This window comes from Spea bombifrons, chromosome 5, assembly GCF_027358695.1.
Source record: "Spea bombifrons isolate aSpeBom1 chromosome 5, aSpeBom1.2.pri, whole genome shotgun sequence".
Taxonomy (NCBI): domain Eukaryota; kingdom Metazoa; phylum Chordata; class Amphibia; order Anura; family Pelobatidae; genus Spea; species Spea bombifrons.
In genome coordinates, this window is record NC_071091.1 from 60,248,423 (window position 1) to 60,317,445 (window position 69,023).

The 69,023-nt window shown below is 38.4% G+C and overlaps 1 long non-coding RNA gene across 1 annotated transcript; it reads right to left on the reverse strand.

Annotated features, from left to right (window-relative positions):
- Positions 1-24,183: 24,183 nt before the first annotated feature.
- Positions 24,184-31,911, reverse strand: LOC128497330 (uncharacterized). Its single transcript, XR_008354299.1, has 3 exons — positions 31,845-31,911; positions 26,410-26,468; positions 24,184-24,301 (listed from the first exon to the last, which is right to left on the reverse strand). It is a non-coding gene; the product is annotated as an uncharacterized LOC128497330 (long non-coding RNA).
- Between the last annotated feature and the right edge of the window lie 37,112 nt (positions 31,912-69,023).

A 69,023-nucleotide genomic window follows, 5' to 3' on the forward strand; every position in this document is an offset into this window, starting at 1 on the left:
AATGCACAAAATTACTAAAAAAAATACTACAAAAGGCAGATCAACCTATGGCAACTTGCAGAAGTTTAATTACCGTATTTGCTCGATTATAAGACGAGGTTTTTTTCAGAGCAAATGCTCTGAAAAATACCCCTCGTCTTATAATCGGGGTCGTCTTCTAATCAGACCTCAAATAGAGGTCTGATTAGGAGACTAAGATCCAGATCCCCCGCACCGCTGCAGGGGACCTGGATCCTCCTGTCGTCGCCCCACACACACACACACACACACTTACCGGTGCTTCCGGAGGTGAAGTTGGCAGCGGGGGTTTGTATGCGTCCGTCGCAAATACCTTCCCCGACTGTCAGAGATCAGATTTCCAGAGTTCCTGATCTCTGACAGCCGGGGAAGGTATTTGCGACGGACGCATACAAACCTCCGCTGCCAACTCCACCTCCTTCCGGCTGCCGCGGAATGAGACGTCAACCCGCTGCCCCGGCAATACAGCAGGAAATTGGAAGCACCGGTAAGTAAGTAAGTGTGTGTGTGTGTGTGTGTGTGTGTGTGTGTGTGTGTGTGTGTGTGTGTAGGGCATTTCTGGAATGCCTTACACCCCTATATGCCACTCTGGCACTTAGGGGGTTAAAAGGCATATTATGGGGCAGAGTGGCATATAGGGAGGTATAAGGCATTTCAGGAGGCAGAGTGGCGTTAAGGGGGCATTTAATAGTGCACTCTGCCTCCTGAAATGCCTTATACCTCCCTATATGCCACTCTGCCCCATAATATGCCTTTTAACCCCCTAAATGCCAGAGTGGCATGTAGGGGTATAAGGCATTTCTGGAGGCAGAGTGCTCTATATAATGCCTTTTAACTCCCTTAATGACACTCTGCCTCCTGGAATGCCTTATACCTCCCTATATGCCACTCTGCCCCATAATATGCATTTTAACCCCCTAAATGCCAGAATGGGATATAGGGGTATAAGGCATTTCTGGAGGCAGAGTGGCACATAGGGGGTCAAAAGGCATACCATGGGGCACAGTGGCATATAGAGGGTTAAAAGGCATATCATGGGCCACAGTGCCATATTGGTGTGGCAAGCCTGGGGGCAGATGTGCGTAACTGGGGGACAGGTTGGAAAATACAATAGAAAATATAAAAGAAATAAAAACAAAAAAAAAATATTTTTCTCAATCATAGCTTTTATTAAAAAAAATAGTTTACATGAATTAACATTTACTGGTAAAACTTTTTTCCTTTAGGGTCGTCTTATATTCAGGCTTTTTCTTTTTTTCCTAAGTTAATATTCAGATTTTGGGGGGTCGTCTTATAATCAGGGTCGTCTTATAATCGAGCAAATACGGTACTTATCCAATTGCAATTTAATTGAGCCCTCCCTCCGATTACTCATAACTAATTTATGATAAAGTCAGATTATGAATTCACCCCTCTGTCTTCTGTTGACAAAATAGAAATATCTAGAAAAAAAGGAGTTTAATTTTCTCCATAAGCAAAGATAAGTATCTGAAAGGAGTAAGTAAAATGTGACTGCACTCATTTCTAGTTTAGGCTTTGTGTTAGCTGAGAACTTTATCTTTTTTTATTTACTTTACTGTCTCATGACAACTGTTCCTGCTGGAGATTTGCACAGTTTCCACAGATTAAATACTTATATTTGCTTGGCTGCCGAAGTGGAGAAGGACGATCAGATAGCATAAGGATTTCTAAAAAGCATTATCAAAACTGGAATTATTTTCGTGAATATACATTTACTGTGTTGATAGCTAGCCCTTCGTTTGACCTTTGTCTACAAGTGCTTGTAGATGCTGGTATTTCAGAGAATAACAAAAGCGGAAAGGAAAAAAAAACGGGTTGCTTTGTGCTAAAAATGTGCCTTTTTTGTAGTAATTTTTTGTCCTACATGAGACGTAAGGAGACTAGTAATAAATATATGCCAGGCTCATACATCTAATAACAGGTTCCTTAGTACATTTATGCAAAATGCTTGCAAGGGCAAAAACATTGGGAAATGTGTTTGTATTCACATCAATAATCCATCTTCTTGCACTTTATCTTATCTCAAATGTAATTACCTTATCGTAGTCACACTTTGTCTACAATCATGCAAAGTAAACAGAATACATGGATTGTACGTTCAATTTTTGTGCATCTGGAATTACTTTGTTAGCCAGTTTTCAACACATCTTGGTGGATGACTGGAAATGATACAATTTAAATTAGATTCCTAGGGGTCAGTAGCTGTCAGTACATGGTTATGATACGTGCACCTATAATGCAAATTTTGTTAGAAATGGTTTAAAAAATCCTTTTACAGCAAAATGCTTTTATATTTTCTAATTATGTTAAAACATCAATTTCTCTGTAACACAATAAAAAAGGAAACAGTTCTGTCGTCTGCTCTGTTGTTAACTATGTGCTTTAGATGCAGCGGCAATGCTGTTTCACCGTTGCTAATGCATTCCAATGTCGCACAAGATTAATATTAAAAAGGTAATTGGGCTAAAGAAATCCAGTGAATGAATACCTGTCAAATACTGGAATGGATCGTGGAATTTCTCAATATCTTTACATAATGTTTTGTCACAACCCCTGTAATTATATTTCAGGCTTTACTTGATCAAAATGTGGATTGAATATATCTCAAATTCCCATTTGTAAACAGACGGTTCTGTGCATTATAGCAATAACTCAATCAACAGAAATAAAAAACGTAGGTTGGGGTGACCTTTTTACTTAATTTATTAAACAGATGGCATTCTTCCAGTCTATCACATTATTATATAGCTTGGTCACCAGTACAAGGTTTCATAAAAAGTAAATACTGAAATTGAATGAACACCAGATTTTGGCTAATTAAAAAATCTGTTTCAATGTTATATCATTATTAATTGTGCTTTGGCTGGTATAGTAAAGGTGTTGACGGAGATATCACTGCTTGTTTATTTAATTGTATCATAGAAAATTAATCTGTTTTCCAGACATACCGCCAGGCTTTATTGTAAGGTCTGGACAAGGTGAGAGACAGGCTTGACAATCCACTAAAATGCAAGTGCATGCTAGTTGGCCAAACATACAAGTTTGGAGCAGTAACCTCAAAGGAATTGGACAAAAGTTGGACAAATGGTGGCGAGATGGGGAAAAGAGGGGTGACAGGACTGAAGCAGTTTAGGGTGACTATATATATATGGTAACTATAGATGTGGACACAATGTCTGCACGTGTTGTGATCATATGGAAGTAACAAAGATGTGTACTTCCACGGGAATGCAATGTGACCTTAAATCCTATTCAAACTGTAACTCCAATTTTGTTATCTTTGTCATTACATGTTATGTATATACAAAAGAATATGAGGGTTGTACAAGACATTGCTTGCTTTGTCAAAGGGACTAGAAAGCCAAGCGGCTTAAATTCTGAATGGGGTGTTGGGCATTATTTTTGGTTTTGTTTATGTATTATATTTGATCATTCATTTACTAGCTTAAGTGTGCAACAGTATAGTGAGAATTATTGGTTATCTACTTATTTAATTATAAATGTAATTGATCTGTAAAACCGTAGAATTCAAAGACGGTGTACTTTTTTTTTTCTATGCAAGTATAACTGAAGAATATATTTATTGTGGTATTCTAATAGCCATATTTATGAGTTATAATGTAATTGTTCATTTATAACATTCATGTCTTTAGTCCTGTTTGTTCAATTATTACTTTGTTTTGTTATTTATGTGGGAGTATTTCCTTTTCAAATAAAAATAGTGTTCCACAACTGTGTTTACTCTGCCCACAGGCATTTATTTTTGCCAATGAAACTGGGTGGATACACCTTGGATAAAGTCCATAGTTTGGACGAAACGCGTCAGGGGTTCTGTAATAGAATAAATGTATCTATTGGCAGCTTGTTTTGAACTTTTAAAACCCTTTGAAATAAAAGTTGAATTTTATGCAAGGACCCTGTTCAATGTGATTTAGTAATCAGATAATCCTTGCTATGTACGGACTTCCTTTCCTTTTGTCTTGTATGAGCTGTTAACGGTAGGAACCAATGACCGCAGCAGCAGCCTGGCTACACAGTTGATATATGGGTGCTCCCTTCCCTCTCTGCTTTGTGGAAATAATGAGGGGGTTCAGCAGTGGATCATGGGTGTGGTTTTGAGCAAAGTAAGGAATTGGGGGTTCGGTACAGGACCGCAGGCGTGATTTTATAATGTTCAAGGTCTGCTTCAAGGTGAAAATAGCTTGCAGAGTGCTTTTATATCTATAAGCATAATACTAATGCAAATCATGTGTTCCACACCGAGCAAACATCACTTCCCAGAGCTGACCCTGTCTTAGAAATATGCAAATTGAAAATCTTAAGGGAGCAGGCTTATCTGTATGCAAAAAGTCAAACAAGCTTTCTAAGGTTAAGCCCATATAATTAACAGCTTCCCAGAACTATAAAATGCTGCAACACTTAAGAACTGCATTTCTGTAATTAACATCCAATAAAACATTGGAAAGTTATATAAAAACATCAAGCAAATTTAAGGCTGCAGTTAGAGAGCATTATCATTCCACAGCGGGATGGATTGCCTTTGATTTAATCAATGTGTTCTTGCAGCGGTTTATGGAAATAGGAGTTAATGTTGTGCTGGCTGCTGCATTCATACACTGTACCAGATTTTTGCTTAGTAATCTTAGTACATACACTACTGTCATAATAAAAGCCTAGACAGGAATCGTAGAGCCTTATTGCCACATGGCTTCATATCATGTAAGTAATTCCAAATCAGTTGCTTATCTATGCCTTTATAATGGCATAATTAATGGTAACTTTAAAGAAAATTAGTGTATTAATGTTATATTTTTTTCATTGCACTACAACGTAAATGCAAAAATCATTTTCTTTTATACCCTAAGCAAATATTTTACAGTGAAGTGTTTTAGGGAAATGTATCAACACTTAAATCCAGCTTACATTAGTAATCAAAAGGCTTTTTTAATTACTTAGAAGCGCTAACAAAGAAGATACATTCTTCCAATGCATCTAGAATAACAATCTTTGATTAATGTTTCCTATACGTATTCATTATTCATGTGAGACGAGACATTTTTATTGTTACAATGTAATTACAAATATCCCTTTTTAGAACATGTAGCGCACACACATAAAAAAACAAATCTATCTTGAGTAATGTATCACCTATGACTATTATTTCACACATGGCACATAATTACCATCTATAATAAAGAAGTGTAATTATTATCTTAACTTGAATGTGTTGGTTTTGTTTTAATTATGTGTGTGAAATTTTGTAAAAAAGACAAAGAGGTTCACTGACTAAAGTGAGAGCTCTTTGGAGTTTTTGCAAGAGTTGTGGTTTCTAATCCCTGGCAAATTCCTGGGCATTAAGGGCCGAGTTGTACTAGCATTATATGTAGTGAAATCAAGGAATTAAGACTGCAACTCTCCTGCAAAATCTCCTTTCAACTCCTTCTTTAGTAAATACACCCATGACCACCTAAACAGTTTACGACATGGATGTAGCACATCAATAAAAATCATATATTACATTATCATGATGGTAAGCAAAAGTATAGATCAAGAGAAATTTAACATGTTTGTGTTTTCTTTCTCATGTGTTTTCACCATTGAGTAATCTTTCATTGAAGTAGTTTATATTCATATGATGTCAAATAGTGGCATGCCATAGAGGAATTTGAAACCTATTCTTCACTCGTGTCAGATTTTGGTAGATTATTGTATACATCAATTTAAGTGGGGACAAAGGTTAACTAAAATGACCAGAGTCTCAAAAATGTGCCCAGTTTTTAATTACATGCCGTTTTATACAATGTTTCTTTGTCAAAATATCTGTTCACTTATACAATATCAAACTATGTTCTACTGAGGGTAAATAAATGGAAAAGGTGATAACAGCATAACATTGCAGCTCTTTAATCAGAAAATATTTATTATTAAATTGCTCTTTGTTAAATGTATGTATTCATATTTGATCTTGTATATATGTCAATATGGTATTAATATGTACATTTCAAAAGTCTAAAACAGTAGTGTGAATATTATATAATAATTATACATTATACAACGTTCATCTACATCCACCAGACAAGCAAGAAAACTTGCTTTTCCACAGAAATCTCACAGTTCTACCACCACTGCAAGGGATTAGGGGTAGGTATATACAAACAAGGTTAACAATGATCACATTTGCCTCTATATCTACTTTATATATAAATCTCTTTACAGCAAATGCACGCAGTACTAGACAGTCTATAAAAATATCCAATGAAAGAGGTACAATAGCCAGATCACCGCTCATGGAAAGATGTTTCATCCTTAATGGGCCTCCTCAGCATGAGGTTATGATACTGGCTTTAAGGATTGGGGCCGGACCCCAGGATTCATACAAATCAAATTAGGTATGGTGGAGAAAAAAGTGTGATGGGAAAACCCAGTGGTAGAATTATGAAATTCCTGCAAGAAAAGCAAGTCTTCTGGAGGGGTTTTCCCATCACACTTTTTCCCCCCACATCATATCTAATTTGATTATATATATATACACACACATACACACACATATACAAGGTGATATGAGCATCACAAAGACAATCTAGCATGATTATATAATCAGTATTTTATTTCTAACATAGTAAGTTCCAGAACTATTAAAAGCAGTAACATGTGTGTCTACTGGGTCCATAGTCCACCCCGTCTTATGTTTAAGCTTTTGGTTAAACAAGTACAATGTGTTGATATCTCTAGTTCAATTTTATCTATAGGGTGACACTGATCAACAAAAAAGGCTATTTTCAAGGTTTTCATCTGGTTTCATTAAAAAAATTAAAAAATCTGGAAGCACAAATGAAATACATCATTACACATTACTGTTATTAACTAAATAGAATAAAGGCATAATTAAATGTGAGTGCATATATATTACCGTATGGTCACTTTAATCATGATCAGGACAGGCAAAAGCTACATTAATTGTAAACAGGTCTGCACTATATTTTACATTATAACAATGTATCTATTTTAGGTGCTTCAAAAGGGAAAGTCCAGTTGGGCATCTCTCCTCTTGTGTATTGTGTCCAATAAATTTGTATTTCTGGTAAAATCTTGTTAAATTGCTATGTTAAAGTGCATTACATTCTGTTAAAGCACATATATGACTGTCTATAAAAGCTACCAATTTCTTTAGTTTGTGCAAGATTGTGTTTTGTTTTGTATTTTGTCATTATTGAAATGAATTAATAACTAGATCAGACCCTACATAAACATTTGCGGACACAATGTAAAAATGAACATTGAAGGTAACAAAAAATATCCATGCATGTTTGCACTTGGATGTTGTATGCCAATAGGAACTCATAAAAACATTTATCAAATAAACAAATATAATATGACATTTGAAAAGGTTGTTTCAGGGAACTAAAACAAAAAACATTCTGTTACTACTATTAAGTAAAAGGCTTCTCTTGACATAAAAAGACTAAAAAATAAATAATTTTAATGTCACCTATGCAAAACACACACATATTTTTCTTGTTTTTGATCAAATAAATGAACATTATTGCATGATGTTGTAACATGAGCAATTCTTGAACTTGTAGTTTTTATCTCTCCTACCACAGACCGATGCTTTGTTTCTCATGGTTGTCCTTTCGGGATAGACAGTTTGGTCACCTCTGGCTGCAACACAAGACACGAGCATCTAAATTCAGCTCCCATGTCCTGTGTTATAACCAAGGGTGTCTCAATAAATCCAGAAAAATGAGGGGTTTTCTTCATGTAGTACGTTCTTTTCAAGCCTCTCGGAATATCCTCACACTGAAATGGCAGATGCTATTCTAGAACAAAAACAGAGGGCTTCGTTTTTTGTGGGCAGCTCTTAAGTTCTCTGTTATCACAATTAACTTATCTGTATATTTGCTGATCATGGAATTGTTCAAGGACTAGTTCGTGCATTTGATAAAGTTCATGTGTTTGATAAAGAGTCATGTAATATTGTCAACCATAAAGCCAATTCCAGAAACCCATGACATAATCATAGGCATCAGTGGAAAATATAATAATTTACGTATTATGGATATTAATTAGTGGTTTCTTTTCCAATACAGACTGAAAATGTTCATTTATTCATACATTCATCAAATGGCAAAATTATGTTGCATTTGTTCAGTCACTAATAAACATTTTGTTTTCACTGTTTTGTGTTGTTTGAAATGAAGTAATTTTGCATACATTGTAAAAAAATGAATCTAGAACAAAACAGATGTCAAATAATGTCAATATGCTTTGCCAGACTGTTATGCTAACCTTACCTACTGTATAGTCATTGTCATGTTGTTTCGCTTCTCACACAATGAGAATTAAAGGGCTGATTACAACATTCGGATATGCATTTGTCTGCAGTGAAATACACATAATCATTCCTTTGGTATTTCGCAAACCTGAATTTATAATCAAAGTGTCTAATCTGTCTACATGGATTTGCCAGATGGAAATCTGAATTATTAATCATACTTTTTTGGAGAATGTTTATCGTATTTAGAGTAATTATCTATAGGCAGTTTTTAAGAGCAAAAATAATTTAGATGCATGGTAGCTAGACAAGCAGTTTGCTGTTTTGGTGGTCCAATTTTGAAGTTCCAGTTTAACTAATTCATTATTCTAGACAAACGTTACCTCTTTAGCGGTTTCAGAAAGATCACATCAAGCTGATCTGTTTCCATGAGAACAAAGAAACAAAGATGTATGGCTGCTTACACACAAAACATATAATGAATAACTGTGCTCTATCATAATAAGAAAATCCAATATATTTGGTCGCAACAAAACCTCTGCCCTCACCTATGTAGTATATTTATAATTATGTGCTAAAATCATTTTTAATGTATCACATATTATCACATACAGGATTATTTACACACACACATTTTTATATGCCTGCATTACTGTGATACTAAATGGGAATATTTAACTAATACATTTATATATATATATATATGTATATATATATATATATATATATATATATAAATTGCTATAATGGTTGGTATATATATATATATATATATATATATATATATATATATATATACACATATATATATATATATATACATATATATATATATACACACCAACCATTATAGCAACTCAAATAGCTATGAAAGTCAGTATGTCTTAACCCCTTAAGGACAATGGGTGGTCCCTAAACCCATTGAAAACAATGCATTTTGAGCCCGTACATGTATGGGCTTTGTCATTAAGGGGTTAAACTGTATTTATCCACATTCTGTATGACAACCCACAGATGGGTTGCATTGGTTTTCTTCAACAGCATACATAAAGTTCAGTTATATTTAATGTGAGTTTTGCAGTAGCAGTAGATTTTTAATTTACCTCTTTAACGATAAAACACCACATATTTTTTCCCAAAAGCATTTGTAGCAGAGTTCTATGTGATAAAAAATAACATTATGACATTATCATGTTACAGAATCACACCTTACATTTTTTTACTTCATTTCCACTCTATAACACAACCTCAAACCAAAAATCTAAAAGTGGAATGGAATGTCACAATTAATTTTGTTCTGACACTTTGGGAAAGTGTGTTTCTTTTGTATTAATGTTATTTCCAGTCCTCATTACATTATTTGCCACCGCATGCAGCCTATGGTTTTAAGATATATGTGTGCTGTATTTCAGACATGTATTAAATTAAAAACAGGCAGTTAAATGAAAATCCACATCCCACACACATTAGGGGTTAAGGATTCGAAATTGAAACTATTAAACTGCTCATATTCTACCCATCAGGAGTGGAAAGTTTGTTCAGCATGTCCATTAATACATTGTTTTTACTCTGCTATATTCACAGGTTTGAAAATGAATGTGTTACATTCCCTGCTGCAGGAAACATCTGCAATATTGTTATATCCACTGCAATAAGTCACACGTGCTTTAATATAAGTCACCTTGTGCCATGTAACGTATCGCCATGATGTGTCTCTAAATGTTCTCTTTTGTTAAGAGTCGTGGTTGAACAAATTTACTTTTCCAGCTAAATACAGAAAACTGTGAAGTCTCACATTTTTTATGATTTTTCTTATTTGCAGGCAACGCAGTAAATTATTACAGCAAAAGGGGGCATGAGTATTATCGCCAGTCAGTTGTACACACAATACCTCAAAGACACAATTAGCAGGTTTCCAAATATAGACACCAACAGTAAGAACAGAACAGCATGCCAGTGCTTAAGTCTATGAGGACAAGAGGTATTGAAGACATTGCGAGACCAGCAAACAAGTAGGAACAATCACAAGTTATTTGACAAGCTGTCAGTAGCAAAATATACTGCATTGTGGGTGCAAATAGCATGCTGGTAACTCAATTTATGTCCAGTGTTGCTTCTAAATGACTTATGAGAATTAATATGTCCTGATTGGCCATCAGGCAAACTACGCCTTTACCTCTCTTTATCTTTTGACCGCAGTAAATGTGTAGAATGCAGCCTCACAATTGCTGCTAACTTTAATGTGCAAAGGCCAATTTAATATATTTCAGTGATGAGTATTACACACTTTACAAGGTCTAACAATGAGGGCGCTCCATACCTTCTGTCTCTGCATACATTTGTTATTATATAACCTGTATAACCAATATACAGGGCTATGCTACTACTACTACTAATAACAATAATAACAACAGGTATTATTTGCCAGCGTCTGCATTATATGAAATATGTTGTTAAATGCATCTCTACTAAGATGAACTTTTTATAAATTTTGAACTTCAATTGTTCAACAAGAGAGAAAGAAGCACTAAAGTACTTCCTATTTCTGTTTGTAAAAGGGAAAATGTGCTTGATGTTTAAATAAAGGAGCAGCTCTGTTGTATGTGCCAGTTTCTACTGTAGACTCTCCTTTGTTCATGAGCCAAAGTGTGATCTTCAAGTCCTGTCCTTCTAAACAGATGCCAAATTCAGATTTTCTCTTGTCTATTACATCCATGCAGACGTATTTTTGTGATATTCAATGGTTATAGAGCTTATGCTCTGAAATAGTATTTGGTCAACATTCAAAGTAAGAAAAATTATCTTGAAAAATAATACCAAATTGTTTTCTTGGCTTAGTCACCTGATTTATTTTACTCTTTGGTGGACATAAAGTGCTTGCAGAAGACTATTCTCACCAACAACACATGTCATAGACTGAAAGGAGCATTAACGCCAATATTTCTGGGATGACTGGTCCTTTCTTAATGTGCAAGCCTTATGGATAGTATATTTTATACTGGATTACTACTTATATGAAAGCTCCTTGTAGAGTATACATGTTTGCGATGCAGGTGGCTTGTTTATAGGTGGATGCATCCCTATAACAACACAGAGTTGTAGTGTTCAGTAGGACTGATCCCTCTGCTTATAAAATATTAGGATCACAGATTACAAAGCAAAAGATTGCATAGTGAAAAACATTTTGTTTTGGTTTCTAGCACCAAGTTCAACACTTTCTCAGAAGTCTTATTTCTGCATCTTTGTACTTTATACAACATGTATATAGAGGGAACAAATACAGTGGAAGAGCTGGCCCTTACATGGGTTCTGGTGTGTCCAGGGGATGGCACTTTGACAGGGTGGGGCAATTTGCCACCCAATTCATATTCTTTCAGGATGGATTTGTTGAGAAAGAGAAGAATTTCTGCACCTCTCTTTCTGTGCAAATCTATCTGTAATATTCTGGCCTCTCTGTGTACTTCCGCAAAAGGGTGAAGCTATGGGGACTGCCTCTCCACCATTCCTCCATTTGGAAAGAGGGTGCGCCCAGAGGCACCTCCCTTTTGCAGAAGTATACCAGGGGGTCAAGTTCACAGAGAAGTAGACAAAGAAAGAAGACACTGGGAGAAGTGGACTAAGAAAGAAGAGGCAAGAGAAGAAGGAGAGCTACAGGAAAGTGGACAGGGTGTGAGAGAGCGTGAGTGAGAGAGAATTAGCATTTGTTAAATCGTGATGTAAGATCATGGATGTGGACGCGGTTTGGTAGAGGGATGCATTTCATCTTTGGATCCAGGTAGCACAATGTAAACAGTGTACTTCTTTGAATGTATAAAAGTTATATAAAATAAGTTGTATAAAAGAAGCCTCCAACTTCTCTTACCAAATGCACTGTACGCTCAGAACTCCAACTGGATACCAAATATTGCAAGGGATATTAAATCTTCTTTACATACAGTACAATTCTGAAGAACAGTACATTCTCATTTTCAAGCATCCCCAAAATCTATTCTTTAAGGGTATATTTTACTGTCAAATACCAATTATTAGCATAAGTAAATGGAAAGGAATAACATGCGTAACAAAGCTAAGATTGGAGCTACCAGTGGAATTCACATCAAATTAGTGTCTCTTATGTATGAAAAATTGCTTACTTGTTGTTGAATTTTTTTAAAACTCTATCACATAAGTTAATTAGTGTTATGAGCTGTAAAATGTAATATTTTAGGAAAATTACATATCTGCTTTAAGCAAATACAGACCACACACACAGTGTATGATACCACATCTGTGATAGTGTTGAGGTTTCGGTTCAGCGGTAGAGAAACCATATGAACCATAAAACAATTGAGAATACATAAAAAAGCAGCAGCTTCCGAAAATGCCTCACTAGTTTCACATTACTGAGCTATTTATGTACCTTACATCAGAGGTTATAGAGTAAAACTTCAAGTGATCCCATTGGGGGTAATCACGCTATCTTTATTTGTTGTTGTGTACTTTTTGTAAGCCAATTCAAATAGAATCCAGTAGAATTCAGTAAATTATCATATACATATTTTACCTTCCAGAACGACGCTGTAAAGTTTTTACCTAACTTTGTTCTTATTTTTCACTTGGGGAAAACAAGCTGCATTGATTTAGTAGATGTCAGTGACGGGTTTATGCATGGAACAGCTTTTACTGAGGCAATTGCTAGGCACAGCTAAATAATTGTATTGCCGTATATGTTAATTTTGATATGCTTCCACCACCGAGACCTATAATAACACTCTTGAGTATAGAAGTTAAAATACTATAAGTAGGTTTTAGATTAACTATTAAATGTTATTATTTTTGTTTGGAGTAAAGACTATCCCCAAGCGAATGCATGCATTGAAAAAGTCTAACATCTCTGAGCACATTTGTATTATATATGTGTATATATATATATATAAGTATATTTTTGTAAAGATGTGCAAAAAATCAATAAAAACCAATAAAAACATTTCATGATTTTTTTGGTAAGTAAGAAAAGGCGGACGTGATAAATTCCCTGGCCAAACAGGTACAAATTGTGAAAATATATGAACAAAAGTATATATTTCCTGAATATCATATCAAAAGCAATAAAACAAGTACATGTTTATTATTTTATATAGAGTCATAATTATTTTGAAATGTTTTGAATTACATATTCTCTAGGCAGTTAAAAGAAGCATACGCTAAAAATTAACCTGATATTGCACTGTGGGCAAAACCGAAGATATCCATGGGAACTGTTAATACGTTAATGTGATTCAATAGCACAGCATAAAATACCATTAGATACCATGTGACGCTTCATTTACATGCTGCATAAACTGGAGGAAGCCTGAAAAGATTAGCTGACATCAAAGACATTTATGATGGTAGATGAATTTTCAGGCAAATGCAACGAGGAATAAGTAATGAGGCTGAGATAAGAAACATATTGCCTGAAATGTGCATATTTTAAAAGTTTCTTGGCATATTTTTAAGTCAAAAGATCCAGTAGCATGAATTTATTGAAACAAAGAAAAGTTACATTAATTTATCATGATTCAAATGTTTAAAACAAAATCGTTGAAATACAGTTTTTATTTTTTCATTACCAAGCAAAACTATTATCTTTTTGTTAGTTAAAAATAGTGTGTGGGCTACAAAGGTCATTCCAAAGCCCCTCCTACCTTAGTTATCAATAGACTTCGGCGCTGGCCAACTCTTCGTGTTCGTCTTCGTGTTTGTCTTTGTGGGGGGAAAAAGTCTTCGTATTCCGCGTATATTCGCCCGTTCCTGTGTTTGGTTCGGGCGAATATTCGTGTGCATTCTTTGTGTCCGTTTTTTTCTTCTTTTTTGCCATTTTTTTCCATTTTTTGTAGAAGGGGTAAATACAGGGTTAACGCGTATGGACTACACAGCAGCTTTGGCGCCAGTCGTTTAAATGTCCGTACGAGCAACTCAATTGGTCGCCTGCAGAGGGCCTCCTCTGCCATCAACCAATGAAGTACACCTGTACTTAATTGGTTGATGGCAGACGAGCCCCCTGCTGGCGACCAATAGAGTCGCTCATACAAACTTTTAAAATCCTGGCCCAGCAACTTGGTGTCACACTCTACCCAGGCCGCGGAGCTGCATGTCTTTTGTTTCCCTGTCTTGCTGTGGTCCATTTCTGGATTTCTGTATGTTCTGTCCTGAACCTCTGATTCCTTGATTCCAGTCTTGCTCTTTGCTTCAGCTCTGTTTCCTTTATAAGGTGTGCCCCACCCGTGTGTTCTGTGTGTCTCAGTCTGCAGTCTACAGGTATGTCTCTCTGATATGTGTATAGATTCAATGTTCAGTTTATTAGTACTTCCGTAGGCAAGCTTTAGCGTTAGGGCCCACCGTCATTGGAGTATTTTGGCATAGTGGTGGGCTAAGCATACTATGGCCTTAAGATGTGACGGAATCTCCAATTGTTATCTTGTAGTCTTAGGCTAGTCCTGTTTGATCCTGTGGTTTCTGTGTATTCGTGTGTTGCCTGGTCAGTCTTGTCAGCTCAGTGCCTTGTGCATGTTGGCTGTGCTTATTAAATTCCTTATGTGATTTTGGCTTTTGACCTTGGCTTGTTTTTGACGTTCCTGTCTATCTCCTGTGTTTGACCCGGCTTGTTTTGATTATCCTGTCCTCGCCTACTCCTGACCTCGGCTCCGTGTAACGACTACTCTTTTGCCTGTTGCAACCAGTATACTGCTCTGCTCCTGTACCGGTGGACAGGCCCGGACTGGGACAAAAAATAGTCCCGGGCATTTAAGCCTGAGCAGCCCATATTTATTTATTTATTGTTAAAGCCCACCTGTACCATCTTTGCATTTAATCATTCTCACAAATCATTAACACATTCATTAATGCAGTCTCACAAATCATTCAAGCAATTCATCCTCACATGAATTCATTAATTGTCATACGCATTCACACAATTCATCCACACATTTATTCATTCATTCTCATACGCATTCATACTACCCCCTCTCTTAATCTTATCTGCCCCTTCTCACTTTGTTCCCCCTTTTCACTATGTAACCCCCTTCCCCACTTCTCAATATGTAGCGCCTCTATCTATCCCCTCTCCCCCTTTCTCACTATCTAACCCCCCTCTGCCCCTTCTCACTGCACCCCCCTCCCTCACCCTACTTACCTTGTTGCCGGAGCAAGCAGCAACTGCGACCGCGCCTGTGCCAGGGCAGGATTGATTTAGGGGCTGATGGAGCTGCAGCTCCAGGCCCCCACCTTAAAATAGGCCCAGTCAGGACTGGACTGACTGGTCCTATATGGCCGCATTAACGCAGAGCCCCTTAAGCCTGCCGCAACTACCCCCTCCTAACTATCTACCCTCTCCCTCTTTGAAGTTCACTTACCTTTCAGGAGTCCTGTGGTGGGGGTGCAATGCCTCTGCCTCCCAGCTCTGCCACTGTATGGAACAGTATAGAGTGATGGGAGTTATGATGTACTTTTAGAGCATAATTAGATCATGAAAAAGACATTGGAAATGGTACAGCATAACACCCATCACTCTCACACACTTACCAATCCACACGTATACCAATCCACACGTATACCAATCCACACATATATCCCAATCCACACACATATACCAATCCACACACATATACCAATCCACACACATATACCAATCCACACACATACCAATCCACACATATATACCAATCCACACATATATACCAATCCACACATATATAGCAATCCACACATATATACCAATCCACACATATATAGCAATCCACACGTATAGCAATCCACACGTATAGCAATCCACACGTATAGCAATCCACACATATATACCAATCCACACATCCGCAAATGCCCGGTGTGCCCGATGGCCAGTCCGGGCCTGCCGGTGGATGATACCAAGTTCCTGCACTTCTGGTCCGCTACCCATGACAGGGGCAGGAGAACAGGAACACAGTGGACCAGCTGCATGGCTGCAGACCCCACTCTGCGAACTCCCGGCCGTTTGCCTGCGGCCATATGTCACGAAACCCGGTCCATAAAGACGAGTGTAAAGACCCAGAGCACCCAAAGATTGTGTGCAGGAGTTACGGTGCAGGAGCAGAGTTGGACAGGGCCTGGTGCAGGGCGACAGCACTCACCCGGTGGGCATCTAGGGTTGTGCAGCCACATACCAGTGCCCTGACATAGCAGCGGATGATGGCAGAACAGAGCAGAACTTGGAGATATCCTGCAGGCACCCTGGAGTAGGCATGAGACACCCCTCTACCGGGGTTACAAGACAAGATACCCCTCTACCGGGGATACATGACAGGACAGGACAACACGCAGGTTACATCGCAGACTGACACACATAAATACAGGAACTAGCCTAGGACTAAGAAAAAATGTCGGTGCGCTAAGCTAGTCACAGGCTCAAATAATACAAATGTGTAATACGAGGCCTACCAAACAGGTGTAAGCATGCTGCAAGAAACAGTGTATTGGCTGTACAATGTATACAAGAAACAAAAACTGTCTGCGCTTCTTACCCTAATAAAGTTGGCAACAAATATATAAACATAATATAAATGAGAGGTTTTGGTTATATGAATTGGCCAAAGCATAATTAAGCTCACCCGCCACGTCAAGGCACACTCTCACTGTGTAGGAGGTGAGAGTAGGTTCTCACCCTATTGAGAGTGTGCCTTGACGTGGCGGGTGAGCTTGACGTGGCGGGTGAGCTTGCTGTCCAGGGGTTAATAGGGAGGAGGTTTAATTGCACCTCCCCCAACACATTAATAAGGTTTTGGTAGCAGTATAAACTGCTTTGTGTGCCCACTGTGTAGGAGGTGAGAGTAGGTTCTCACCCTATTGAGAGTGTGCCTTGACGTGGCGGGTGAGCTTAATTATGCTTTGGCCAATTCATATAACCAAAACCTCTCATTTATATTATGTTTATATATTTGTTGCCAACTTTATTAGGGTAAGAAGCGCAGACAGTTTTTGTTTCTTGTATACATTGTACAGCCAATACACTGTTTCTTGCAGCATGCTTACACCTGTTTGGTAGGCCTCGTATTACACATTTGTATTATTTGAGCCTGTGACTAGCTTAGCGCACCGACATTTTTTCTTTTCCCTGTTTGCACATATTTGAGGTTGTTGGCTCCTCATCAGTCTGGTTGCAGCTTGCTGTCCAGGGGTTAATAGGGAGGAGGTTTAATTGCACCTCCCCCAACACATTAATAAGGTTTTGGTAGCAGTATAAACTGCTTTGTGTGCCCACTGTGTAGGAGGTGAGAGTAGGTTCTCACCCTATTGAGAGTGTGCCTTGACGTGGCGGGTGAGCTTAATTATGCTTTGGCCAATTCATATAACCAAAACCTCTCATTTATATTATGTTTATATATTTGTTGCCAACTTTATTAGGGTAAGAAGCGCAGACAGTTTTTGTTTCTTGTATACATTGTACAGCCAATACACTGTTTCTTGCAGCATGCTTACACCTGTTTGGTAGGCCTCGTATTACACATTTGTATTATTTGAGCCTGTGACTAGCTTAGCGCACCGACATTTTTTCTTTTCCCTGTTTGCACATATTTGAGGTTGTTGGCTCCTCATCAGTCTGGTTGCAGCTTGCTGTCCAGGGGTTAATAGGGAGGAGGTTTAATTGCACCTCCCCCAACACATTAATAAGGTTTTGGTAGCAGTATAAACTGCTTTGTGTGCCCACTGTGTAGGAGGTGAGAGTAGGTTCTCACCCTATTGAGAGTGTGCCTTGACGTGGCGGGTGAGCTTAATTATGCTTTGGCCAATTCATATAACCAAAACCTCTCATTTATATTATGTTTATATATTTGTTGCCAACTTTATTAGGGTAAGAAGCGCAGACAGTTTTTGTTTCTTGTATACATTGTACTAGCCTAGGACTGTATGATAATTATTGGAGATTCCGTCACATCTTATGGCCATAGTATGCTTAGCCCACCACTATGCCAAAGTACTCCAATGACGGTGGGTCCTAACAATAATCCCTGCTGACAGTGGTACGAAACAAACCAAACATGAAATCCAAACACATAACACTGAGACATACCTTTAGACTGCAGACTGAGACAAACAGAACACACGGGAGGGGCACACCTTATAAAGGAAACAGAGCTGAAGCAAAGAGCAAGACTGGAATCAAGGAATCAGAGGTTCACGACAGAACATACAGAAATCCAGAAATGGACCACAGCAAGACAGGGAAACAAAAGACATGCAGCTCCGCAGCCTAGGAAGAGCGTGACACTTGGCTGGCAGAGACCACTGGTCTCCCTGCTATAACAGTTAAAGGTCTGTACAAGCAATTTTATTGGTCGTTCGTACGGGCTTTGAACTGTTGGAGCAGGGAGACCAGTGGTTTCTGTTGGCAAATTAACCCCTGACGGCGAACCTACGGATTTCCGCTCCCGTTATCTCTGCAGCATCGCAGGGGTTAACGGGAGCAGAAATCTGTAGGTTCCCCGTCAGGAGTTAAAAAGGCTGTGCGAATTACTCTATTGGTCGCCTGCAGGCCCCTTAACCCTTCGTCTTTGTGTACGTTTTACCGCCGCTATCTTCGCTTCTACGTGTCTTCGGGAAGAACATAAAAACGCACTCTTCGTGATTATTTTCATGTTTGCCTGAAGACGAATACACAAGTCTAGTCTTGAAACGTTTGTGGACACCCTCCTAATCCTAATGATTGAGTTTGTGTGTTTCAGCCACACCCATTGCTAATCGATGTATACAATGAAGAACATAGGCTATAACGTTTGCTGGAGGACGGATACTGTTCTAGGGCTGTCTTTAAGGGTTTAGGCTAGGCCCCTTATGGGTAATGTTAATGGTACAGTATTTTCAACAATTCTATGCTTCCAACTGTGTTGCACCAATTTGGGGAAGGTTCTTTCCTGTTCCAGCATGACAGTGGTCCTGTGCATAACGAAAGATCCATAAAGACATGGTTTGGCAGGTTTGGTGTGGAGGAATTCGTGTGGACTGCACAGAGACCTGATCCTAACCCTAATGAACACCTTTGGGATAAACTGGAATGCTGAACTAGGCCTTCTCGTTACATAGTTATATAGGCTGAAAAAAGACATGCATCCCTCAAATTCAGCCAATTTGTTGCTGTCGTTCAACACCCGTGCTGAATGGGCATAAATTCCCAGATATGCTCCAAAATCTTGTAGAATGCCTTCCAAGAATAATGGTGACTCTTATAGCTGCAAAAGGGGGGGGGGGCAACTACATATTAATGCCAATGGTTTTGGAATTAAATGTCCAACAAGCTCATGCAGGTATGAAGGTTAGGGGTCCACATGCTTTTGTCATAATCTAAAACTAGATGTAATATAAGGAGGGTTTACTTTAATGAAACAGTGGTAAACAAGTGGAATAGCTTGCCTGCTCTGGTAGATGTCAATACAGTGAAGAAATTTTAAAACATGCATGGGGTAGGCATATGGCTTTCTTGAATCTAAGATGAGACTAAGGACTGATTAAATTTTACTGACTCTTTACATAAGGAAAAACAGCCAGAATAGACAGCCAAATAGTTTTTATCTGCCATCAAATTCTTTATTTCTAGTATGTTGTAATCTATCCCGATTGTCTCCTCATTTACTACAAATATGTTCTAAGTCATAAAATTAAAATGTTTCCAGATGTCCAAAATTAGAAAATGAATACTAACAAGTTAAAATGTTAAATAAATTCATATTATGTGAAACAAGAAATAAATTCTTGAAGTGTATTTTTCAACAAATTAAATTATTTTACATTTTATATAGTCTAGGCAACAGACAAGTAAACATTTATAGTTTATATGATAAGATTTTGGTGAGAGTTAAAAGGAAAGTTTACTGTCCCTGAAAGCTCATCTAAAGAAGAATGCATATTAAAGTATTCTGTGAACAGAAGAGCCTTTTGTTAGTGGCACCTAGGTGCAGTATTTCTCCTACCCCTCTCCCCCATAATGAAAAAAACAACCACATACTAACAAGCAAAAAAGCTCTGACATTAATTACATAAACTTACACACACACACACAATATCTTTCCCACCACCAACATTAGGATCACCATACTCTGACACCTACACCCACTCATACTAACATACACTATACTGAAGAAAGTGATATATAGTGCAAGTGCTCAAAAACCCTAAAATAGTGATCACCCCTGTTCACTGTCAAACATAAATATAAAAAAGACAAAACAATATAGGATGTGAATTTACAATGTATGTATAGCACCAAATCATCAACCATCAGTGATAGTGTAAAAAATATTTACAATACATAAAATGAGAGATTCCTTCGCAAGATCTAGCAGGTCTAAAAATTAGGTAAATACAACCTCAGATAAACAACAATACATGACATATTAAACTATGCCATGATTTATTCAACAAAATAAAACCAAACTGGAGAAGCCATGTCGGAGCCCTAATGCTGCCATAGAAATTAATGTACTGTATTCTTTGTGTTTTCTTTTGTCTTATATAAAACCAAATAAACAAATTTTTTTTAAATAAAAGAAATTAAGATGCCAAGTAGCAGACAGGTGCTGCCAATCAAATGCCGTTGAATAATTGATCATCGGCAACTGTGACCACTTCTGTAAAAGCCAAAGTGGAAAACACTCAAGACAGTTGCCAGTCTTCCCAGTAGTGGACATCCCAGCAAATTCACCCCAAGGTCAAATTACAGAAAAACCCAAGAATTACATCACAGACTCTGCAGGCCTCAGTTAGCATTCTTAATGTTAACGTTCATGACAGTACAAATACAGTACAGTTTAGAAAAAGACTGAACAAGTGTGGGTTGTTTGGAAGGGTTGCCAGGAGAAAGCTTCTCCTCTCAAAAAAAGAACATGGCAGCATGGCTTAAGTTTGCAAAGTTGGACCTGAACAAACCACAAGATTTCTGGAACAATGTCCTTTGGACAGACGAGACCAAAGTGGAGATGTTTGGCCATAATACACTGTGCCACATTTGCATATCAGCACAATCACCTCATACCAAATATCAAGTACTGTGGTGGAGAGGTGATAATTTGAGCTTGTTTTGCAGTCACAGTACCTGGAAAGCTTGCAGTTATTGAGTCGACCATGAACACCTCTGTACACCAAAGTATTCTAAGTCAAATGTAAGGCCATCTGTCCATCAGCTAAAGCCTGGCCGAAATTGTGTTATGCAACACGACAATGATCCCAAGCACACCAGCAAATCTACAACAGAATGTCTAAAAAAAAAGAAAAGAATCACGGTGTTGCAATGGCCCAGTCAAAGTCTAGACTTCAACCTGATTGAAATGCTGTGGTGGGACCATAAGAGAGCTGTGCTTAAACAAATGCCCACAAATATCAATGAACCAAAGTAAGGTTGTAAAGAAGAGAGGGCCAAATTTCCTCCACAACCATGTAAGAGATTGATAGGATCATACAAAAAAAATGATTACTTCAAGTTATTGTTGCTAAAGGTGGTTCTACAAGATATTGAATCATAAGGTGTACTTTTGTTTTTCACACATGGCTTCTCCATTTTGGCTTTGGCTGGCTATGCTAACATAATCTATGTAAATATGTTTCAACCCAAAGAACAAAAATCTATCCAGTTTCACCCAAAACCTACAAAGCAGAAAGGCAAAATGTGTCTTTCCTATTTATCCACATAAATCATTGTATAAAATACAGAGTATACAAAATACAGGTAAATGCATTACTGAACAATTACTGTAAAATTACTGTAAAATGTTTCATGGGTTCACTCAAACAAATCATTTAAGAAAACTTATTTCCCTTCCAAATACTTCATATTTAAAACATTCAGTTAGAGATAATCTGAGTCTAGTATTATAGGATTAACTATTAGGGATTAGCCAATACACCATCCTAAACTTTCTTCAACCCAAATTCATTGCTCATTCTACAAATAACTATACTCATTAAATAACAATTTCAAGCCAATCTTACGTTTCCATAATGAAAGTTTACCTGCCTGTTTTTTGCCAAATCTGCTTCAGCTGTAATTCACACACAAATAGTGTCCAGCTCTACCTTCTGTTCATAACAGATCACATTTTCAAAACTAAATATAAAATAAATTTGAAAGGGTTTTCTTAAAAGGATACTAAATCCATCATATTAAACATAATACATAGGAAAGTTAAAGTTGTGCTTGCAAATACATGAAGTGATCCATCAGGACCCCCACTTCATATTTAATTATTTAATCCCTGGCTTGCACATGTTAAGTACCCTCCCAGAGTGTGCCAGTCCAGGGTCATGTTGGGCTGGCCTTTTTTTTCTCAAAAATTATACCTGCCTTTCCTGGGGTGGTACTCTGCAGCTCTGGATGAAAAAGGAATTTAATTACGTATGTTGGCCACCACAAATATATAAATTCAATTGCAGACTGTGCACCAGCTATATTATAACCCTTAGCATCTGTGGTTGGTGAATTTTTCACCAGGAAAAAAATACTTGGCATTTGTTCATATAAGGTTGTCATTTTAAAATTCTAAGAACACCAGTTGTTTGATGTACAGCAGTATAAAAACATATTTTTATTACACAAGCACAAGTTGAATCCTTGCTGATTGTGGGGATTATCTTGGCATGGTCAGAGCAGCTCTTTCCTATGGGGCAATGGCCCTTTTAAAAGAAAGGTTGTGACAAAAAAAATATTTTGACATTACTGCTCATTTAGTAAAATATTGAAGTTCTCTCAATCTCCCCCTGTCCTGTAGAGTGTTTCAAGTAGCACAGCACCTAATCTACTTTCCTTTTGTGTGATGCCCTGTTAGCCTGACAAAATGTTTTGTTGATATAAAAAAACCTTGTCTGTATTTTTATATGCTAATATATATTCTTTTTAGTTTGTGTTCTATTGGTACCCCAGAGAATGTATTCAACAAGCAATCTCCTAATATAAATCATTATTTTCACATATCAGTGTTGAATCACGTTTGTTATTTTTATGTTGAATGACTACCTCAATATATATACTAGACATGTTCAAAAGGGTCATGTTTTGTTTTTGTTTGTTTTTGGACCATTCCTTTTTTAGCAACAAATTACGTTCCCTGCTCATTTGGTTGGGATGAAAATCAGGGGGCATTTTTAATTCAGGAATAAAATGTGTTGCCCGGTGCCCACATTCACTCTTGTTCGCTCTCTCACACTCTCATTCTCGTTTTCTCTCTCTCTTACACTCTCTAAATGTTTCCCTACCTTCTCTGCTGACCATTTCCGCATTTTCTTGTTCATTGTCTACCTTCTGTCTTTCTTCTTCTCTCCTTTATCTTTTATCTTCTCTCTTAGTCTGCATCTCCGCAGACATAACCTGGCACAAAATTCCGCCAAAATGAAGAGAACATAACCTGAAGGGCCGGCATTTTGGCAGAAGTTCGTGTCCGGTTATGTCCACGGAGATGCGAACAAAGATAGAAGATAAAATATAAAGGAGAGAAACTGAAAGACAGAAGATAGAAGTGAGAAAATAAAGAACAAGTAGATGTGAAAGCCAAAGTGGGTTGCAGATGCAGAAATGGTCAGCAGAGAAGGTAGGGAAACATTTAGAGAGCATGAGAGAGAGAACAAGAGTGTGAGAGAGTGAGAATGTGAGTGAAAGGGCCCATGACCTTTAGACGAAAATTCTGAGCTTTTTGCTTCATTTTTGTCTGCTTTGTGAGAGCCCTGGTCCCTTTTTCGTGGCCAAATGCTCAAGCCTAATCCTTTAATATTGATATCGCTTATCGACAAAAGCAAATCACAGTCAAGCTATCATATAAAAGATGTCAAATACATATTTCATGGCTCACTGGCCACTGGTAGTACTTAGGTATGCAAGGATACATGCCTTTCAAAGCACCTCAGTTTCTGGTGGATGGCCCCAATTATGGGGTACTGTCCTGCTGTCCTGCCTCGTTGTCCTTGTATTGCATGCAGTGGGGACCATAAGTAAACTGGAAAGATCCAGCCAGGGACCTGTGAAATCAACAGCTGAAAAGAAGACAGCTTATTAATTCATGGATTGACACAATAATCATTTGGTTCACTTGATTTTTTTTCTTCTTATAAATAACAAGGCTAGTAGTTTGATTTAAAGTTTATGTTTAATCGTCTTGGTAGTACTATTAAAAAAGATGCAACTATAGTACCTGAACAATGGCGGAACCTTTGTCCTCTAAATAAACTTTGGAATAACGAGTACTCTGTTAGAGAGGTAGCCAAATCAAAGCCCTCCAGCTGTTGAGGAACATGAATGGTACTTACAGTATGTCGCGTTCTCACGTAGAGTATAATTATTGTGGGATTTGTTTAATTTCTAAAGTAGAGCAGCAACCTGTTGGCTAACCCTGCACTAAAACAGGTTCTGGCGCTATTACAGCGTGTACCTTAATTCAATGTGACCTGTGCTAACATTTACTTTAAAATATATGCGGACTTTTATAAAAAATGTCACAGTCAAGTTTTAGGGTAAGAGGAAACATATTTTAAAGTGTTGTCATGAAAAAAAAAACTCTTTAGTAGAAATGATAGACTTTTAGTCATGCAGAACATCTGGAACATTCTCATGGAAAACATGGAAATGTTTATTCTTTTAACCATAACCTGTTTTTATGTTTTGTTAAAAGAGATTAAATGCAGTTTTGTAAGTAAATGTTCATCTATATGCAAGTCCTTTTAGATGATTTTCATTAAAAATGCCATTTATAAGCAGAATTAATTCTCCCCTTAGAAATCATTATGTTCACTCAAGCATTCAAAAATAGAAACATTAACATTTGCTTTATAATCCAGAAATAATTTTAATGAGAGCAGATTGCAAATTGAAGTGTTTTAATGCTAATGTATCAAATGCTATTTTTTAATCTGTGCACATTTCCAGTCTCATCTACTTTAATCATGCTAATGATCACCATCCTAAATATATTGTTTTTTTTTTTAATTGCATACATAATGCTCACCATTAGAGAAACGATGACATAGATGCTTAAAAACAACATATTACTATAGACTATTTTAAGACGCTACTTATAAGTTGAATATTTTATATCCACAGGACCATAACAAATGTATATTGTACACTTTTTCCTGCCTAGACCTCTTTGAACATGCTTAACCTTTTTATTCTCCTTTACTGCAGTGTAGACTCTGGGTGGGCAGAAAGTGACAGACATGCTTTATTGCAGTGGTTTTGAATATCTGACAAGTGGGGACTTCTTAGCAAGGCTGACATTTTGTTTTCTTTTCAGTGTCACATCTGACAGAATTGAAATATTTTTTCAATTCTATTATTCTACTCATTCCCTGAGATAATATTTTGTGTCTTTTTTTCTGCGTCCACCTCAGCTCATCTTCTTAAATAATGTCAGTTCATGTCTCTTCTGTTAACTCTCGTTTCTGTGACATCCTTGAACAGATTGCCCATTTGGGTAAACCTGATGTCTCTATGTATTGTCAAAATGTCAAAGGCTCATTATTTGGCTGTTATGTAGTGAGAAGAAAGGAGACGAGAAGGCAGCATCTGTGTTTTCCTGTCTGTAGTCAATAAAACTGGCATCTCACTACTTGCATTTTATTCCATGCTGTATAATTACCCTAGAGCCTGACACAAAGTTGTATATGAGACACTTTTGCTTAATTACTAAAGCAACACAAGAATATTTGCCTAACTTTTTAATCAATTTTATAGGTGTCAGTCACAATCCAATACGACGTTAAACTAGAAGACTACAGATTAAGTAAAAAAATTAGCAACATTTAGTGAGGAATAACATAAACTATCACAACAACTTTAATATTTAATGTGGGAGTTAAAGTGTCAATTGATTCCAATTATGTATCTATTCTCAGATTCTCAGTAATCGCTTAATAAGATACTAAAAAAAGGGGAAATTAGTTTCAAACTCAGACAACAATGGACATGTGTGTCTCTCTAGAGCTTCCCTTTTCCATTAAGAATTATCTTTTATGTTTCAAAGTATTGTTTGCAGCTAGTTTACATTACTAGTGGTATAATGGCAAGCTGGTTTATTATGGCCATGTAAAGTACCTCAATCTATTTGAATACAAAAAATGTGGGTAATTACCTGCATTTGAATGCTTGATGGAGGCAGGTTCAGGATGCATTTTGCCCGTCCATCGACGGCTATTGATGCAGAAGTAGGCAAAAAACAACTACATTGAAGCAATTCCCAACTCTGCCGCAAAATCCTTCCTGACTCCTAAGCAGCAATCTGATTTCTGACCTTGAAGAACAAGCAATAATTAATCATGTCCTCATTAACATTTTATCTTGTATATTCTTCTTTGCTTAAAGATCTCCAAGCCCATTTTTAAAGGGATTGTTGTTTTGATAGCATGGCCTCTGTAGATGAATTCTACATCTTTATTGTTGAGAACCCGCTTTACTGTTGAGAACCCACTTGCTTCTTTGACAGTGCTATTAATGAACAGGCCAATCTCGACTGGTCATTTGTGAAGAAGTTTAAACTGGGCCAGGAGGGTGGGAACGCTGGGGGTTCGCATAACACAATGGTACGCCACCCGCAGTTAAAGTTAGGCTACTTGCACAGTGTGCAAGCAGCCAGAAAGAAAGCTGTGGGTGAGTAAGGGTGACAGGGGATAAGAGAGGAAGGGAGGGAGTGAGTGGGTAAGAGAGGGAGTGAGTATGTATGTATGTTAGAGAGACAGTGCATGTATAAATGTGTGTGTGAGCATGAATTTGTGTGAGATGGAGTATGTAAGTTTGTGTGTGTCAATATGTGTGCCAGGACATATGTGAATTACTTGGGGAGCAAGGGGCCGATTGGGCTTTTTGGCTTTGCCTTCCCCCCGGGCCAGAAGGTACTGGTCTAGCCCTTTCCCTATATGTATTTGTATAATAATTAAATGATAAAAAATCATATAAAGTCAATACCCTTTTTATACATTGTTATCTGTTACTGGCCCTAGCAACACCTGATTGACATATAATGTGCACATTTAGGTTTTCCAAAAATCCATGCCTTCGCACTTGTCAATATAATTTGGCTGTCCAGTCCCCCAGATTGGCCTAAACCTGTTCAGAAGTTTCTGTCATCTACAAACACTGAGATGTGGCTTTCAATGATCACTGCAAGATCATTAATACCCCAATTAAATATAAGTGGTTCTAGGACAGAATCCACTTTTAGTTATTCAATTTACTACATTTGTCTGACTGGATAATTTTCTACTAAAAACAACTAAATAAACTTTATCTTTAAACCATTTTTCAATTTATAACTGCAAGCAATATTGCCTAATCTCAATTCGTACAATAGGACTTTTTGTGGACCTGTATCAAATGCAAGATCTAAATAATTTACATCCGGTGTAACACGTGTTTGCATAATGCAATTAGATTAGTGTGACATGATCTATCCATCACAATACAATGCTGACTCCTAATAATGATATTGTTAGTTAAAATGTATTCCTGAATTTTATTACTGAACAAGCATTCTAACAATTTCCACAACACAGATCTCAGTCTTATACGCCTGGCTGAGAATGTAATCCCTTTTCAAAACTAGTACCACTTTGCTTTAGATCGATCATTTGGCACCATGTCAGACAAGAATCATTTGAGATTAAAAATATCTGTCTGGCTGTTTGTTGGCTAAATTTACAAGAATACCTACCATCTGACCCAGGGACTTTATCTATTTTTTAGTTGGGGAGTGATCACATGGATAGGAGAGGTGAAGAGAGAATAGAAATATAGAGACAATGCTAAGAACAACAATGTTTTCCATTTCTGTGGTATACCTGGAATTGTTTTTCTGGAGCCCGTCAAACCAAATTTCTAGAAACATATCAAATAATAAAATTAAATAAAATACAACAGAGTAAATTAGCATAAGAATTCCCTAGTAGCTAAATTTAGGCCTAGCAAATGCACACAATATTTACTTTCTAGGTACTCCTAAACTATACTCAATGAATCATATTAACAATTAATAACAGTATTTTATTTTTTAAATAATTCAAAAATGAATGTTGGCAGGTGTTTGATGTGTGACACACAGAAACATTCCTCAGTCTCTCTTCAGCTCATAAATGTGAGAAAGAAAAAGCGCAGAAAACACTGACAAAGGCAATGTTTCCGAACCTTATTTTTGTCTATTGAAGGTTTCCACGCATATGAGTGGTTGTACCATTACATCCTCCATCTTCAATGGTACCGATTGCAGGACATAATAGTATGTCTTGCATCCTCAAGGGGTTAAAATATTTGTTTCAGGTTTTTTATTGCAATTTTAGATATTGCTTTCTATATGGTTTTGTATTTTTAACGGTCACACTATACCTTGAAGTATAATGTAAAATTGAGGAGGTTCTGCCTTGAGGTAACAACTTTGGTGGCCTTTTGCATATTAATGCTTTTGCATTTTCCATTGGTGCATCAGATGCGAGTTACAAGAACTTTCGGGTGAATTGCCTCAAAGGACTTGCCCCAGCAACCAGGTTTCACTCAGAGGACTTCTACCACATTTCTTTCTCTTTATTTATGCATTTCAATATTCTCACTACCTCTACCCCCTTTCTCACTATGAACGACCCGCTCATTAGAATGGGGCTAACGAGTTAGCATTTTTAACCTCCATTCTTAACAATAGGGGGGTGGGTCCATGACAGGTTACCAACCCCCAACAGGGTATTTATTATGTAACACCCTCTATAGGAAGTTTGTATTTATGGTAGATATTGCCATAGGCATGATTAAGGGCAGCACACAACACAAACCTCCTGAGCTACAAGGGACTTCCTCCTCTGCTTCAGGTTTTCTTCCTTTACAGCACCCAAATAAGGTAATATCCCGGTGTTCTGCATAAGCGCGATGAAAGTAATACTACACAGGTCTACAATAATCTTTGATGTACGACTGGACAATTTCATGGGAGAAGTTCTAAACCAGACCATTTCAAGCTATGATTAGAGAGTACCCTAGCAAATTGGCTCAATGTCTGTCTAACCCCAAAACTGCTGGTGTGCTGGCCTAGGCCAAAATAGGGAAAAGAAAAAATGTCTGTGCGCTAAGCTAGTCTCAGGCTCAAATAATACAAATGTATAATATGAGGCCTACCAAACAGTGTGAGCATGCTGCAAAAACAGTGTGTTGGCTGTACAATGTATACAAAAAACAAAATACTGTCTGCGCTTCTCACCCTAATAAAGTTGGCAACAAATATATAAACATAATATAAATGAGAGGTTTTGGTCATAATTAAGCTCACCCGCCACGTCAAAGCACACTCTCAATAGGGTGAGAACCTACTCTCACCTCCTACATAGTGGGCACACAAAGCAGTTTATACTGCTACCAAAACCTTATCAATGTGTTGGGGGAGGTGCAATTAAACCTCCTCCCAATCCCAGCTTGCTGTCCAGGGGTTAAAGGGGAGGAGGTTTAATTGCAGTTTTTTGTTTTTTGTATACATTGTACAGCCAACACGCTGTATTTGCAGCATGCTCACACTGTTTGGTAGGCCTCATATTATACATTTGTATTATTTGAGCCTGAGCCTAGCTTAGCACACCAACATTTTTTCTTTTCCCTGTTTGCACATATTTGAGGTTATTGGCTCCTCATCAGTCTGGTTGCAGCTTGCTGTCCAGGGGTTAAATGGGAGGAGGTTTAATTGCACCTCCCCCAACACATTAATAAGGTTTTGGTAGCAGTATAAACCGCTTTGTGTGCCCACTATGTAGGAGGTGAGAGTAGGTTCTCACCCTACTGAGAGGGTGCCTTGATGTGGCAGGTGAGCTTAATTATGCTTTGGCCAATTCATATAACCAAAACCTCTCATTTATATTATGTTTATATATTTGTTGCCAACTTTATTAGGGTGAGAAGCGCAGACAGTATTTTGTTTTTTCTAGGCCAAAATACACAACTGGAGTAGTTCACAAGAGGGTTAGTGGCTCCGCTCACACGGATGTGGATATGTGGAAGAAAGAGAAACACGAGTGTACACTCATACACTCTGAGGAAGCCTGTGCTAGATGAAACGCGTTTGTGTGTTATTTTATGTTAACCTTTTGTTAGTTTTTATTGTTTTTTATTACTAAAAGTTTAGAATAAATAAGTTTATTTTGAAAACTATTTATCTTGCTCCTGGACAGTTACAAAACAGAATACCTTGTCAGCCACCACTATATCCTTTGATCATACCATCTATGTGCTAAGGAGTGAGCAATTCCATTATTCCTTACCAAAAAGGACACTCCAGACCGCTCCAAAGGTTGCTGCTAAAGAAATTCCAAGGCGAGGATTATATCGCCTAAGTGCATACTTTGGGGTTAACTGAAGAAGCCCCCACCAAATGTGAGTACCCCCTTGCGGCCTTCATTTTGTAAAAAATTTGCTTCAAGAGACATATTGTTATTGTTTCTCTTTGTTCCACAAATCCACATCCATGTGAGCGCAGCCACTAACCCCCAAGTGAGCTACTCTACCTCTCCAAGCCAAGAAGAGGACCTTGTTTTAATAAGGACTTAATAAGGACTTTTTATTGTTCCCAAACACCGCTAGATATTTCAACTGCTTTATAGTTGATATCCTTAAGCCTTTTATGCTTTCAGTGATTTATTGTTAGTTTATTTTTGCTTTTAGTGCTTTTATCCTACCCGTTTTAGTTTACAAAACACAAAACTGTCTATAATGAATGGGAATGATAGAGGCAGGCCAGATTAAATAAAATAAGGGTTTTTACCAAAAAACATACATTTCTCTAAAAACATAAAGCATTTTGGGGTACACAACATATTGCAATTATAACATATATTGAGTGATGAATGTCCCTTGATACTCTAAATTTGTTGAAAATAATATTTTCTTTGTGATACATTTTCACTTTAACAACACGCTGCAATAACAGGTTTACAATTGGCAATTATTTCTGTCTCTGAGTCATTAATTGGGTATTACATAATGACTAATGATTTCTAAAAAATCTTGGTTCTGTTCATGAAATTTAAATTGTGTCTAGTCAAGTGTCACACTGTATTAAATAGGAGACACTACAAACCAAACACTGCTAAACCTTTTGCTGTTGTTATACCCTGCCTGGCCTGATTCTCTGTTCTTCTCATTAAAAAAAAAATCGGTGTTGGTTAATATTAGTTCTTTATACATGCTTTACAGCTGCTAAGGCATTTATTTTTGTTTATTCTAACAATGACTTTTTAAACAGGACAGAAAACTTCAGAAGTGTTAAGTGGGGCTGGAAGAGTTTCGTAAAAAAGAAAAACTTCATTGTGGAAACATAAACCTTTGGCGTATATTGTTTCTATAGATGGTCTGAAAATAGTCTTTGAACATCTGTGCGTGATCACTTCAAAAGGATTTTATAACACATAAGGTTTGGTAGATAAAGCCAATACTCTTGAATCAGAGCATATTGTTTAAAACCTACAACTAATTTTTAACAACTCTAAGAATTTTCTTTTGTGCAAAGAAATTTATTTGCAGAAAACACTTTTTAATTCGGTTTCATACCTTTCAAATATGGTTTATAAGTCTTGCTGTATGGTAGAGACATTCTTGTGCATGTAACTTGATGGAATTAACATCCTGGAGGTAAGGTTCAGTTGTTCATCCCCTCAGGTACTATAAGAGAAAAACACAGTTGTACATTGCAACAATAAATGTTCGTAAATATTAATAAAATGCAAAAGAATCAGGATTATCGAATCAGAATGAGATAATGATTAATTATTGCTTAGTATATTTCTAATGAATTAGTCATTAGGCCAATACGCAATATATAGGTAAATTAGGTGGCTGATTATGTTGGCCACAAAGTTCTTAAGGTTTCTTTCAATAGATAGTAGATAAGCTGAGAGGTGATTTAAACAGTTGGTGTAGGCACAGCATCACATTATCTATTTTTGTAGCGATTTCAATCAATATACCTATTAAATGTAGCTTTTCTCAAGAAGATGTTTTGTATTTGCTGCCAATGTTTACCTGCTTTCTGTAGGATTTACGGTTACATGTTTAATAAGCATATATAAATTTCAATCCAGGCTCTGACTCCATTCTAAATTATACACTTTTATATTCTATCTGTGATTTCTGATGAAAATACATTTTGGAGGCTATACTGACAAATGAGTGCTTTAATTAAGTTGGTCTCTTAAGGTTGTTAACATAATTAACGCTTTGACTGTTTTCTATAAAAATAACAAGGCTGCATAATCAGTGATTTAAGTCAAGGACAATGACCCATAACACAATTTAAAGTGCTTCTATAAATTCATTTGATGATTAATAAATACTGAACTTTTAACCTGATTTAACTAAATGTATATAACGGTTTTAAAACGTACTATTTTAAAGAATAATTCAAGAGTGAATTTTAGAAAAAAAACTGCAAAGCAATACTAGACAGGCAATGACACCAACCACAAAAGTGTCATTACTACATACATCATAGCCATGTTCCTAATATATATATATATATATATATATATATATATATATATATATATATATATATATATAATTATTATTATTTCAGGTGTGATTTCTTTTAGAATTTTTTGGAATACGTGATGAGATTTTAAGATAAGCTTAGAAAAGCCATTCTGTATGGACTTTTATATTTGAATGTATAGTTGGAAGAATAACACCAAATGATATGGTAACATATAGTTTTTAGTTGCGTGATTTATCTGCTAACATTTAAAACCTGCCTCCATCATACATCCATCATTATCACGCACAATGCTATGAAGTCCCTTAGCAGTATTAGTAGTAGTAGTAGTAGTAGTAGTAGTGTACCAGAAACAAACACTCATTCCTGTTTACTTTGAAGTGCTTATGAACATGTCCTTAGAAAACTGTCAAAACCATTATAAACTGCTATTCTTGAATTCTATCATCAAGGCTTTGATAAAAGCCATCATATTTTATAAGAATGTTTAGAGTATTGAGAAATTGCAGTTGAATGCAGCTGATAGCTAATGTAATTGACTGTTACTAAGGACACTCCATCAATCCTTCTTAGAAAATAACACTGAAAATGGTTGATTGCCATCTGCATAATATACTCTGCACAGCATAACATTTAAAAAAAAATATACGTCCATTTCTATTTTTACATGTAGAAAATCTGTAGACTTTTTTCAAATGTTAATTTTCTGAACTAACCATGCATCTCATGTATCTCAAGCATATCAATTAACTTAATATAGTTAATATATAATATAAAGTTAATATATATATAAACTACATTTATTTGTGTGCAATGTAACTTTATAGAAAAAACTACCACATACTAAATTAGAAAAATGAAGTTATGTGTTGTATTTTAGGCAATCTATGTCCTTATGTAATATTTTCTTAAAGAGGAAACGTCCTGGTTAATTAAGGACTATCAAGTGACAAACATATTCAGATTCACTTAATTTTGTCTAATAAAGCCTGTTTCTTTGCCAAATATTTAAAAATGAAATGCCTTAGGAATGATCAAACCTCATTTGTAGAATAAACCAGTGTTTAGGAGTCACCTAGTGATTAAAAGGTAGAACAACAATGATGCAGGAACCAATATGAACAAAATATCAAAACATGTAAAAGCCCAAGCATGTAAATATTTAAATAAGAAGTGATATTAATAACTTAATAAATCATGATGATAATAACTTGGCATACTGATTATTAATTTTTGAAGCTTGAAAGGACTAGTGTATTTGGCCTCCTGATGACAATGTAATCAGTCAATAAAATAATAAAGTGTTATCACTTAGTTCTTCACATTAGTACAATGTATTATTCAATGAAGTCAATCAACTGAAGTTTTTTAATATCCAGCGTTCAAAAGCAGCATTTAAATATGCACATATGTTCTTACTTATCTTCCATGAGGCAATTGAAGCCAAAGCCCAAGTAATTAGACACAATGCAACAATGCCTAGGGTCCATGGTAAAATGGAGGGGTGTTTATTAGGCCACATCAAACAATATAGGACCATACATATTCACTAGGGTTCTCTTATGCTTTCAAATAAATATAAAGATAAAAGGATTGACCTCTTATATGCTGTTCTGCTAAGGTGTTTATGAAATTGTTGGCTGAAATAATTTCTTATGGTCGATGAACTCAATAAACAGCAATATTTATAAATAAATAACAAAAATTTATATGGAGACTATCTATTCTCTTAATATATTCTAGTAAATTAAAAAAAGGAAAATAATGAATTGCATAATGTTGCTATGAAGGGACTATCCGGCTATGGAACTAAAAACCATTAAAAAGGTTTATTTACTGATATGGATGTGGGCATTGTAAATGCTCTCTTCCAGATATGAAGACCAAAGGTCTTAACAGATATGAAGACCAAAGGAATTAACTCCTAAGTTAAGGTTGATTGTTTACCAAAAGAAATAGTTATTTAAATGGTGAACAAATTAATAAAATGATCTCATAAGTATTACAATATCATCATCCCCAACCCATGCCCAAGATGCAAGTTGTGTCATAAGGAAATGAGCTGGGGTAAGGTGAAAGGACATCTCATCAATTCATGTATGAATCAATACCTATGTACACATCACAGCGCAGCTTTGCTTTAGGAGTAAAATGGCAGAATTGGCGCAAACAGCAAACCCACAACAATCGCAACCAGGAACAGCGGTGAGAGTAAAGGGTGTGGTCAGACCTCAGCATTCTCTAAAAGTGTGACTGGGTCTCAGAGACAGGTGGGGCAGGGATGTCCACTGCATTAGCCTACACTAGAACACTGTGTGGCTTTCCATTCAAAGGACATGTCAAAACTGTGTCAAAGTGACACAACTGCGTGGTCAGCTTATCGCTGTAGGAGGTGCTTTCTTCTTCCTGATTGAAGGGAAACCCTTCAGGTAGCTTCTGAGGCCCAGCTTCTTACGTCTCACCTGTTGCACCACCTTCAGCAGGACTGTAGTGACCTCCCTTTACCAGTCTTGTGTGTCATTGTTACGACCCCTGCAACCCCTTCTTCCTGTCTCCTCATACCGGTTCAAAATAGTTTAGAAAGGGTCATTCTGAACTGAACCGCACTGATCCAGGTCAAAAGGGCCCTTTCTAAACTATTTTGAACTGGCGCAAGGAGACAGGAACATATCGGGGTCACACTGTGCATGAGCAGCCAGAGATAAAGGAGCGGTGAGAGGTAAGGGGGGGGGCAGGAGGTGGAATATATGTATGCATGGATGTGAGCATGGATGTGTACTTGTGTGTTTGTTTGAGCATAGATGTGTACTTGTGTGTGTGTTTGAGAATGGATGTGTAAGAGGGGTGAGATGGAGTGTGTGTTAATGAGTATGAGTAAGTATGTGTAAGTGTGTTAACATATGTTGTATATTAAAAGGGGGGCAAGGAGCAAAGAAGGCACAGACCGATTGTGTGGGTAAGGACTAACTGTTGGGGGCCCTGGGGGAATTTTTGCACCAGGGCCCCTTGGTTTCTAGTTACGCCCCTGATTAATAGAATCAAAAAAATGTTGACTAAAAACACACAATTTTAAAAACTGTGCTCTACTTTATCTACTGTCAAGAATAAATGAAAATATTTTCATTTACTTTTGAGTTTGGAAATACCTCATGCTGTTAGGATTTTCACAAATGTTGGGTAATTTGGAGTAAACTTTTCGCATCCTGACCCATTTTCAAGTGTAACATGATAGAAATGCAGATTAATTAATTAATTAACATTGGACACATAGTTTAAAACTGGTCCATTGAAGTACATAATGTAGACAAACTAATTAACCTAACCTTTAATTAGGGACACTAAAACTTTTCATGCAGACAATTCCTAACAAAACATGCTTTCCAATGTCTCTTTGGACTTCTTTTTCAGGAAATATGTACCCAACTGAAAAATACAAAACATGTCCTCAGCAGCAGAGTATAATAATTTTGGAAGAGAGTAAAAGAGTTTTATCCGATACTACTGGGACCATTTTTAGAAATATGTGTTTAAAACTTGCATTCTATTGTAACAACTAAAGCAAAATCACTTATGCAAAACACTTGAAAGGAAAAGTAATTGCTTGTAAATGTAAGCCTTTTTATAGGATTCTTCTATTATGACACCGCACAAAATAGTAAAACAGAAAAGCTTTTTGGTATTGTTTGCGTATTCAAAAACTACAGTATGTTTTCCTTTATTTTCATAGGATTTAAAGTGACAATTTTATTTTTAATATTATGTAAATTATCCACCTCTGTTCCAAGTGAATTGGCCTATTAATAGAAACAGTCTCTTCTAAAGCCATCTAACAATCGTGGAGTTGTCTAACCCCAGTACTTAAAAAGACAGTCCACACATCATATGCACTTTAATGCATATAATAGTTAAAAGGTCCCTTTTCATTTAGTCCCCCCCCCGCTTGCTTGCACCAGCTAGTTGCTGTGCATTTGATATACCGTATTTGCTCGATTATAAGACAAGGTTTTTTTTTTAGAACAAATGCTTTGAAAAATACCCCTCGTCTTCGAGGTCGTCCTATCATCCGACCTCAAATAGAGGTCTGACTACAAGACTAAGATCCAGATGCCCACGCAGTGCTGCAGGGGACCTTGATCCAGACAACCTCCGCTGCTGCTGGCACTTCCGCTGGGCCTTCTATGACGGAGCACCGGCGTGACATGACCTTCCGGTGCTCCATCATAGAACCCTCAGTGGAAATGCCAGCAGCAGCGGAGGTTGTCTGCGCGCATCCCGCAGACGTTCAGCGGCTGCCAGAGAGGAGGATCACCCGCAGCGCTGCAGGAGACCTGGATCCTCCTCTCTGGCAGCCAGTGAACGTTTCTTATAGGGTAGTCTTGAATTCAGGCTTTCTTTTTTTTTCTTTCTAAATTAATATTACCAGATAGCTCCAGTGCTGGCTTGGTGAAAGCTCTGGGTGCTGGTCAATTGACCCCAATGCGCATGCATGAAAATTGATCCCATTGATCAGCCACTGATTAGCCACTGATTCTCACCACCAATCAGTGGTGAGAATCTTTGGACCACAGAGGGAATGAGAAGCTGCTTCTCCTTTTTTATTTATTTATTTTTTAAAGGTTGAAAAATACATAATACATATTTGTCATATTTTATTTTATATGTAGTCAATAATTAAGTAAAACTACATTAAGTAGCATAGCACATGTGATGTTCGCTACCATGGCACTGGTCTCCAGTTTAAATTTAACATCTGCAAATCATGGTGAAAAAAGCCTGCTAAAGCCATTCAAACATGAATTTTGAGTTTCACTAGACTTCTTCAGGGGCTAAAAGTTCTTTATGGTTGTTTAATTAGAAAGATCCCACAAGTGAACCATAACTGGATAAGTCAATGATTAAGCTGAACACCCATGGGATATGAGAATAAAAAGAAATTGCAATGTCAAAGCTATGGCAAGGGCCTTTTTCTAGTAAGAGGTTTTGGTGGAGCAGGTAATAAGTCAAGTTTGAAAAGTTGAATCAGGTTAATTTCATGCTTTGTATTCCATATTTTACTGGTTTTGTAACCAGATCACTTTATCTTCCACAGATACAACATTTTCAAGATATGTTTTGTTAACCCTCAGGCAGTGACAGTGCTGAACGCCGAGTGAACAATGCTTCTAAAACTTAATGAGATCACACTGGTACACAGTTTCATCACATTTAGTTATAAAAAGGACTGGAGGCTTTTTGACTCCTCACATAACATACGGTATATCGTACTCGCAGGTTTCTCAAAATTCAGATAATGGCTAAAAAGCTAACCTTGGTTGAGTTTTAAAATAGAGGTCATTATAACAGTGTAATTTTGGAATAACACATCTACTACTTCAACATCAAGCAAGGGAAGACAAATGTTTCTATAAAAGAGGCAATGATAGAGGACCACTTGAAAAATACTCAGACAACTTTTAAACCAGGCCATTTAAATTTTGAAATGTTGTGGTTGCCATGCAAAATGTTCACAAAAAGTAAATATATAAGGCTTTTTATACCTTTTTAGCATGTTATTCTTTATACAAGCTTGTATACAAAGAAAATAATCAATATCAGACTATGAGCCTGAGCTGCAATTGTTGAAATCCAAGATTCTACAATGGCATAAACTCAATTCTTCTCAGAAATGCTCAAAACTCAGGAATCAACTCAAATTTGATTCTTCTCGGAAAAGCTTAAGAAATTTTTTTTTTTCACATGTAAAAATATGAGGTGCATCCCTTGTACCGTATACTAAAAATCCAGCTATTAGACGGTAGTGGCGACTGCCTGTTTCAGATGAAGGACACAGGAAACAAGAAGTAATAGCCAAGTAACAATGAGAAATAAGGTGACATTGAAATTAATTCCTTAGATTTATAACAGTTTATATCATGCATAAGGAAAGGTCGATAATATAAAACATAGCCTTATATATTTGATAATAAACCGCAGACAGTGTATGCTGGCAAGATGTACTGAGAGTCACAAAGTTTTGAAAGTTTGAAGGCAGAGTGTCCTACCATGGAAGTGGCATGGTGGGACAACTTGTCAGATCATGGAGAATCCTTATATCATATTAAAAAGAACCTTAATACGAATTGCTTTTGTTATGGCCATCTTGGATATTAAACTGTCCCTTAAGCATTTGTATTTACATTTTAATTTGTAAATGGGATAATTAGTTATTTCAATACACTTTAGGGGAATCTACTTAAAACACAATAATGTTAAAAACGTTTAAAGTAGCCATCATATTTAGCAGCTGGCTACTTTGCAGTTGGCTAGTCTCATAATATGTTCACCATTTCACATTTCATAATCTAATTTGAGGAAATGACTTAGAAAACAAAGGATTTTTGTAAGGAGGGGACTTTTTGGAAATATTTTTGCTATTCATTTACACTTTCTATAAACAGACAATTTAGTGTCGCAAAATTTTGGTAAATATGCTATACATATAAAAGTCAACATTTTCGCGTCTTTTCACAAAAGTGAGGTGTCTCTCCAGTTGTTTAAGCCAACTTTAATGAGTTGACTGAGAAACAGTTGACATGACTATTCACTGAAGTGAACCCAACTGCCACCTTGACTGCAATTAAAGGTGACTCAACTGCTAACTTGCAGTGAGCTGTAATAAAAAGCATAGCGATTTGTCTATTCACGGAAATTCAAGTGGAGTTGCTTCAACGTGACAAAATCAATTTAACCTTGTAATCTTGATAGGGCTGCTCAACTAACTCTACTGACTAAGGGAGTTGTGTGAGAGATATAACTACTGACTCACACAATTACCTGGACTGACAGACCTGGTGATTAAATTGACTACAGTCAAGTTAAACTTGACAGCAACTCGATGGCAACTCAATGCACAATATATAAAAAACATAACAGTAGAAACACAAAGCAGGGAAAAACTGCAAATGTTTCCCTTCCATTTTTTTCCACTTCACAGTTAAGCATCTTTTTCTTAACGTGGTGATTAAGCACATGACCTTATCAATATTCATGTCATTTAGAGTTGGATTTTTTTTTTTTAAACAAATTCTAGCAGGACAGCAATTTTGAACACCGAGCTTATCATTACGAAATTTAGTTTTGTCCTTTTGCTTTATTCCTCATACAACTCCTAGATAAAATTATTACCGTCATCATTAGAGTGAACTTAACAAGTGAAGTCTAATATTTAGTGGCTCTCATTACATTTTATATACTAGAAAAACAGAATAAATATCAAGTCATGTAGTATATGATTCTCTGATTTATTTTTAGAACTTGAAACTTAGCAGTAATTTGAATGTCAAGGCTGAAAATGTAAAGCTGTTAACCATTCTGGATACGTGGAAGATAAAGTGATCTGCTTACAAAACCAGCATAATATAGAATTGTAATTACATTGCATGAAAATAACCTGATTCAACTTTTCAAACTGAGTTATTAAATGCCCCACCAAAACCCTGTGTTACCAAAGGCCCTCGCCATAGTCTTGACATTGCAATTTCTTTGGATCCCTATATTCCATGGGTGTCCAGCTAAATCATTGGCTTATCCAGTAATGGGGCATTTTTGGGATTTCTCTCATTAAACAACCATAAAGAACTTTTAACCGCTGAATAAGTCTAGTGAATATGGTGGGTTATTAGTAGATTTTTTTTAGGGTGAATTAATTTGAAGAAACAAACATTCTAATAATAAAGGCCTTTATCTTGTTTCTAAAGAAACCTGGATGTTGGTTTTAAAGCCCACTTGAATGTTACAAATGTTATCAAGTCTCTTCCTGAAACAAAAAAACCCTATAATTTCTGTAAAGGAGCAAGTAAAAAATATGCTTGGACACGAAACGGTTCCCGCAAGGGAAGCCGGAGCCGAGAAGTTCCCAGGTATGACCATTTGTCTGTCACATTTTTGGCCTTCGTGGATCAAGCATTCTTGTGATAGATTGTATATTATATTGTTTGAATGTTGGTAAGAAGATGAAAGAAAGAGGGAGAGGCTGTCCCTGTGGTGCATGCCGTTGCTCCTCCATTTTGTGGAAGTACTCCTAGAAGCCAGAATAGAGCAGACAGATAAAAACTTCTCTTTCTCAGCGAATCAATGTGCTGAGGCTTCACCCCTTTTTGAGGAAGCACTTTTGAAGGCCTGGTTAACAGAGGTGATACTGGGGAGAAGCAGATGAAGGAAGAAGAACAAGAAGACAGAAGAACAGGAAGAATCAAGAGATTAAGTATATCTGTTTAAAAAGAGAAGGGACAAGGAAGCGGTCGGTGGAGAAGGTAGGGCGACACTGAGAGAGAGCATGCATCAGGAATATTCTTGGACATGTAAAGGAGGCGAGAGAACCAACTGCATGACTGGGAAACTTGTGACCCCTGAAACAGCACAGGAGAGGTAAAAATGCAACATTCACCATCTTGAATATATAAAACCTAATTATAGGTTGTACCAATAATCAGGAGAAAATCCCCCACTGAGTCAACCACTCATGTCAATTTATGTCAATTTAAAGTTTAAATTTCACCAGTAAAACACGTTTTGTGTTTTTAAAATAGAAAATAAAGGAATTCCTTTGCCTAAAGTTTTCATTTATCTATCACAGATAAAGTGGCAAATGGTTTAAAGCTATAACGTGAGGAACTGTTACAATTTACAGTATATAGTGTGATAACTCACAAAAAGACAAGTTATCTGCTAATTTAGTTTTAACAAAATTGCTTGTTAACAAAAGGTCTCTGTGAAAAAAAGTTGAATTCAAAATGATTACTTTTAGAGATTTATTGTTAGGTTTCACTAAATATTTATATTTTTACAGAAGAAATAAAACTGTGCCAAATATCATGTAAATGTATTCATGCATTGTGCTTAAGTTGGAAATTATTGACTATTGACAAGAATACACAGTGAATACTGTCACAACAACAAAAAATACAATTATTCCTGTCAGAAAGTGCTGCATTAGTAGTGAGTATTTTCTAAGATTAAGATTCTGACAGGAAACAGGGGTTTTTACGGGACCACCCTAGTCACCTATTCCTTCTTTGCACTGTGGCTGGCTACAAGATGAGTAACTGCTCATGCCCTCAGAACAAGGGAATATTCTGGGTGAACAAGCTCCAAATAATGACACAACACAAGCTCAGGAACAAAGCAGACTAGTGTTTATTTGGGAAAACAAGGTGGTTATATACAAAAACAAAAGTCACTATGGGTAAAGAGACAAAGAACAACTGGGTTCAGTTATCACTATCTATGTCAAATAGGGCTTCCAAGGTGATGGACGTATGTCTCTTCATGCTAACCAATCGATTAAAACCTAGGCAGAAGTGATATTGGAAGTTCGTTTGGAATGTAGACACCAGGGGCTCATGGGAACAATAGAGGGTGTGGAGCACATTTTGGGCCAGGGGAGGGGGAATTCAAATACACTGTAAACAGAAAAGAAGTAACTAATTTAACACCTGTCCAGCTGCTTGCACACTGTGCGTTTAGCCTCGGCTTCACCCCGCGGTCACGTGACGTAACACGACTCCGATACGTTCCTGTCTCCCCGTGCCAATTCAAAAGTTTAGAAAGGGTGCTTTTGACCTGGATGTCACCCATACAGGTCGGAAGGGCCCTTTCTAAACTATTTTGAATCGTTACATGGAGACAGGAACAAGGGGTCGCAGGGGTTGCACTAGAGGTTACGCCACTGCATGAGACAGTAAAAGAGGGTGAGTGAAAAAACAAAGAGCAACCAAATATTCTTTGCTTCTGTCACGTACCGGGCAGGGAGATCCTCAGGTTCTCCTGGCCGGCAACCGCAGCCACCGCGAGGTAGAGGGAGACCCCCCGCTTCGGCCCGGCAGCCCCAGCTGCCGCGAAGAAGAGGGAGACCCCCCGCTTCGGATCAGCAGCAGCAGCTGCCGCGAAGAAGGGGGAGACCCCCCGCCCCAGCACGGCAGCCACAGCCGCTACTGGGGAGAGGACTCCCTGCCTCCACACAGCAGCCGCAACCGCTGCGAAGAAGGGGGAGACCTCCCGCCTCTGCACAACAGCCGTAGCCGCCGCGAAGAAGGGACCTACCTCCGTCACGCTGCGTTCCCAGCAGCTTCAGGAGAGGTCCTGTTCTGGTGTCCGGACACGTTCTTCTTCACGCCACCTAGTGGCGGCTGCAGATACTACATCGACCTATATGGGGAGATTACAAAATCGCCAAACACAAGATGGCCGCGCAGGAAGAGACGTAACGGCACTTTGAATATTTGGCGGGAAATCTCCAATTAGTGCCTAAACTCCTGTGCCTATTTAAGAGACTTCCTGACTCAGAGACATTGCCTTCTGATGGTCGTGCCTATCTTGATAGTGCCTATCTCAGTACGCGTTCCTGTTGTTTCTCTGTTATTGACCCCGGCTATTCCACGACATCTCTGCTCTCTGGTATCCTGACCTCGGCTATTCCACGACATCTCTGCTCTCTGGTATCCTGACCTCGGCTATTCCCACGACGTTCCTGCTCTCCGGTATCCTGACCTCGGCTATTCCCACGACGTTCCTGCTCTCCGGTATCCTGACCTCGGCTCTCTGGACCATCCTTTGCCAGTCCTACCTGACTTCGGTGTCTCCTTGTACGCTGTGACGTGACAGCTTCATTTTGGTTTGAATCTTTGGGGGCCACTCTTCTGAGATTTATACAAAATGCTGAAATTTGCAAATTTCATTAAAATTTAAATTTGTATGAATCAGAAGGCACAAACCTACTATATATACTGTGCCACCTTATTAATGTGATAAAAAACATACCAATAACATTTCTACTGTAAACAATATACATTTACATATGTAGAAAACCACACTGGCCCCTGATGAAGCTGGCTTTTGCATTGGGGAAAGGAGCATTGGACAGAGATTGTTTCCTTATTCTTTTCACTTCATACAGCCGCAATGTTAAAAAATGCATTTTTATGCGAGTTTAAGTGAACTCTCTGCAGCTTACCTATAGTTTGACTGTACTAACTGACCTGGTAAACCCACTTTTTGCTCACCAAATCTCTTTTTTCTAAGGTGTGCTTCTTTTGAAGTCATTAATTACTAGTACAAGATGGCAGCATATACTAAATTGCACCAGAGCACGTATCTATACTCCAGTATACCAGCGGCCTCGGTTTCTTAGAGGATGCAATATATCCTGTGTTAACTATAATGAAATTAACACTGTTATTCTTTGTGTCACTTTTTTTTTTTAGTTATTCACTGGGGTCTTTGTCATTATTTTAGGAGGGGAAACCGGCCTGTTTCTTTAATGATTTATTTTTTTGACCTATACACTTGTTTAGATGACAGTAAATATTCTCTTTGATTGCTAGATTAATGACTAATGAGTTGAGTAAATGACATTTCTCACAATAATTTCATAGATGCATCAAATAACCATTCAGTGAGACAGCTTACACTTGTCAGATACCTCTTTCCTTTCACACTGTATCGTAACAGTATGAATGCAATCAATTGCACCCTTCACATGACGTAACCCAGAAACACTTAGCTATCCTTCCAGCCACTCTTTTCAGTTACAAGGTAAAAAGGAATTAGTTGCATACTGTGCACACAGCAGAGGACTTGGCTGAAAGAGCACGTAAATATTTATCAAGAGTGCTCCCCAACTGTGCAAAGGATTGAAACAAAATACTAAAATACATAGAAGAAAAGAAATATAGTTACCTGGAAGGCTTAGAACACTTAGGTCCATAAAGGGCACATACCCTAATAAATTAAAAAAGGTCAATATGATGTTGGGAACATTTACTACATAGAAGACTACACAAAATTAATGGAGATGGTTTATTTCAAATTATTTTACAATTAAATACATTGTATGCATTAAAGTAGTGCATTCTGTGCTATTATTTTTACGTTTTCTTGTAAGGAAAAACAAATTGGGTACCAAGCATAAAAATTGATTTTTTGGCAAAATTTTTAAAGTGGCCTTACCACCATTGCAAACAATGAAACTATCTTGGATATAGGAGCATACATAAAACCCATCAGGAGTGAGCTTAGGGTTAGTGCCACCTAGGTGCAGTCTTTCTTCCATGCTTCATCATCATTAACTAAAATGGCCCGCTTACTCTAACACTATACACATCCAAATTCTAATGCCATATGCTGAAACACATATTCTAACACCATACACAAACGCACACACTCTGACACATACAATATCTCACAATGCACTTACACATACATTCAGACATGCACACACACACTAACTCTCTTCCCATTATCCATGCAGTTAACAAAGTTCTTTCTCCTTGGCCTTCCATCTCCCTCCTCCTTACTTTGTGCAGAGCCCTGTCTTTACTGCAGGTCAGGCGCCTCAGTTACCAAGACCCACAGCACTCACCTTAGAACGCCCTTGAAACCCATAGCGTTTTAACTGGTGAGATTGCTATTTTTATGCAATGTAATATAAACTACCGTATATTGTATTAAAAAACCCTATCTCCAAATTCTCCTGCTGGTGGTAGTGGAAGATGAGATCCACTAAAGAACCCTTTGGGTGCCATGAGGATGGGCAGTTGTTAATAGGGTGTCCTGGGGCCCCTTTTTCAAATTTTTACATTTACCAGTATTTTTTATTCTGATTTTGTTTTGCGATTGCTTATGCAAATGTGACTTTTGTCAAATCCTAAACATTTACAGTTTAGTGAATAGAAGCAAATGCAGGGCAAGCAGTCTGTTCCAGAATGAGCTAGACAGATGTTGCATTTGATTATTTTTCAACATGTTATCATAAAGCTCATCCATTTTCTTCACTTTTCCAGCTTACAAAGGCAGCCTGAACTTAATGGGGAAGAATAATGTTACAAAAACTGAACACCAGAACTTAAGATGGATGTCCTCACAGTATAAACAGAAGATTATATTTTAATAAATATGCAATGCTTATTTTAAAACTATAAGCACACTATTATTGAGTTTTGTGTGTGTAAAAATATACAATTTAGGATTTGGATAAAGGGGCAGATCAATTTTAAATATGCCTCTTAACAAAAACCTGAAATGTGTGCTTATCATGACACAGAGGCTGAAGAAATGTCTTGCTAATCATTATGGAGCAATATTTTCACTTGAATAAATTATATACTGTAAATTTATAATTGTGTTAAGTAATATTTTATGTTCTATGTTATGAAAAAAAGTGTTCTCATGTGTCTTTTTAATTTAATGAAATGCAATATGAGATTATGTTAATAAAATATAAATCGGTGCAATACTTCTACACGTCAACAAAAAAATGGCAGCCTTTTCTTTATTGAAAAACCACTGATCCTCTATCGGAATCAAGAGTTTTCTCACCAGCTATATTTACAACATTGCAGTTTCATAGTATTACATAGTTAAGCCTAAATAAAAGTAACTTAAAAAAAATAAGAAACAAGCAAGTACAAGTACTCAAGAGACACGTTAAAAAAATAATTGACTGGAATTTGCTTGGCAGAGCTTTGGAGTAAATAGTACCATTGATTGTACCGGACGTTTAGGTCTGACAATTTCTTATTCTTTTGCCATCCTTTTCCTATTCTAAAGAGACATTTTAGCTTAATGCCTTAACAATATTGATCTAACTTTCAGCAGCATAGTCCTTGGGTTTCCCTTGAATGCAGTAAACAAGGGACCTGGAAACTTTCTAAGCATTTTGCTTTGTTTCTCATTGTACATTGCCTGGGTTCAGTCATAATTACTCATCGGTCTTAACTTGCTTTGAATTTTCCTTATGGGAAATACTTGTTTTTTTACATAAATTAAGATGCAAAAAAGAAAAGAAAAATAACAGCAAGATACCACATTTTAGGAACATTTCCAAATGTAAGATGTAATATTATGACTGAAGTACAAATGTGCACAATAAATACTAGACACTTAAATTACACAATTGTAGTAGTGTAATATTATAGGCTTTTCCCCTCAAGTCAAAAAGTGGTGCCAGCGACATCACTATAATGAAGATCTGTTTTTATTTTTGATATGTTTGTATCTATGACTGGAGTTCCTGTAGCATCCCAATGACCTATATCGATCTTCCCAGAGCCCCAGCCATTCCTCACTGGTGAGTCCGAAAAGTTATCTAATATCCTGGATCAAAGGACAACGCCTTTCTCCGATTTGAGACACTACTGTAAAACACATGACGGTATCTGTTTATATCAGTAAAGTGATATGGTGTTTGTGCGAGTCTGGCATTGTCCTCCATAGTGTAAATATGCTGGTTATGGAGATCATCAAACCTTCAAACTGAACAGTGGCAACTGAACCTCACTGATGGTATCCAATGACTCATCGCTGACTCATTCTCCACGTATAGGTCCTTTCAGGATGACATTACAATATCTTCAAGTTATTAACCCACAGATACATTAAATATGTTTCTAATGTATGTTACTAGGCAATGTGCACATGTGACTCACAACAAAAGGTGCACCAAAGATTCCTGCTCCTTATCATCTTACATATTAAACAAACATATTACAATGAGCTAATGAAAGAATAAGTAGTGTTTATGGCAAATTAAATTGTTAGCAAACATACAAATTATTAAAAATGGGAATATGAAACAAATATATATTCACACATGTGTGATTAATAACAGTATCAAAACCCAGCAAAAGCAATCTTGGGCAGAAACAAATAAAATATACCGTTAAAAACAGGGCAGAAAAATAACATTTTTAGATTTATGTTTAGATTTATTTAATCTTCTTTAAATTAAGGTAGAGGTAGGAGGAAAGCTTCACCCTGATGTAGAGACAACAATATCTGAAGGGGTTCATCCTAAATCTCTTAATATCAGGCAGTATAGATGTATATGTTGTGGGCCCCGATAATGTGTCCAAGCACACAGCATGCCCCCCATGGGTGGGACAGTCCAGATCTTGGGTGAGATGAGAGACGCATTTACCTCGGATGCAGCTCCAAGGGGGTGCACATCTGTCCTATAAGCAGCCTGCAGGACTGGGGAGATCACAAACCCCCTCTAACTGGCCCAACATTAAGGAGTCCGAGGTCTGTCACTTCAGACCTCGGCTTCCATGCTCCCTAATCACTACGCGCCAGCAATTGATGCCAAGCGTCGGGATATGACATCATACCCCTGCGCTCTGCAATAGCCGGCACATAGTGATGAGGGAGCACTAAAGCAGAGGCCTGGAGTGACAGACCTCGCACTCCAACGACAGGATGGAGGATGAGAAAAGTAAGAGAAAAGGGTGTAAGGGTACCCTTACGAAAAAATTACTGCAGTTTTTCTGAAGTAATACTGCAGTTTTTTGGACATGAAAAAACTGCAATACTGCACTTTTACTGCAGTATTACTGCACATTTACTGCAGTTTTACTGCATTTGTACTTCACTGTACTGCAGTTGTACTGCAGTTATTTTTGTACGGAAGTACAAATGCAATAAAGCTGCAGTTCATTGAAGTAAAACTGAAGGTTTGCAATATAAAAAAAAATTGCAGTAAATGTGCAGTAATACCGCAGTAAAACTGCAGTACAGTGAAGTACAAATGCAGTAAAACTGCAGTAAATGTGCAGTAATACTGCAGTAAAAGTGTAGTATTGCAGTTTTTTCATGTCCAAAAAACTGCAGTATTACTTCATAAAAACTGCAGTAATTTTTTGTAAGGGTAGTGTAGGTGTATATATGTGTGTGTGTGTATTTGTAAGCTTGTGTGTGTATGGGCAGGTGTGTGTAAGAGCAGTGTAGGTATTTGTGTGTGTTTATTTGTATATTTATGTTTATGGGCAGGTGTCTGTAAAGGCAGTGTTTATGAGCAGTCATGTGTCAGGGCAGTGTATGATTGTTTATGGTCTGGTGTGTGTGTAAGGACAGTGAATGTGTGTGTTTATGGGCAGGTGTGTGTAAGGGCAGTGTATGTGTATATGTATAAGTGTGTTTATGGGCAGGTGTGTGTAAGGGCAATGTAGTGTGTACATATTTCTAAGAGTTGGTGTGTGTGTGCATATGTGAGTAAAGGCAAGGGTGTGTAAGGGCAGTGTATGTGTACATGTGTGTTAATGGACAGGTGTGTCTAAACACAGCATATGTGTATATGCATGTTAATGGACAGGTGTGTGTATGGGCAGGTGTGTTTAAGGGCAGTGTATGTGTATATGCGTGTTAATCGGCAGGTGTGTGTATGGGCAGTCATGTGTGGGTCAGTTTATGTGTGTTTTATGGGCAGGTGTGTGTAAAGGCAGTGTGTAAGGGTCCTGTGAGTGAGACTAACAGCCTTTTTTTAATAAAAAAAAGAATTTCTGCTGCTGTGTACTACTCTTCCAATGATGCTCAGCCAGCATCAAAGTGGACACCTGGGAATTGTAGTTTACAGCTAACATTTGCAGCTTTACTGTTAACTGCCCTTCCTATGATGCTTAGTCAACATCATGGAAGCAGTATGTCTGGCTGAGCCTCATGGGAACTGTAGTTAACAGCAGATGATGTGACAGGTGTTAGTTGTGGATTACATCTCCCATGATGCCTAGCCATGGTGGAGACCTGTCTGGCTGAGCATCATGGGAATTGTAGTTCACAGCTCATTTCTGCAGCTTTATCTACTGTTAACTGCACTTCCCATAATGCTCAGCCAGCGTCAAGGAAGTAGTATGTCTGGCTGAGCCTCAATTAAGTGTGTTTTAAGTGTCGATTGCTTGTATTAGTGAGTTGCGCGACAGCGATCTAAAAAAAAAGTGTCCCTTTTTCACATTTTGAAATGTTGGGGGGTATGTCACAGTCAGCGTCAGGCAGCTGGTGTTGAGAAGAGGTTCAGAAGCATTTAGCCTAATGTCTTGTTTCCAGAGAAAAATGTTCCTGTAGACGCGGTAGCCGTTTTCCAGTGTTCCATAGGCAGATAAGTGAGTATCTTCCCTCCTCCCACCAGGGATCTGTGCCCGATGTCCCCTTCTCCCCTACTCCCCTGCCGGGCAGTATAACAGACTGATCCCCATTTCTCTTCTCTACATTGATGTGACAGGTTGCCAGGCCTCTGGGACCCAGGAGTGCTCAGTAGGTGTAGCAGGCTGCAGACTCCTGACTGGAGGCTCAGGAAAAACAGGGTCTTGATCACACAGAGGAAAACTACACCAGGCTCCCCTCTATTCTCCATAACAAGCCAGCAAGGTCAGAAGGGTTGATGCCTCAAGCAGTGACAGGATATTTGACAATTCACCCAGCTGTTTACAGAGCACCTGCTAGATGTGTGCGCCAAAAATGTCCTTCATTTTTTTTTTACTTTAACACATACCATATTCTAAATCTGTCTTCCAAATATAATTTTAGAATATCTGAAATAGATGTGTATTATTCATGTGTCAGAGAATTTAATTAAACTCCTGCATGAAATGCCAAGACATAAAAGCAAAGATTTTCTGATTAGTTATTAATGCATGGCTTAGTTGCAACCTATGTGATTGTATGAGGAACATGTCTCTTGGGACCTTATCAGCCACCATATCCTGGAGGTGGAGGTCTGCACAGCTGCAACCACACATACCCTGATGGAGGTAGCATGTGCAGAGAGGTCTGTTGTTTGGGGCTTCTTTGTTGCCTCAGGGACTTGACAGCTTGACGTCATCAATGGAATTTTAGACCATTCTTCATTACAGAACTATCTGTATGTCTTGGAGTGAAAGGCTCTCTTGAGGTCATCAACTTCTCCAGTGGGCACATGTCTGGGCTCTGACTGGGCCACTCCAAAAGGAGGATTTTCTTTTTTGAAACCATTCTGTAGTAGATTTACTTTGATGTTTAGGGTGATTGTCCTGCTGCATTCTTCAACTTCTACTAAGCTTCAGCTGGCAGACTGTCACCCTGACATTATGCTGTATGATACCTTGATACATTTGGGAATTCATTGCACCCTCAATGATGGCAAGCTGCCCAGGCCCTGAGGCAGAAAAGCTGCTCTAAGTCAGGATGATCCCTCCACCCTACTTCACCATTGGGATGATGTTTTCATGTAGATATGCAGTGCCCTTTTTAAGCCGTATTCAGTGCTGCGTGTTCTTCCCGAAACATTTTCCCAGTAGTGTGGAGTGTTAAGGTGTTCCTTGGCAAACTTCAGGAGAACAGCAATGTTAAATTAGAGAGCAGTGGCTTCCTCCACTGTGTACTGATATGGACTACATGCCTGTGCAATGTTTTGCATATGGTAGACTAATGCACTGGGATTAACCAGTTTGAATGATTAATTAATGCCTTTAGCTGTTACTCCAGGCTTCTTTTTTACTTCATTGAACATTCAGCATTGTGCCCTTGGAGTCATCTTTGCTGGTCACCCACTTCTGTGTGTTATTAGTTAAAACAGATTGTGTTTGTTCATTATTATAACTTGATGAAGATCATATTATCTTTTAAGACAAATGTATACATAGATGCTGGTAAATTCCAGTGATTGCAGACTTTTTCCTGCAACTGTGTGGTAAGACCCCAGATAAGTTGTTTTAAGTACCCCAATATACCTACAATCCCCTGGAAATTCCATAGATTGTGTTTCATTATTTTATTGTATAGCAACAGTAGGTGTTTGCATTGTGTCATTAGAAATAATATTACACTGTGGAAAATGATCAAATACCTCTCACTTTGGAGCAGCATATGGTTTTTACACCAAATTAAATCTTTTGGGAAACCAGTCTGTTTAACAGACTGTTCTTTTCTCTATTTTAATTTTATCAGAGGAAAAACCTTCGGAATTAGACGATCATTTATGGAGGACAATGCACTGAGCATTTTAAAGCAGTGAGGCCTGCCAGGTGACATGTGTAGATAAGATATGTCATCACATTTTCACAACTTGGTGACAAAAGCTAACAAGAAAAATGTCAGTTGCACCCACAATGAAATTGCCCATGAAGTCTGACATTTCAAATGGCAAATATCAAGTTGTGTTTTTATCATCTACTGTCCTCAAACAAGTATGGTTATATTATATTGCAATGACAAGCGTACATCCTAACTTGCCTATCCTTATCCTTTAGAGGTATAAAGTGTAAAACAAGGGGCTAGAATCAATTATATTTCAAAAACACAAAAAAGTGTAAAGTTGTGTTGGCATTAGTAAATAGACTTGGCTTTTGTCCAACTCATTCAAGATTACATTGCTAATCATCATTTAGTTAGGTGTCTACCCATGTAGAATATAGTGAATAAGATTTTAAATATTTGTAATGACCGCTCCTCGACTTGCAGATAGGTTAATACAATGCTAACATATAAATCATAGTGTTTTAACATATCAGTCTTTTCACTAAGATGGGAGTTTGCAGGAGAGTTGAATAATTCAATGCCCTGATGTTGCTTTACAAAGGCCCAGTGTTTAAGTGGTTTTGAACATTTTTTTCTTGCAGATGGAGCACATCTACTGTAGATCTGTGTCACGATGAATACTAAATTCATTAATTCTAACGCTCTTCCAACAATCTATCTGAAGCCCTCCCCTATTTCTGAATGCAGTGAATGGTGCCGTTCACTTCAGTGGATGGTCCCGCATCTTCCTCAAGGCTCCACGTTCAAATGCGTGGGAGGTGTCCTCCTCATCCGACACCTCGTGCACTGCCCAGTTCAGCACATAAGTGCCTGAGAATCTTGCGCGCCCCCTGCATTTTAGACTCCATGTCACTATGGAAACGCAGACACGGCTGACAGCTGTGACGTTCTTCGGCTGTCCTTTGCCCCTATAAATAACCTGCTTCCCCATCATGCCAATGCTCAGTGATTCCGTGTCTCCAGGGAGATTGGTTGCTCTCTTCACCTACATTCTGCACCTGAATTCTGTTAACTGTGTATCCTGACCTCTGGCACCCTGCACATTGCCCCTGACTCCTGTATATCTTGACCTCTGGTACCCCTAACTTTGGCACTGGCAGCCGTGTATCCTGACCTCTGACACTCCGACTTTTGGCAACCATGTATCCTGACCTCTTGTACTGCGAACTTTGTCAATCGTGTATCCTAACCCTCACACCTATGCACCATTCATGACTACTCCCAAAGGGTTCTGTTCTCACTTCAGATGTCTGGCGGTGTGTAATCATCCTAGCAAGTCTGTTTAGCTCTTCAACTGGGTTCCACATCAGCAAGGCGTGAGTACATGTTACTAACATCACATGGTGAGACCTTAAGACCAATCATATGCACTGAACTTTTAAAAGCAACCATTTACACAATATGTTGATACTTTTGTCCAGGATTGTATTTATAATCTGTAGTTAAGAGTGAGATTGATTGCCAGTGGCTTTATGTAGGGGTGGGTTTAGCCACATGCAAGGTTGGAGTAAGATGTGAGGGGTAAGAGGTGGGGCCAGCCCAAAAGCCTTTAGTGTTTGGAAACTGTGTAGGTGTTTTTTGTCACTTCCCACTGACGCTACACTCCACAAAGTGACAGTACATCCTTGTGAGTCTTAGTGGAGCCTGCTTTTTCTTGAACTCCTTGTGACTTCTGGTGACTACATGGTGAAAATATCACTGATCTTTGGGTCTTCAGCTGTTCTGGCTTTTCATTTATTCATTTTTAAACGTTGGGGGTTTTTTTTAGTATTGAAGCATTTTTAACAATTTTTCAAGTATAATTCATAACAAGTAAGTTCAACCAGTGGTCACAGTATCGATCTTGCTCATGAGTTGAGAAATTCTAGAAAATTTAGGGCTGCATGAAGTGAGAGCACCATGTACTAACTACAGTAAATATGGCAAGTACCGGTAAATCTGATAAAATAGAGCACTTTCACTTAATTAACAGTATTAAAAAAAAATCTAAAAACTATAAAAAATATTAAGATGGCAAAGTTACACATGTAAAGCAATCCCCATTAGATTTGTGCCAATGTCTTCTTCAAAATGGTTGAATATTTAGATATTTGTTTGATGTTAGTAATACCAGTTAACGTACATGTTAAACTACTCTTACGTGTATTGGATTCTTGTGGAATTTGTATAACATTGACAATATTTGGTGCTTCCTTTTTTCTTTCCGCTTTTTTTTTCCCCCTTTCTCTCCATATCCTCTTTTTTTTATTTTATTTTTTTTACTTTGCTCTCTTTTTTTATTCTCTTTGACTTAACAGTATTCATATGCCTTGATATTTTTCATGGTTTCAATATTGTATTATACTTTTTCTTTCTGTACCTATGTAAAATTATTTTTCCTGAAAATCTCAATAAAAAACGTATTTCATTAGACACTGGTAAATAGAGCATAAGATGTGTGAGATACTGACTAAAGTGGGCATTGATAGTTGTGGCCTACCTGGCAATTAGCCTTTTAAAAACAGACTGAATATTTTTGACAAAAAATATTCACATTCATAAATATTCACATTCATAATGTAAACTGAGACAATTTGTTTAAAGTTATCTATAATTAACAGAGATGGAGAAACTTTTTTCACATAGCAATTTGCTATTTAATGATACAACTAAGATGTGTTGTTTACACACATATGCTAATAAGTCAGCATGTATTCATCCAAACACTACTAGGCAACATGCGGTACAGATATCTCTTATGTTAAGTTTGTGTGATTGTGGTAAGTAGTGAAACTATATGAGAGGCATGTGAAAATAATATTAATTAATTTAATAATATTATCTTTTATACATGTCTTTCATATCAGGTGCAAATTAATGTCACAAAGAAGGAAACACAGAGGAACACTTGTACATGTATGGTCCTTCATCAACCTTTTGGACTTCATAAGCAGATTACATAGAACTGGAACGATATCATGCATTGCAATCGGACATCAAGGTTAAGCACCACTAAAAGACAGAAACATAATGACCTTGAGTTATTGGGTTTCATCAAAGTATACTACGTGACTAGATAATGGACAGTTTTGTATTCAAAAATGCATCTACAACACACTCTGCAAATGTTAAAGCCAGAATACCACTGCTAAAAACATCCCCATAAAATCACGAGAAATAAATGATCAGAATGACTCAATGAGCTATAATACATATTTGCATGTCCTCTACCATAGCTCACAAACTCCTCACTTAATAAAATTGAAGAAACAGTGGTCTCCAGGACCACATTAACCAATAAGAAGTTAAAAAGATGGAAAAGTGGACTAGTAATATATGCCAAATGAGATACAGAGCCCCCCCCCTGTGCCTTCCTTCTTGCCCCATCCCATGCACGATTATTTTCATTGGGAGTCATGTTCCCAGTCATGGTTAATCCTCCCTTCATCCTCTGTGCTGTGGGATGGACTGCTAAAGTGATTATAAGCATCACAAAGGTAAAAGAAAACGAAAAATATTATGCACCTACGATTTGAGAGTCTCTCATGAGCACGTAATGCTAACTTACCACATATATGTTTTATCTATGTGTTCAGGAGACATGGGCGGTTAATTTGTGTGTTCTATTTCTCGTTCCTGCTAGGGCAGGGTACAGCATCCATCCTCAGATATGCCTGAAACAGGAAACACAAAATCCTCTCTTATAGGAAGATTAGTGGCTTCTGTGGGTGACCTAGAAAAATAAGTGGGTTGTCTTTAAAATCTTCAAGGAGTGTGCTTTTAGACTGGACAGGACAGGACAGATACTGGATAGGCCATGAGCAGGGTGCCTGGCTGGATAGCCCATGGGCAGGGTGCCTGGCTGGGTGGCCCCCAGGGGGAAGGGCAGCACCAGATAAAGAGGGCCAGCTGACAGAATTAGGTTGTAGCTATAGTTCCCAAACCAAGAACAGTGTCAATTAGATGCTGCAAGTGGAAAACTCACACAAGTTCACTTACCCTGAGTCAGACTATTATTTAATGAAGCCTTGCTACAATTGGGGGGTCACTTAACATTATGTGACCTGGGTCAACCCTGAATACTCCTGGATTCAATTTTGTTTTAGTGGCACCCAGGGCCGGTCCTAGCCCAAGTGGCAACCCAGGCAAGAATAGTTTGTTGCAACACACTCCTATTCATTTACATTAATGGCAATATTTTTAAAGCCTTGTAGGTTGGAACAGTGAAGAAGCTATTACTATATACTAAGACAGACATTGATGGCGGTACAGCATAACTTATGATTGTATAGGAAATAACATACAGGTGATGCTACTATTATCGTATAGTGATCCAGACACTGAGGGTGGTATAGTATAACTCATTATACAGTGATCCAGACTTAGTATATAGTGATGGGAGTTATGGTGTGGGACAGTCTGTGTCTGGGTCACTATGTAATGATAGGAGTTATACTGAGCCTCTGTTAGTGCCTGGATCACTGTATAATGATGAGAGTTGCTATATAATGATAAGAGTTATGATGTACAACCATCAGTGTCTGGCATCAGTGTCTGGCGATTTGCGTAGACAACTTCCGCTGCAGCCGGAAGGAGGTGTGGCTAGCAGCGGGGGTTGTCTGCGTGCATCGCGCAGACCTTCCCCGGCTGTCAAAGATAGGAGTTCCCGGCGCGGGGAACTCTGATCTCTGACAGCCAGGGAATGTCTGCGCGATGCACACAGACAACCCCCGCTGCTAGCCACGCCTCCTTCCGGCCGCAGCGTGAGTCTACACGCTGCCCCAGCTACATGACAGGAGACTCAGAAGTACCGGTAAGTGGGGTAATTTGGATTGGGCCCATTTTGGTGCAAAAGGAGCTAGCGTACAGCTCTGTATTAAAATAATTTAATACACAAAAGAGTGAGGTGACTAAATGAGTTAAGGTAAAAAAAAACGACTTTCATTAAATATCAGTGTACACAGTGTATACTTAGGTCGACTGGGACAAAGTCTAACTAAGGTGTTTGTTTGCCAAATCATGAAAAAGGATGGTGTGGTGCTAGCCAGTAGAATATTCAAAAGTCAAGTAAACTTTAATGGCTGATAGGATAGTATTTATTAAAAGCTTTCAGGACATTGAGGTCCTGAAACATTGAACGGCAATTTAATCTGTCATTTTGTCACATAAAGAATAAAGGAGTTTTGTAAAAGCAGTATATATAATGAATTAGTGTGTTGTCTGCTGTTAATGTCTGTAGAAATTTAAACCATAAAAAAGAAATGTGACAGTGGAAACAAAAAATCTAAATGTACATCGGATCTATCAAAATAATTCTGAAATGCTAACACAGTATCTTTGACTTCACGAAACCATAGAATGTTAATGTTCCTGCCTGATGGGTAGGCTATTGACCTGCAAAGGCTCAATCAATTTTCCAACCTATAGCAGATGAATACAGAAACAGAAGACCTTTAACAAATAATACATTGATATATTGTTACATTTATAAAATATGTTCAAAATCATGGAATGATGCATTCCAATAACACATATGTGTTTTGGTGTATATTTAAAATCTAAAAATATTGTATGTTAGAGGTATCCAGTAAGCATACTCCTCGTGCAATGAGGGCAATCTGCAATTAAATGCACTAGAATGCTTTACACACATTAAAACTACAATAAAAATAGAAGATGTGATAGGATGTGATAGATTTTATAACATGTTACTCTGAGGTGCAATAATGCTACTTAGGGAACAACTTCGCCGAGCTCCTCATTAAAATAAACAAAAAGTCATTTTAATGGTTGCCTAATTGACAGCATTGTAGGTTAATGAACAGGTTTAATCGCTTCAATTTCCTTGAACATTACTAATGGTTGTGAACTTTACATTGACTTCAGAGACTCTAACAGGGAGAAATTCACTTTGAAGTTACCAGCATTAGTAACACAATTATGCTCTTTACAGTTCTTATTTCCTTGGGAAAAACAGATACTCTATAAACTTGAACCCCAAATTGTAAAACTTAAAATATATTTATCTATGTCTTACCCTGAACAACCTGCGCTGGAAAAAGGAATATCAGCTCCAGGTTACATTGCACCATCATAGTGAGCACCACAAGTCTTAACACGTTCCCTTCATGGTCCCAGTTCATGATTGCAAGCACTCAAGAATGTTCATCCATTTTCAAGACTGTTCCCCGCAATAATGAAAGATGTGTCACCAGTGGAGGATCCTCCATAGGAGCACATGTGCACGTGAACCCCCAAGCACAAAAGGAAAAAAAAATCAATTTTAATCTAAATTAAATATAAATAATAAGTGTATTATAATGTTTATTATTATGTTTATATATTTAATATGAAGCCGCCGGTCCCCTGATGTAGCCTGCCTATGCAAGAAAGAGCTATGAACAGGCAGCCTGTTCATAGTTCTTTCTTCTATTGCACTGCTGCAGCGCACGTGCGATAGAAGGAAGACCATATTTGCTCAATTGCTGCCGCGCTTGCTAAAGCGCCGGCTGAGCCGCCCATTTGATCCCTGTTCCCACAGTAAAGGCTGTGAAAACAGGGGAGTAGCTCTCAGCTGTAGGCTCCCAGCCAACACACTCACCGCCTCCCCAGTGACTGACGCGAGCGGGGAGACGGGGCTAACAACGCAAGGCGTGAACCCCCATTGGAATTACCCACCAGCCGCCACTGTGTGTCACCCTACTCTACCTCATCAGATCTCAAATTTGCCAACCTCTGATAAATCTCCTAATCCCTGTCAACTATCAAATTAGCCATCCCACCTGTTCTATGTCAAATTTCTTTCCTGCCCTTTCAGTCTCTCTCCATATCTCTCACGCTGTCAATATCTCCCTACATTGTCTTCCAGCTGCTTCTCTTTCACTGTCTCCTTTTCCACAGCTCAGTTTCTTGTTTTGACTCTTCATGTTCTCCACATTTTCTTTCTTCTTTCTGGTTCTGCTCCTCCCTGCTATCTGCCTCCACACACACACCCTCTCCCCTGATTGAAGGAATGGCACAGAGGCTTTCCCTGGGAGTATTCTATTGCTCTGCCCTTTTCTAGAAGTACTCCAAAACGCCAGAATAATGCAGATGGATCCATGGAGAAAGAGCTGCAGAAGATCTGTCTGCATTTCTCTGGCCTTTTGGAGTACTTCTGCAAAAGGACAGAGCCACGGTTCTCTCCTTCATATCTTCAATCCGGGCAGAGGGTGTATGGGGAGGGTCCACCCTTTTGTGAAAGCCCTCCTGGAGGCCAGGTTAATGGAGCAGATAGTGGAGAGAAACAGACTAAGAAAGAAGACAGAAGGAAGAATACAGAAGAACAAGAGGCAAGACAAAAAATGGAGCTGTGGGAAAGCAGACAGGACCCCTTACAGGATCTTCTGCTAACATCTTGTGCTAACATCTGCTAACATCTGTGCCAGATACCACAGCGTACCTTCAGAGGTCTAGTGGAGTTCATGCCTCAACGGGTCAGGGCTGTTTTTTGGGCGGCAAAAGGGGGACCTACACAATATTAGGTAGGTGGTCATAATTGTGTGTGTGTGTGTATATATATATATATATATATATATATATATATATAATAAGACAAGTGGAGCTACGCCTGCAAGGGTCATCCACCCAGGCCTGATTAAGAGCATCATGGGCCTGGTGCTGAGGATTTTGGTGGGCCTTTTTATGGAAATAAATAAAATAAACAGAACAGACAGTATCTTAAGTCCTTGGCATCCATTTGCACTGGATAAAGAGAACATCAGTGCTGGGCGGATAGTATAAGATAAAATCTTATGTGATGGGATTGGGAGTACATCAGTTCACTAAAAAAAGTCATCATACAAGGGACGTCTGAAGCCACAATTTAATGCGATTAATCACCATCAGCCATCAGCCCCTACATTAATCCGGCCCTGAGTGCCTGCTGGCATCGGAGAAACTAGGCTCACGCCTGCCCATATTTATGCTCGTTTTTATTTTTAATGAAAAAGGGTAAATGTGAACTCTTTACTCACTGTGTCTGTTGTCCAATAGAGGACACAGTCTGAGGTTGTTGATTCTCCTGCAGAGGAAATTTGCTAAGAATTCCCAGTATGGACTGTCTTTTTGGGATGGATTTGTCTAACATGCAAGTGTTTGGTGACAATATGTTATGTATAATATATAATATTGGGGAAATTCAGGGGCTGCATGTCCCTATCATCTGCGAGTGCCATATCCAGTGCCCTACAACTACTGCTGCCTCTGCACCTGTTTGACCGCCCTTACTCTGGGGGAACTGCATGTGCCAGTGTCTGCCTGCCTGCCCAGGCCAGGTGCTCTACTTCTACTGCTGCTGCTGTACCTCTTTCACCGTCCTTACTCTGGGGGAACCTTTTTTTAGAAAGCTGAGTCCAGAAGGTGTCAGGGAACTCTCCCATTGTGAACACCCTCAAATGTCGTTTCAAATCAAAAAAGGCCTCCGAATTGCGCCGAACAGCCAAGAAACGAGATTGTTGCCTGAAAACAAAGGCACCAAGACCAAAAAATTTGTCAGAAGCGATTTTGCTTGCCATGCACAGGTATAGTCATTGGCTATCTATAACTAATCAGTTTTTAGTTAAATAACAATTCAGTAAATATAATAATACCTTTGCAAACTGGATAAAGTGGTAATGTCTTTAAAAGTATTGTATGTTAATGTACCAAGTCTACCACTATGCTGTTCAGTTTTATTTTAAGGTAAAAGAGGTTTGCTTTGTTATGTACGTATGTACTATTTTAACTGTTTAAGTAATTTACTGACATGCTTTATGTTCTTATACATTTTGTAAATCCTCTTGCAGAGACATGTAGTCTTTGTACTACTTGCACTTGTATCACCAATCTTTTCCTATTCCGCTTCAAAAGCATTTTTTTTGTCCGCCATTGTTAAGCACTTTTCATTTTGCTTGTTGGGAAACCACTCAAGAAATAACACTGCATTACTGACATTTTAGTATTACAATTACACCATAATTATTGCAATCTTATTCACCATTTTTTCTTTGACATAAAAGACTGATTTACATCAGCCTTTTGACTCTTCATCTTAAAAGCAAAATTATTATTTCTAAGTGTAGTTCTATTTATTGATTTCTGCCTCCCATCCCCAAATATATAGCTTTAGTAATTTTATTTAACTTACTGTCAGTACTATATTGCTGTAGGGTTTCAATCTCCGTAGAAGCATCCTAAAGAGTTTATATATTGTGAACCTTCAAAATATGAAGCCATGCATAATGCTCAGCAGAAAGGAGAGGAGACCATAAATTGTAAGGATAAGAAGTCTATCACAGGGGCAGTAAGACAGAACAATCTGTTCCATCTTTTATTGGTGTATGAAATAATAAACATAAAATTCTGCACACTCAGATATGTTTGTCTGCAGCTCTGGATTATCAGATGGGGTTATGGGCATCATAATTCAGTCAAAGCATCTAATGAATTATGGCAATTGCTGTGTCGAGTGACTATGAATCCATATTTCATAGGCAGCTTGAATTAATATTCTGTGTAACCAATGGGAGGGAACGTAAGCCTGTCACTGATATTAAAGTGCCATTTCATGTGCTGATATTGAATAAGTGAAGACAAATTTATATCAAGGAAAATGACAGAAGTCAAGGCTATTTGTCAAAAATGGTTTGCACTGCTGAACAAATTCTGCACCTGGACATGAAATGAGTCCGTTGTGCTGCATTAAACCATAATTTTCAGGGCATTTTTGAGGAAATGTAGAATTTTTTTTTTTTTACTATTTCATATGTCATCTTTTAGCATCGAGCATAATTACATTTAAACAATGAGTATCTGTTAAAGAGGAACACCAGTTTAATTATAGACTCCATCATTAACCCCTGTTTAAGTAAACTGGCTGTGGATCTATACACTCTATCACAGAAGTATAGGTGATACAGTACGTGACACAAGATTGTTAACTACCAGCACACCACCGAACAGGGATGACCCAACACTCATTTAAATAAGAAGTCCATCTTTATTGTAAATCCTTAAAAATTGTCAGCTTTATGAGGAGTGGATACATGAGCTGTGTAACAATCACCTATATGGAAATCTATACATAATAAGTACATAATCTAAAAGTTAACAAGACATATGTGGGGACATCTATACTTGAACATATGAGTTAACTTTAAACTATGTGGGTCTGTTCTAGAATACGTGGTCTAACATTGAAGCAGACAGCTGTAGACAGATTTATAACTTCTTTCAGAGGTACACGAGGACAGGGTGAGAAATGGATCGTTTGAAGAATTCAAACATTGAGCACTGAATAACAATTGACAAAAATAATAATAATATAGATAAAGCACAAGTGAACACAAAATCCAATCCATCAAGATATATCCAACATAACTATCATCCTGACTGCAAGATTAGAGAATTAAAGGTGTATTTTCCACATAATTTGCACTTTAATGCATATAATATTTGAGAGGCCATCGCCGGGGGGGGTGGGTAAGAAAACACTTATACTCCCCCACCCACACTGGAAATGTTATGACTTAAATTTCGCCCATCAATTGAAAAAACGACAGTGGCATTTTGAATAATTAAATGTTCTATCCTACCTATTTTTAACATAGGAGACAGTTTCTGGAAAAAGACTGATGGGTAAATTAGAGGTTAGAGTCAATAGTTAAACTGTGAATTTGGTATAGGGAAGATGGTTCCCTCCATTGACACAGAGGGGGGCTGTCAATAGAATGTCAGCATTGAAGGATGTGAAGATAAGAACTTTCAGCTTAGAGAGATTAGATTTTAGGAATTGTGCAGATATACCACATAGAAACCAAGGCTAGGTAATTATTGATACAATCAGGAGAAGAAAAGGCAGAACTGAGTATGATCATAAGCATACAGATGACACTGTGAACCAAAAGAAGAAATTAGTTTGCTACAGAAGGAAGTGTCCTTACTTCACCTTAATTGAGGCAACTGAGGCCTGTAGGTCTTTACGTGTTAGTGTGGGGTTATTTGTGACCTCCTGGATGAGTCGTTGATGCTCTCTTGGAGGAATTCTGATAGGGCTGGAAGGTATACTAGTTTTTCTATTTGTAGATAATGGCCTTAGAAATGGCTTTATTATTTTTACTATTTATTGTCTATTGCGCCCGTGCCACCCCTGCCCCTGAAGCAGCCTGTCTGTGCCACCTTTGCCCCTGAAGTAGCATGTCTGTGCCACCTCTGCCCCTGAAGCAGCCTTCCTGTGCCACCTCTGCCCTGAAGCTGCCTGCCTGGGCCAACTCTGCCCCGGAAACAGCCTGCCTGTGCCACCTCTGCCCCTAAGACAGCCTACCTGTGCCACCTTCCCCTTTAGCAGCCTGCCTGTGCCACCTTTGCCCTTGAAGCGGCCAGCCTTTGCCACCTCTGCCCCTGAAGCAACCTTCCTGTGCCACCTCTGCCCTGAAGCAGCCTGCCTGGGCCAACTCTGCTCCGGAAACAGCCTGCCTGTGCCAACTCTGCCCCGGAAACAGCCTGCCTGTGCCACCTCTGCCCCTAAAACAGCCTACCTGTGCCACCTCTGCCCCTTTAGCAGCCTGCCTGTGCCACCTCTGACCCTTTAGTAGCTTGCCTATGCCACCTCTGCCCCCACTAAAACCCTGCCTGTCCCATTTCTGCCCCTAAACACTCATTCATTCACTCATTCATTCACCCATTCACTCTCCCGCACCCCATACCTCTCTTGCAGATTTTACTGGTCTGGGGGGCAGGTGAACGTCACCGGGGTCCACGCAGACGTCTATGTGGCCCGGCGGTCACCTAATGCAGGCCTTCAGCTTTCCCGGGAGTAGGAACCTGGGCAGGAAAACAGTTTCCTCGCACAGTGTGCAAGCTTCACAGTGGTAAGCACCAGGCACCCCCACCCAAAGAGTGGCACCCGAAGCGGACCAACCCCCACTTCCTCCTCGCCCCCTTAGGTACGATACTGCTTACAGAAACATGTGAGGAGGGCTATGCTCAAACGACCTTACAATCTAGAGGCCTTGTAACCCTTTTCAGACTGATAGATAAATGACTTTGGTTTTATCTGTTCTTGAATTTCTTTGGATCGCAGAATCATGTTCTTCTTTTTGAGATCCTTCAGTCTACTTCACTTTGCAAGACAGATTCTACTTAATTGTTCTTTAGATTCAACAAATCCGGCAAATGGGTGAATCATGCCTAGCTGTGTCTAATGAAATTTAACACAATTATCAATTACATTTGGTTAATTGATTGATTTTGTAACTAAAGGGGCAATTACTTTCTCATTTAAGGCCAGGTAGGATAGGATAGCCTTATCTCTTCTATACATGAAATCGTCGTGTTTACGCAGGTTATCTTTGTCTAATATCAAAATTAGTTTGATGATCGGAAATGTTTTAATGGGGCAAAAATAGAAGTACGTTTTTCTTAATCATTTTCTGAAGACTGAAAAAGAAGGTTAGTGATAACTAATAACGATGCGTCCAAAAATTGGTGAGTCCATACTTGTTCGATGTGTTGGACTTATTCTGCCAACACAGCAAGTAAAAAAACATGATTTACGTTTTTAAATGTATACACTATGTATGATTATGCTGCAATTTGGAGAAATATACCAGTAACAAATGGGTCACAATGTGCTGTTTTTAGCAATTCTTCTGTACATAAACATGTTCTATATTATAGGAAAGAAGAAAAATAAGATTCAAGCAGATCTCTCCTATAGCCAATTGTTGTAATTATGCTAGGTGTTTTCAGATGTTGTCATTACCCAAAGGGGTCTGATGTTTTCTAAATGTGCTTACTGCTATGATATAGTAATGTTGGCATCGGAAAAATAATAAAGAACAAAAAAATATTAACATTTTACTCACAACAGCTGTAGCATGTTCTACGACTGTTCACTGCTGACACCACTGGAAGTTCACTTGAGGACAAGAGAGCCTCAGCAATTTTTTTCTAGACCTACTAGGGCAGGGGCGTCCAACGTGCGGCCCGTGTGAGATGCTATTGCGGCTGCCTCCACCAGCCGCTTAATGATTTTAAAGCAGCCGGCGTGCAGGCACCATGCCACCCAGTGCCTTAATGAGGATCTTCATCCCGCCCCTTTGAAGATGTGACGTAGAGCCCTGCGCGGGACTGCTTTTTTTTAATCCCGCTCCCGCCCGCTCCCGCTGTTTTGAATCCCGCTCCTGCATTGTGGGTGTTGCCAATCACGCCCGCCTCCTTACCTGATTTCCCGCGCAGTCCCGCAAGGCTGCCCTCGAGTTGTTCCCTCACAGCGTCTCTTCTCTTGCTCCGCCCAGGAACAAGACGGAGTCACAGGAAGTGACATCACATCACGTGACTCCGCCTTGTTCATGGGCGGAGCAAGATAGGAGACACTGTATTGGAGCAGCGAGAAGGCGTCCTTGCAGGACTGCGCGGGATTACCGGGACCCGCTGGTACAGTGCCTGACCGCCCGCGGGCTCATGCAGAACAGCTCCTCGTGATGGGGAGAAGAGCATGTCAGACGAGACCAGTCTGCAGGGGAAGAAGCCAGCAAAAATAAGTATTTAAAAAAAAATACTTGGGCTCATAGGTAGAAGGGGACCCATATTCAAAGGAGGGCAACAATTTAATAATACAAAAGGGGGTTATACGGGTTATACGCACACAACAGGGTGGTTAGGGCATCACATCTAAATCAATACAAAAAGGGTGGGTGGCTGTTTACAATACACATGGGTATGGGGGACATTACATTAACCAGTACAAAAAGGGATGGGGCGTCAATACACAAGGGAGGGGGGCTAGCTGGGGGCATTACATAAAAATCAATATACAAGGGTGTGGGGGTATAAATGCACAAAGGGAGCTGGCTGGGGGCACAAATGCACATGGGGCAATAGAGAAGGGTGGGGTACATTAATACTACAGGGGGCCTAGCTGGGGCATCAATACACAAGGGGGCAAACACACAAACAACAAAGCAGTGTGGAAAGCATTTTTTATGCTTTGTGTAGATTAACCCATCCTGATGCGGGTGTCGGTGTGTGGCAGAGCCTATCCCGGTGTGTGTGTCTAGGTGTCTGTGTGAAGGAGCCTGTCCTGGTGTGTGTGTGTGTGTGCGTGTGTGTTTGGGCGTCAGTGTGGCAGAGCCTGTCCTGGTGTGTGTGTCTTGATGTCAGTGTGGCAGAGCCTGTCCTGGCGTGTGTATGTTTGGGTTGGGTGGGGCAGAGCCTGTCCTGGTGTGTGTGTGTTTGGGTGTCAGTGTGGCAGAGCTTGTCCTGGTGTGTGTTTGGGTGTCGGTGTGGCAGAGCCTGTCCTGGCATGTGTGTTTGGGTGTTGGTGTGGCAGAGCCTGTCCTGGCGTGTGTATGTTTGGGTTTCGGTGGGGCAGAGTCACTCTTGGTGGGTGTGTGTGTTTGGGTTTTGGTGGGGCAAAGCCTGTCCTGGTGTGTGTTTGGATGTCGGTGGGGCAAAGCCTGTCCTGGTGTGTTTGTGTTTCGTTGGGTCAGAGCCTGTCCTGGTGTGTGTTTGGGTGTCGGTGTGGCAGAGCCTGTCCTGGTGTGTGTTTGGGTGTTGGTGTGGCAGAGCCTGTCCTGCTGTGTGTTTGGGTGTCGGTGTGGCAGAGCCTGTCCTGGTGTGTAGGAATAAATTGAACTATTACATTTTTACTTATCTATATAAAATGCCCTCCTGAATTTGTAGACACTTCAGGGGACAAACTTTTCTAGGCCAGAAATCAGTGAGAGGAAAAGTAAAGGTTTTGTGTTATTTACTCTATTTCTATCTGCATATTTTATTAAAAAGGATCAGTGGTACTAAATTGTGGCTTCAGGCATCCCGTGTATGATGACTTTTTTTAGTGTACCCATCACATAAGATTCTATCCCATATTATCTACCTAGCACTCATGTCATCTTTATCCGGTACACATGGATGCTGAGGAGTTAAGATTCTGTCTGTTTTATTTATTTCCATAAAAAGGCCCAAAATCCTCAGCACCAGGCCCATGATGTTCTTAATTCGGCCATGATCAACTCTGTGAGTACAGGCTGAATTTAAACTGTCTGACACTCACTGTGTGCTCCAGCCTTGTGCAGTTTTATTTGGCTATTTTAAATTGTTTCTGGACTGACTTTTTTTTACAGTTTAAGTAATTTAGAATGACATATAAAAGTTGATCAAAAAACTGTCTACTGCTTTTTTCATTTTCGCCAAATTAACCCTGTATTAATATGCATTATAAAGCTAAAAGGCCATATTTTTTCTCAGTGGCCCACGCACACGTACATTTCTGATGAAGTGGCCCACTGCAGAAAAAAACTTGGATACCCCTGTACTAGGGTCTCCCATTCCTCCCCTTGCTGGCTCTTCACAATTATTGTAATATCCAAAGCTATGGAGCCCTGCTTGCTGATCATATTGTAATCAGTACAAACAAATCAGGAGGAGAGGGAGAAAAAAGTTTCTCCCCTTCCAAAAAATGTAAAAAAAATAAGGGTGCTTCCAGTATAGAAGGGATATCATGTTCTATTAAAGATATTGAGTACTTCTGTAAGTACATTCTTTATCCCTTTTATTTTTAATCTGTTTGTAATTTGTCACTGTTTTCTGGAGCATTCCTTTTATAAAAGAATTATTATTATTATTTATTGTTTTATATAGCGCCATCAAATTCCGTAGCGCTGTACAATGGATAGACAGGACATAACAAGTAGTATGTACCCTAACAAATTTACTTACAGAGACAACAGGTGAGGAGGGCCCTGCTCAAACGAGCTTGCACTGTGAATATTTTTATTTTATAATAAATAATGCATTTATTAAGTTTCTGCCCTTGTCTAGTATCAGAACTACATTTACCTGGAGACACTTATTCTAATAATCCAGAGTTTGCATAGATGCTTGGCTAAATTGTATGTTTGGGTACCCTTCTCGGGGACAGTAGATTAACTCTGAGTGGCAGAGTAGCGTATAGAGGGTTAAAAGGCATTTCTGGAGGCAGAGTGGCATTAAGGGCGTTAAAAGGCATTTCATTGAGCACTCTGCCTACAGAAATGCCTTATGCCCCCCATTTAACACCCCCCCCCCAAAACTTACCGGTGCTTCTGATTCCCCGGTATGTATTCGGGGCAGCGGGAAGACGTTTACGCGATTCGCGTAGGTAACTTCCGCTGCAGCCGGAAGGAGGTGCGGTTAGCAGCGGGGGTTGTCAGGGGGAGGGCATAAGACAGGAGGATCCAGGTCCCCTGCAGCGCTGCAGGGGATCTAGAGCATAGTCTCATAGTCAGACCTATTTGAGGTCTGATTATAAGACGACCCCGATTATGACGAGGGGTCTTTTTCAGAGTATTTGCTCTGAAAAAAACCTTGTCTTATAATCGAGCAAATACGGTAATAAATGTAAAATCCCAAGCACTTGCATGTCCTCGCAAAGAACTCGCAGATTAGTGAATCACCAAGTTATTTTGTGAGTTTTAGCATGTAAGTGCATGCAACTTAAGATGAGTAGATTTCTTAGTGTACAGACCCAATAGCATTACCAGGAATTGGAATAGTTAGCAACACATGCTCCTATTAACTAAAATGGGAGATCTGCTAAGTATATACAAGGAGCATACTGTGGAAGTTAAGGTGTAAATTAAATGACATACTCCAACAACCAGAGAATTCCTGCACTTATTTGCATTCAATAAAATGCACCAGAGTGCATGTAGTGCAACATATATTTCATGGTTGCCAACAGTTGAACAACTTTCCAGCGACACTTTGCAGCACAACTATCAAGCACAAAGTGCTAAGAAAGGTTTGAAGCAGAGGTCTGAAAGGACAGACCTCGTGCTCCTTGAATTGTGGGCCGGTTAGAAGAAGATCCGTGGTTTCCTTCAACAGCCCTGCTTCTCTGGAAGCAGTCATCCCCCTGGTTAGAGCTAAAAACAGTTAAGTGACTTCAAATATTTGAAAGGTAGTGTATATAACATTGTTAGTACTTAACAGATTACTAATAGGTGAAAGGTATATATGAGGGGTACAAATGTACAAATATAAATTCTGGTGCAAAGTGATAAAACTAAAACAATGAGCTATAAATTAACCCAGTTATTTATATAAATATCTATGGCTATATTTAATGAGAGTAATGCACATTTCCCCCCAGGCATGGCTGAGGCAAACAGTGACAGACACTGAACGTCTAGCCTGCTTTCATATATACAGAGCAAAGGGACACTCATAAAATTTGAAATGATTATTATATTAATAACGTCCATCTATTATTGAAAGATAGGTTTTTAGAAGTCATGAATGATATACACTTGCAGAAATAATTTCTAAGGACGTGTCCAAGTATGTCTTCTATATTTCCAGGGTTACATGATTTTGCTGAGTTATTATAAATGTATCAAACCGCAGGATACAAATTACTGAAAAATCCTAGCTAGTTT